This window comes from Vicia villosa, unplaced genomic scaffold (genome assembly GCF_029867415.1).
Source record: "Vicia villosa cultivar HV-30 ecotype Madison, WI unplaced genomic scaffold, Vvil1.0 ctg.004374F_1_1, whole genome shotgun sequence".
In the NCBI taxonomy this organism is placed as follows: domain Eukaryota; kingdom Viridiplantae; phylum Streptophyta; class Magnoliopsida; order Fabales; family Fabaceae; genus Vicia; species Vicia villosa.
In genome coordinates, this window is record NW_026706424.1 from 96,863 (window position 1) to 168,951 (window position 72,089).

The 72,089-nt window shown below is 33.8% G+C and overlaps 4 protein-coding genes and 1 long non-coding RNA gene across 7 annotated transcripts; 2 read left to right on the forward strand and 3 right to left on the reverse strand.

Moving 5' to 3' along the window:
• Positions 1 to 2,486: 2,486 nt before the first annotated feature.
• On the forward strand, positions 2,487 to 4,138 carry LOC131642013 (uncharacterized). The gene is made up of 2 exons (XR_009295710.1): positions 2,487 to 2,779; positions 3,866 to 4,138. It is a non-coding gene; the product is annotated as an uncharacterized LOC131642013 (long non-coding RNA).
• A 2,965-nt stretch (positions 4,139 to 7,103) lies between these two features.
• LOC131642011 (stress-induced protein KIN2-like) lies at positions 7,104 to 8,454 on the reverse strand. The gene is made up of 3 exons (XM_058912302.1): positions 8,353 to 8,454; positions 8,201 to 8,269; positions 7,104 to 7,239 (listed from the first exon to the last, which is right to left on the reverse strand). The coding sequence occupies exons 1-3, from the start codon at positions 8,407 to 8,409 to the stop codon at positions 7,165 to 7,167; spliced, it is 201 nt and encodes a 66-aa protein (XP_058768285.1). The 5' UTR covers positions 8,410 to 8,454; the 3' UTR covers positions 7,104 to 7,164.
• A 1,154-nt stretch (positions 8,455 to 9,608) lies between these two features.
• LOC131642010 (L10-interacting MYB domain-containing protein-like) lies at positions 9,609 to 14,267 on the reverse strand. 2 transcript variants are annotated; one of them, XM_058912299.1, is made up of 4 exons: positions 14,152 to 14,267; positions 13,966 to 14,021; positions 10,389 to 11,188; positions 9,609 to 10,222 (listed from the first exon to the last, which is right to left on the reverse strand). In XM_058912299.1, exons 3-4 carry the CDS (start codon positions 11,185 to 11,187, stop codon positions 9,720 to 9,722), a joined length of 1,302 nt encoding a protein of 433 aa, XP_058768282.1. In that variant the 5' UTR covers position 11,188; positions 13,966 to 14,021; positions 14,152 to 14,267; the 3' UTR covers positions 9,609 to 9,719. The 2 variants fall into 2 exon arrangements, with proteins under 2 accessions (XP_058768282.1, XP_058768284.1); XM_058912301.1 differs by lacking the exons at positions 9,609 to 10,222; positions 10,389 to 11,188 and adding exons at positions 11,254 to 12,018; positions 12,111 to 12,462 and having other exon boundaries at positions 14,152 to 14,249.
• Positions 14,268 to 33,329: 19,062 nt separating this feature from the next.
• LOC131642014 (uncharacterized) lies at positions 33,330 to 36,258 on the forward strand. Of its 2 annotated transcripts, none has more exons than XM_058912304.1 (5): positions 33,330 to 33,411; positions 34,267 to 34,457; positions 34,550 to 34,648; positions 34,755 to 34,906; positions 35,779 to 36,258. In XM_058912304.1, the coding sequence occupies exons 2-5, from the start codon at positions 34,275 to 34,277 to the stop codon at positions 36,164 to 36,166; spliced, it is 822 nt and encodes a 273-aa protein (XP_058768287.1). In that variant the 5' UTR covers positions 33,330 to 33,411; positions 34,267 to 34,274; the 3' UTR covers positions 36,167 to 36,258. The 2 variants fall into 2 exon arrangements, with proteins under 2 accessions (XP_058768287.1, XP_058768288.1); XM_058912305.1 differs by having other exon boundaries at positions 34,270 to 34,457.
• Positions 36,259 to 44,578: 8,320 nt separating this feature from the next.
• LOC131642012 (proline dehydrogenase 2, mitochondrial-like) lies at positions 44,579 to 47,371 on the reverse strand. Its single transcript, XM_058912303.1, has 4 exons — positions 46,509 to 47,371; positions 45,304 to 45,949; positions 44,949 to 45,189; positions 44,579 to 44,833 (listed from the first exon to the last, which is right to left on the reverse strand). Exons 1-4 carry the CDS (start codon positions 47,055 to 47,057, stop codon positions 44,794 to 44,796), a joined length of 1,476 nt encoding a protein of 491 aa, XP_058768286.1. The 5' UTR covers positions 47,058 to 47,371; the 3' UTR covers positions 44,579 to 44,793.
• Positions 47,372 to 72,089: the final 24,718 nt, after the last annotated feature.

The following is a 72,089-nucleotide window of genomic DNA, read 5'->3' on the forward strand; positions in this document are numbered from 1 at the left end:
AGATAAAACCATATTTTTTGTGTCAAAAGATTCCTAACTTTTAGGATCTTTTCACCATAGAGTTATCCATACTCAGTTTATTTAAGAGTCCGCCACAACCTTGGGCATTGTACAAGGTAGAAAATAGCGTCTTTCCCAGCAAAAGTCAGCCACAACCTTGGGCTTCATACAAGGCAGTATATATATATATATATATATATATATATATATATATATATATATATATATATATATATATATATATATATATATATATATATATATATATATATATATATATATATATATATATATATATATATATATATATATATATATATATATATATATATATATATATATATATATATATTCCCCAATTAAGAGTCAGGCACAATTATGGGCTTTGTACAGAACACCAAATAGAATCCATCAAATAAATACTCTCCAATTAGAGTCAGGCTCAATTCTGGGCTTTGTACAGAACACAAAATCTCTTAGTTTAAGTTAATTCCCCCAGTGGAGTAATCTCCCAGAGTCAATAAAATCAATCAAAAAGCCTCAAGCTTAGGCCTCATACATGCCAGATAAAGTCAAATCTTTCAAACAATAGATAAACATAGCTTATCTCTATAGAGAGATATTTTTACTATCTTACCACATTCAAACAAACAAACATTACATTACATTTTAATCAAGTCTCCCATTTAGGATTTTGAAAGGCATGCAGTGGCAGTAAACCTAGGCATGTGGTAACTTTCCCTAATTTGGATGAGCATCTTTCTTTCATTCAAGACGCAGTTGACTGGTATACTTGCACATAAACAAGTAAGGTCCCCCTCTTGAATGAAATGAATTCAGTTATTTTTTCACTCTTTTAATGTTTGTGGTGGAATAATAGAAATACTTCTATGTAAAGATGACTTCATGCCTCTTTACCGTAAACAGAGATTTAATCAAGCTTCAACCTTGAGCTTCAAGCAAGGCACCAAAAAATATTAATTTCCCTAATTAGTTCTCCGAACTACAAAAAGCTCTGACTTCCATTAGGGATATGTAGGCATGAGGTTCACAAGGAATCTCAGCGAGCTAATAAAAACCAAAAATAGTCAGTCTGTCTTTTAAATCAATTTCAATTCCTTCTCCTAACACAGAGGAGAAACTTTCCCAATCATTAGCAGCACAAACACATATAGACACAGAGAAGGTTCCCGTAGAGTACTACGGATATGTAGGGTGCTTAAACTCTTCCCTATGTATAACCGACCTCCCGGGCACCAGAATTTCTAGTCTAGGTGAATCCCCACACTTAGCAAACTCCTAGGGTTTATTTGAGATCTTTTTTCCCTTTCCTACTCATAGGATAATTAAAAAGTTCGTGTGATATCGTAGGAAGAACGGAAACAAAATTCATCCCACCCCGGGCGCATTATCCTTCCAAATTTCGCGTGAAGGGTCTAGCGTGCCGTCCTCCCAAGTGAAACGGGGAGGTAAAAAAAATGACACCACAATTACCTATCTACCATATAAGAAAGTTAGATGCTCTGGAAAAGATCTTACTGCCCCTTTTGTTTAGTTAGAGAGTCACGTGGCTACCTCCTTTGCATTTCTTTGCTTCTTGCTTTTGCTATCTGTCTTCAACGTCTCAATCTGAATTTTTTTGGAAAAAACCAATATCTTTTGTCATTGTTATCTTTCTTGAAAACACAACTATGCTTAGTCCTTTACTCAACATGTCTAATCATTTTGCTACCTAAAATCTCAAACAACTCTCTTTCTCTATTTTCTTCATCTTCCACCTTCTTCACTCCTCCTTCCTCTGTTTTCTTCATCTTCCACATTCCACCCTCCTCCTTCCTCTAATATATCTTCACCTTTCTTCTTCTTCTCCTTGATTACCACTACAACTTCTTCTTTTTTCTTAACTACATCCATTAAAGTTTTGATATTTATGTTAAAAACCCAAAAATTTCGTTAAAGTTTCTTTTCTAATTTCTTCTAATTTAGTGTTTGTTATTTCAGGTTTGGATTTGTTGTTTCATCTACCCTTACTTCATCTTTCTATACTTGCTTCATCATTCAAGATGATAAAGACATCAATGGCAGTATATGTTTTTTCCCTCTTCCTCTTAATGTATCAGTTTTGTTTAACTATATTATTGTTGTTCAATATTTTTTCAGCCATTTCATTTTTTATTTATTCAACATCACTAATATCATTTTTATAGTTTTCGTTTCAGATAAGTTCTTCTTCTTCAGATCTGGAATTTTTTTGTTGATACTGAGTGATGATGAAGAGATGTTGCTCTCTTTTCTACTTCGTATAAATTTAAATCTGGGTTTTTGTTTTATTTGTAACTTTCCTCTCAAATCTGAGTTTTATCTTGTATGAAAGATCAAATTTTTTTGTTGCATAAGATTACAAGATTATGGGATGAAAGATTGTAATTTGTGGTAATAGAAATTGAGATTCTGATTTACAAATTTATGCCATCTGATTTATTTCTAATAATAAATAAGGAAAAGAGAAAATGAATATATTTTTTTACTTTTTCATTGAGGAATAGGATAAGAAATAATAAATGTAGAAATTTTAAAAAAATTAAAAATAGGTCATGTATATATAATCAAGCGGAAGGATGGAAAGGATCTTCTCATTTACTTTTTCTCTTTTATCTTCCTATTTGACATTTATTTCTTTCCTTTTCTTATTATCTCCAACTAATTCTTATTTGAACATTCATTATTTGCAGGGACATGTAAAGTGTATCTCTTTGCTAACAAAAATATAAAAATACGAGTAAGTAAATAAATATTTTTAATTTCATCTTCCATGTTATTTTTTCCTTTTGAAAAAATTCTATTACAGATAGAATATTTATTGTCTTTGTAAATAATTAATGTCTTTTTGAGGTATACAAAATGATAATATTTCAAATATTTTTTTATTCTTTTTTATCAACTCATTATAAAATTTCAATCCAAAGATATTATCTATTTTCAAGCTAACGTTAAGATCTAAAAAAAAAACTTAGAAATAAATTGTGGCTTAAATGCACTTTTGGTCCTTGTAAGTTAGCGAGTTTTTGATTTTCGTCCTTGTAATTTTTTTTTTAGTTTTAGTCCCTATATCTTACTTTTTTCTTGAGGTTTGGTCCCTAAAGCCAAAATCCGCAGGAAAATCTGCAGGTTACCTGCAGATTTTCCTGTGAAATTTCCTGCGGATTTTGATTTTAGGGACTAAAACGAACGCAAAAGTGAAATATAGGGACTCAAACCAAAAAAATTAACTTACAGGGACGAAAATAAAAAACTCACTAACTTACAGGAACGAAGAGTGCATTTAAGCCATAAATTGTTGGTTAACTTTAATTTTTTGATATTGATTGTCGTATTTAAAAAAATACTTATTTAATTTTCTTCCCATCATTACCATTTTCATACGATTTTGTTATATTTTTTACAATTCAATTGTATTTTGAGGTGATATACTACTGTTTTTTTTACAACACTACCACAAACTTTACCAATTTCAAAACTCTTTATAACATGTTTTTTAATTCTTATCCTCATAAATTGTGTCAACACTATAAGTATTATAAGTATTAACATGTGCCACTTCCATATTTTTCTTTCATGCAAATCAATTCATAGGTTGTAGGATATTTTTTAGATGAATCTATGGAGAATGGATTTGCTATGGGATATGTATACATGAAATAGATAAATTAGAAAAATCACGCACAAAGACCATACTGTATACACAGTTTTTCTGTAACACTTTTTACCATATATTATAATAGTATATATATTTTCTTTTGATCCCATGCTTATAAAGTTGATGTCTACATCAACTTGAAACTTATTTTGGTTTGATTCCCTGTAGATTTCGAGATGAAAAATCACGGGAATAGCTGATGAAGCAACAACAATTTTAAGTTCTGGAAATTTTTTCCGGCAACCACCGTGCCGGACCGCCGCGCGCCGCCTGTAACGTTCATCTGCTCCACCGTCGAGCTTCATAACATCCCCGCTCAATGAATCTTTTTCCTACTGTGTTGTTTTTTTTTTCTTTAATGTTGATTTTTATGGGATTAGAAAATGTGAGTTTTACTTTTTGAAAATAAAAGAAAAGTGGGATTAAAAGTTTGAAAGAAAATATGAGTTTTAAGATGTGATAAATCACTTACACAGTATCATAATCAAGTATAGTAGACTATAGGTATCATAATCACTATATTACAGTAGATTGTAGGTATCATAATCACTATACTATAAATAAAAAAAAGTTAAACAATATAAATATAAAAAAACAATTAATAATAGAAAAGTCAAAGATATAAACAGAGTTTTGATAATGACAAAAATTAAAATAACAATTTTTTATAATTTAATTTTATATTATAGAAACAATAAGATCTATTATGATCTAATAATAAAATAGAAATTTTGAAATATTTATCATAATAATATTCATAATCAATGTTAATGATCAGTATTACTATTTATTTATAATATTTTTAAAAATATTTATATTAATATTTTAAGAAAATAATATTAAATATATATTTTTTCTTCTAAATATAGACGAAATGTAGATTTATGTCAAGTGAATTGGTGATGCGAGAGTAACTTTTGCTAAACTGAAATGAAGTGATAGGAGAGAGATAAAAATATTTTAAATGTATGGTTCTGATGACTTAAGAATAAAGAGAGGGAAAATCTGATGGTTGAGAAGAATTATGAAAATGTCTAAGGAAAAACAATTTGCTTTTTATGTTGTAGTAATTGAGAAACGTGAGGATGTAGATTTTTTTTAAAAGATAATTGTTGAAATTGGTTGGTTGACTAAGTGAGGATAATTAAGTGAGGATAACTATTTAGAACCAATGCTATTGTATACGAAACATTCATTAACAAAACATATAATTATGTATGGGGCTTCACTTCTACTATTTAAGTTAAATATTAAATAAAAAATATTTAAAAATATGAAAGAGTGTTTTGGATAACACAGTCATGTAATTTTGACGAAAAGCATGTCATAACATTTAGAATTATTATTTTATTTAATTATTATTATATTTTGAAATTTCTAAAATAATATGTTATTAATTACAATAATATGCATGATTTCTTCTCATTCTTGTATTACTATGTCTTTGTGTAGTCTCCAGATTCTTGAGAAAAAGAAAGAGATACAAAAAAATATTGTCTGGTTTGAAAGAAATATAGTCTCTGTGTAGTAATTAACTTTGGAGATATGAAAGAGACAATGAATAAATGAATCACGTGAAACTCTGAACATTTATAGTCCCAAGGAAAATACATACTCCATATATTACACTTTGGCATATAGGATTAGACATATTGACTAGACTGGACGTAAATATAATAATGTTTAAAATATATATTGCCGTAAAAATTATATCTTAATAATATTTTATTAAAAATTAGTTTAAATTATATTTTAATAATATTTTATAATAAAAGTCTATTTTTTAATTCACAAATAAATTAGTTTAAAAATATATGTTATTAGTCTAATTATGTGTCAAATGTTTGTTATAGATTAACACAAACTTATATATATTTTTAAAAAGAATATTACTTTTATATACGGGAAATAAAAATTTTATTAGTCCAAATATTTTCAATTAATGTTGTTATGTTGTTATTTTTATATATGATGTATAAACAAAAATAATTTTTGTATACGGGAAAATATTTATTGCTGATTTAGATATTTTTATAAATAATGCTTATACAAAATAATATTTGTATGCGGGAAAAATATATATTAATGGTACAAAAATGAGAAAAATATGTGTCATATACTTAAAAAAAATAATTATGTCTCAGACTAGAAATTATGGTTGATATAATTATTTATCTATTTAATATTTTAATTTTGAAATTATTTTTAATTTAAGATATAATATTTTTTAAGATAATATATGACAAATTGAATTATATATTATTGATGTAAAAAAATTTTATTTTATTTTAAAAATATGTCTTTCCTTTAAAAATATCAAACTATTTTGGTAAAGCTATTTTGTTTTTCTTATTCACATTTTGAAAACAAAAATATGTGCACCACACCAGTACCCGTGCGAACGCACGGGTATTTCGCTAGATGATATTTATGATTCAAATATTTTTTATTAAAAAATGGTATATGGAGAAAAAAATTATTATTGATCTAAATATTCTTATATACAAAAATTTACTATTGATCCAAATATTTTTTTAAATAATGTCTAAACGAAAATAATATTTGTATACGGGAAAAAATATTTATTATTTATCTATATATATTTATCGAAAAATGAAATTTATGATTCAAATATGTTTTATTCAAAAATGCTATACGGGAAAAAAAATCTATTTTTTATCTAAATATTTTTATAAACGTAAATTTACTATTAATCCAAATATTGTAAATGTTATCTAAGCAAAAATAATATTTGTATACGGAAAAAAAATTATTATTGATTTAAATAGATTTTACGGGTACCAGACATTTTTCTATACATTCAATTATTATTTTTTCACGGGTATCAGATATTTTTCTATACATTTCAATTATTATTTTTCACGGATACCAGATATTTTTCTATTAAAAAATATTCATCTGAAACAAGTGTGTGTCCCGTACCAGAACCCGTGGGAACGCACAGGTTTGTTACTAGTTATCTCATACATGAACATTATGTAAGTTCGACTTGAGAAATAGTTTTTAAATATGTTTATAGAAAAATGAATTTTAGATAAAATAAACAAAACATGTCTAATTCTAGCTAGTTGATTTAAGTTATCCTTTGAGTGTAGTGATCTCGTTTTGTCATTTGTAAACTAAAAAAAAACAAAGTATAAATATTAAAATATTAACAAAAGAAAATGTTTTAGTGGTAAGAAGAAAACAATGATTCAAATACAACATTGCTAAAACATAAGAACATCCAAATACAACATTGCAAAATATTAGGATAAAATTGCAGTCTCTCTTAATTTAAGTTGTTGATATATATACCATATATACCAGTCATATGATAAAACAATTCAAAAAGTTTAAAAAAATGATAAAGGAAAAAACTAATTCAATGCATAATAGCCTTAAAATCAAAAGTCAAAATTAAAGTGTGCAAATAACTTCTTAAGAGAGATCTTCACTACACACATTCATTTTTTAGCTTCATATGTGCTCCTTGCAGCATTTGCAGCCTCTTGTGCCTTTTCTTTCATTTGTTGACCAGCCTATAACAGTAAATTATTGTCGTCAATCACCAAAATTTCTAAACTAATATTAATCATTTACATATTTTATTCTACCTTTTTTTAAAAAAAAAAAAAACTCTACTTTTCCATTATCTTGAGAAACACTTCTTATAAGATTGTGTTATAAAATTTAAGTGAAGACACTGTTGCCTTAAGGGTGTGCTTGATATAATAATGTGTTTATAATTTTTATGTAGAGGACATTTCTGGAAAAAAAAAATAACAATGTTTAAAAAAAATTACCAAAAAAACAAGTTTTTCAGAAAATTTATCAAAGTGTTTAGGTTTCGCAGGACCCCTGAAGTATGCATCAAACCATTTGGCGCATTGGTATAAATTTTCTTGAACTAGCCAATTCATTTGGCGTATTAGTGTTTGTACAAAGACAACAAAAAAAAAATCCACATGAGCGTGAAATCATTTGGCTAACCTAATATGAGTGACACATTGACGCCAAATCATTTGGCGCATACACCTAATTTTTGTACCAATGCGTCAATTCATTTGGCGCATACTCTATGGAGTCCTGCAAAACCTAGACAATTTGGTAAATTGTTTGAAAAACTTATTTTTTTTGGTAATTATTTTTTAAACCTTGTTATTTAAATTTTTTTCCGACATTTATTACCTTCAATGTCGATCAAAAGTATAATTATTTAAGATAAAAGTTTTTATATTTATTAGTAATATATTTTTAATTTTTCAACTTTGAGTTTCCATTATGTAAAAAACATAGACCTTTTGAACCAAATTAACTTCATGTCTTTTGTTCAAGAGGAAAATTCCGACTCTTCACATTTCAATTATTAACACACACACAGTATTATATTGACACTACTTATCCTATAAGTTAATTTGTATAAATTAATTAGACTTATTCTAAATGATTCAACTATGCATTCAATCATTATAACTAAATTGTTTATATAAATGTACAAACCTCTTGGCAAGATTCTTTGGCAGATTGAGCAATATTGCTTGCCTTGTCCATCATATTGCTTCCCTTCTCCTAAATCAACAACAACTTAACATCAAATAACCACACTACAATAATTTTATACATATATAGTAAATAAGATTAATATAGGTAACCTGAGCTTGTCCTGTGACTTGGCCTGCTTGTTGGCTTATATTTTGAGATTGATTCATCTTTGATTTCTCTTTTAGGATTTTGAAAAAATAATGAAGGTAACAAAAAACACTACTTTTCTTGGTGAATGTGATTCATAATTGTGTGGAGTATATATAGTTTTTCATATTTGTATGGAGAATGACACATGTAATTATATGCACCATTTATTAAAGATGCTTTTATTTAGGCTTAAGACTAGGAATTTAGTACAATTGTTTTAAATTGACTATTATTAAAATAATCCTACTAAAGATAGAAAGTACACTATCATTCAATATTTTAATGTTTTAAAAAATAAAATAAAAATGTAATAGTACTAATTTTTGAATATACCAATTTTACTATAACATAAACTTCATTTTGAATTAGGCTTATTCATTAATTTTATTGGTTGGTAAACATGACGAGGTGTCCACCACTTGTTTCTTTAACATGAGACATGAGCACTTTGAGCCATTGCATTAATACTTAGTATGCTTCAATGAAGCCACTGTTAAAGTGGTGAATTTAAACCAAAAAAAATGTTTGTATAAGCTTTTTCAGAATGTGTTAAAGGTCAAACACTTTAATGAATCTCTAGCTCAAAAACACATTGATTCAATGGAGAAGATAATGGAAAGAATAAAATTTTATGTAACAGATAGGCAAGGGCCTGAGATGCCAAATAAAGAAGCACTGGTGGTAATGATTTTTTTTTGGACATTTAGGGTGCGTTTGTTTTAGATTAAAAAAAATAGATTTTTTAACAAAAAAATTTAGTGATTTTTTTTTAGAGATTTTTAAAAATAGTAGAAGCTAATTTGCGTTTGTTTCCTATCATAAAAATCAATTTTTAAAAAAAATGATTTTTCTTTTGTTTGTCTACTTAAATATGAAAATGATTTTTTTAATTATAAATTACTAAAAAGGGCATAAATTAGTATTTATAGCTATAAATAAATGATTATACATGATTATGGATTAATAATTATACATAATTTTAAAAAATATTTCTGTTAATTTAGAATTAAAAAATAATAATGTTTTTCAATAACAAATATATATATATATATATATATATATATATATATATATATATATATATATATATATATATATATATATATATATATATATATATATATATATATATATATATATATATATATATATATATATATATATATATATATATATATATATATATAACAAATATATAAAAATAAAACTACATCTTCTAAAAGTCTCATTCTAATTTTTTTAAACTCATCAAACATAAAAATAAAACCATATTTTTTTAAAGTCTCATTCTAAATTTATTTTAAAGTTGTCAAACATAAAAATAAAACTATTGTCGTTGTCGCCTCATGTTTCTTGGTAGTTGATCTCTGATGGTGTTTCTTATTTCTTCAATATATCTAACATCAGCTTGAGTTGGAGCTTGCCATTCACCATTAGTAGGTACACTATTTCCATTTGCATCTCCTTCATTGAAATCTTGCTCATTATCTTGTAAACCATTGATGTTCTCTAAACTTTCAAGAATATCCAAGTCACTTGAGTCTGTTCTTCTTAAAAAGTTATGAAGTGCAAAACACGCCCAAATAATAGCCATTTGAGTTTGAAGCTTGAAATTAGGCATTTCTTGTAATACTTTCCATCTTGCTTTTACCACACCAAAAGTTCTTTCAATCACACTTCTCAAACTAGAATGATAATAATTAAAAGTTTCATTTCTTGATCTGAATCCTGGAGCAAGTCTAAAATGTGCTAGATGATACCTTGCATTCTTGTATGGTGCTAAGAAGCCTTTAAGTGACGGATATCCTGAATCTACAAGATAGTATTTGCCTATGTATATAAACAAAATATATCAGACAAGAATATCAAAATGTTTATTATTATTCAAACTATGTATATAAACGAACTAAGAATATAAAAATATTTATTTTCCTATGTATATTAACAAAATATATCAACCAAGAATATAAATATATTTGAATTACCAAAAACTGACCTTCTGGAGGATAAGGAAATCGCAAATCAGGTTTACGAAGAGTATCCATAAGAATTTTTGCATCATGAACAGATCCTTCCCATCCACACAATGCAAAAGTAAAGCACATATTGAAGTCACACACGGCCATCACATTAGTACTTGTATGTCCTTTCCTATTGAAAAATGGTTTTTGTTTCTCTATTGGGACGCGTATTTTAATGTGTGTGCCATCTATTGCCCCAATACAGTCTTTGAAGTAAGGCCAATATCGATCATCACCTCTATTATATTGAGAAGAGTCAATAAGCTCAACAGGTTTAATGACTTTTTTCCCCAACTTGCATACAGCTTCTAAAACTTTGTTGAAATGTTTATGAATGGTTTCACTAGAATGTTGAAACCGCTCTTGGGCATTTCTATATGAGGAAGGTTGCCCTATCATATACAAGAATATCCCAACACTTTCCTCTACTCCAATGTGTTTAGCAGGTGTCAGTCCATAATTATTAGTTAACTCATATACCAAATGCCGAAAGACTTGTTTCCTCATTCGAAGTTGCTCAAAAAACCTGTTATCATTTCCTGTTATCAATTCTGTGTACCATCTATGACCGGAGAGAATTGACGTAGTTTTCCTTTCTTTGACAATGTATTTCAAAACATGGTTTGTAACCATCAAAGCAGCCACCACCGTTGCAATATGATATCGCGTTCTATTAACCTGTTGGACTTCAATATCCATTTCAGAAGTAGTGTCACTTTCATATGAACTATCATCTGAACACTCGTCCAAACTCTCATCTGAGTTATCACCCATCCTGTTACACAAAAATGTAATATTATAAATGTTTAGATAGTTAAAAACTATGACACAATAAAGTAATAAAGTAAAAACACAAGAATTTCATTTAAGAATCCAAAATTAATAATAACATATCCATTTGGTATCAAAACCACAAAGTAATTGTGACAAATTCATATTACATCAAGCTAATAAAAACATAATAGTTTCATAATAAAAACATAATAGTTCCAACTACTAATGGTTTTTTCTAAGAAGTATATGATCCTATCAACGATCACGTGCGTATTTTTTTTCGGGACAAGTGTCTATCCAATCAAGAGCCATATCAGCATTGGAGGTATTCATGAAGTAAGAAAATGCTGTCCTATTTTCTTTATTGGCAAGGATTCTAACAGCCTTAAAGTGTAAAGGTGATCCTTTTACCAAGGATGGGATTTCATCCAACATTTTCAAACATTTTGCATAACTAACGTTGTCTTCTGGAAGTCCTTGTTGGCTTGGCCCAAACCCATCGAGTATACGATCAAGAGATCGTTGAAGTTTCTCTGTTGTCCCGATTTTCTCTCCTTTTCCTGAAATCTTTCTCTTTTTGGAAGAACTTGGTGTTGGGTTGGGTTGTACTTCATTTCCAACATCAAAGCTATCTCCATCTCCTTCATCCTCAGTTATTGTGTTAGTCTCACGACCGTCTTCAAAAAGAGATGCTGATCCTTCACATGGTAATTGCTCTTCAAAAGGTTTGTAAAGGGCGAATCCAGTAGCTATGGCACCCTTGAAGCATTTATCTAGCAAGTCAATAAACTTAGGTCCTCCATGTTTCCATTTTAAAATATCTGGATCCTCCTGAAAAATAAATAAACATTCAAAACAAATACCATAGAAAAATTCTTGCAAGTAATAAAATACTAGTATAGTATATAGTGACACAACCATACCTTACTCTTTTCAGCCCACCAATCATCGTCAGCCAAGATAGTTTTCTTTTCATGATCCCATCCTACTCCAGTTTGCTTATCCACTAACTTCACAAATGACGAAAACTCTCTTTTCAATGTATCCCATCTATTTTTAAGTTGAGTGCGATCATAAGCATATCCAGTTTTCTTTTGAAATTTTTCAGTAATATTCTTCCACCCTTCTTTACTAAAGTGGGTAGTTGGCCTATTACCCGCTTCTATTTCTTCAATGCAAATTTTCAGCAAAATTTCGGTTTTACTGTCATCCCCCCATTTTGCAACAACTTTCCCATCCTTCTCTAAACTTTTCACATCTTTTTTAGATGCCATTCTAGTCATCAAATACAATATCAAAAATATAACATAAAAATAAATACCAAAGAACATCATAATGAACTTAGTAGCAAACTAGTGAACACAAAACATCAAACATCTTTGAAACTAGTTAACAGGGTAAGCACCAAAACAACTATAACACTGATTATACTAGAGTTGTAAGAAGAAAAAACTCATTTCCCTTGGCAGGTGCTGTAAGAATATTCTAGAGAAAACAACAATAACCTTTAATCATATGCTTGATACTTATTTTGGAGTTCAATAACCATATGCTTGATACTGATTTTGGAGTTCAATTTGTAAGTATCCAAAATGAATGAAATAAAATAAACCCATTAATATTTTTCAAATCCGTTAGCCACTTTATTTATATTCTTGTTCACTAATATTGGATCTGTACATTCATGCATATGTGAGTAATCTAACTATCAATCTTAATGACATCACATATATACTCATATAGTATATCTAACCATGTTATCATAATCCTAAAGATTATAATAGTATGCATGCAAAAAATGTCTTGAAAGAGAGTATGCATGAATTTTACATCTCACCAGTGTATTGTATAGGCTGTTAATATGTAATATTGGATTGGTGTACGCAGTATCTTTGCTAGAAACTCATAGTCATACACTTTTTTTCCTCTCCCCATATTTCTCCTATATGGAACACACAACTTGTACTTTGAATGTTAACTAATTATTTATCAACCAGCACCCTTATCCCTCTTAATTGTGTACCTTTTTCCCATCATTCACAATGTGTGGGGTAGGTACTTCCCTTCATAAACCAAACCACACTACAAAAAAGGACAAGGTCCTATCTCGTAAACTTATGTTTCACTACAAGAAACATTCACAATGACAAGTTTTTTAATGACTTCCAAGGGGTTAAAAGATATTGGAAAAAACAGCAAAAGACAATGAGTTTAGCATACATAACAGACAAACAACAGAGACAAAACAAACAAACAAACCACTCCTATTTTCTTAAATTGTTCGATCAGAGTTTCAAAGTCTACTCTTATTTAATGAACTCGACGTAAAGCTACGTCATGGCTTACGACGAGGCGAGTTCGGTTAACGTGGACGCTATAGAATTAAAATGTCACCTAAGATCAAACTCAAACAATCACATCCATTAAAACTAATCAAAATAACAGGTTTAGATCAAAACTGTGATCCAAACATAAATTGAGAAACATAAATTGATTCAATGTAACAAGCCAGGTTTAATAGTCATGTATGTATGAGACCTACATCCTAAAAAATTCACACAAACAAACAGCACAATCAAAAGGCTCATTCAAACCAGAATCATAAAGTATTCATCTTTTTGATGAATCATCAAAAAACAATTTAAGATACATAGTTTCTGACATCAATCTAGTAACAAAACACAAGAAAATATTCTCCTCCAACCAAACAAGATCCTAGTCACATCTATGTTACAAGAAAAAAAGTCCTAAATTATTAGAATGATAAAGAGCTCTAACCTGAATTAGCAATAGCTTCAAGATCCAGAATTCAATTTCAAATTCAGTTGAAAACCCTAAATCACAAATTTAACAAAGGAATCACTACCTCTAATGAAAAATGAGAAACAAAACATGAAATCGAAAATCCTAAACAACAAGAAATTGAAAATCGAAGAGAATGAGAAGGTAATTGATGATTTTTACCCAGTGCAAAGAAGAAGAAGATAGCACAGTTCACGCCGGCGCCATTGGAGTAGAGGAGTAGAAGCGTCACTATTCCACGTTGAATTTGAGATTCTGAAGCAAAACCCTGGAAGGGTATTTTTGGAATTTCAAATTTTCTTAAGGACAACCATGTAACTTTGCAAGAGATGCATCTTCCGTGTTTTTGAATTTGCAATTTCTCTCTCATCTATCGCAGAATGGAAATTGGAAAGCTACTTGAAACAGCTTCTCATTTTTAACCAAAAAATCATTTTTTAACATAAATCATTTTTAAAAAATCTGAAACAAACACTCATAAAATAGTTGAAAATGATTTTTTGCCTAAAAAAATAGATTTTTTTCAAAAAAAATCTGTAACAAACGCACCCTTAGATCATTTAATATATATTGGGGGTGTCAAGTATAATTTTAGGGATGACAAGTTAAATTCTCCAAAAACGTGTGTTAGTGTCAATAAAAAACTCCTTAAGCCCAAGAAATCAGCAAGCTCAATATCAACTTCCAATGTTATTTCCAAATATCATCACCTTTCCATGATTTCAATATTATTTACATGTAATACGTGACCAAAAAATAAAATAAACCTGTATCAATTGATCATAATCTTTAAGTCACTAAATGACAAAAACATTCTAACCAATCACCAAGCGCCACATAACATTCTCATTATCCAAACTTAAATCAAATGGAACAAAAATATGAAAACGTTGAAAGTAATGGGCCAACAAGCAATCGTCACGCCGCAAAGGGGGAACTGGGAATTCAAACTCAGACGCCGGAGCTAGGGCTTCAGTTGTCTTCTCTGGCCAAACCTTACCGGAGCTTAACAACATGCGCCTAAAAAGCTAAGACGCACACACTGTGTCGCTCGAATTTTCACGTAGAACAAGAATCCAACCTCACCTTCCTCGTTTAAAGCCTTAATCACCATGAACGAAGCTCAATCTCCTAACCCTAACTCAACAGAAATCACTAAAACGAGACTAAACGCAAACATTCATTTCCTTTCAATACACTGAACCTAAATATAGCTCTCATATTCAATAAACGCATGCTTTCACCAATGAATCATGGCATTCAAACCTGCAAGAAAACAACAATGCAACAAACATCCACCACGAACATTTGAGCTAATCTCTAGCCTTCTATGGCGGAGCACGACAACAATGCATATGCCCTAACGTCGTCTAATCATGCTGAGAGGGATTTGAGAGAACTTACCTGAACGAATATTGGATCTATCAAACTTCAGAAAACTCTACAACTTTGAGATGCCCTTGCACTTGATGTAGAAGATAGAAAATTTATGGAATCACGAACGAATCTTGTGCTGACTGAGGAATAAACTCAGTGCAAAATCTTGAAATCAAGGATTATGGTTGAATCAAATGAGAGATGCTGACACACAGATCCAGTGGATGAAGGTTCTTGGAACGTTTTTAAGGAGCTGAGTAAAGAGAACAAATGGAGAGGGTGATGATGGATGTGGGGAGAATTTGTTGTGGTGGTTATAAGGTGGTTATGGAGTTTGTTATGGTTGTTGAGAGTTTGTGAAGACGAGGGAAGAGAGAGAGAGAGAGAGAGAGAGAGAGAGAGAGAGAGAGAGAGAGAGAGAGAGAGAGAGAGAGAGAGAGAGAGAGAGAGAGAGAGAGAGAGAGAGAGAGAGAGAGAGAGAGAGAGAGAGAGACGAGAGAGTGAAAAATGAGAGGAGGGTAAGTTGTATGAAACTGAGAAAAAGAAAACTAAAATCGAGAGAGAGAGAGAAATGTGCTGGAGATTTTGTTTATATAGGAGGGTGTAGTGGTGTATGGTAAGGATGATGTAGCCAATCCGTTTCTCAACAACTTAAGGTGCAACGTGTGTACATTTGGAGCAAGCTTTTGCTTCACTTTTTGTATCTCCGTAATATTTATGGCAAAATGAAGGTGTAGATCACTCAAAACACATACGAAGGCATACTTCCATAAAATTTACAGAGATGTATCTCCGTACTAATTTATGGCAAAATGAAGGTGCAGATCATTTACTAATGGGCGTGGTATGAACTTTTATTGTGTCAGGAAATATATCTCCGTATTTTAGAGGCATTTTTAGTTTTTCACAAGAGTGCATGAGCACAACTAAAAATGCAATAAGGAATCCCTAAATTTATTCACATTAAATTCCACTTCATGACCAACAAAAATACAAACAAGAAAAGAGAAAAAAAAATCTCAAATCCATAACTTAAACATTTTAATTCAAAAAATTTAAAAGTAAAATCATACTCTACTTAAAAAACCTATTTCATTCTAAAACTCATCCATTTTCATATATTTAACCTTGAAAAACTAAAGAAAGAAGAATAAAAGAGTCTCAAATACATAAATTATTTTATTCATCCGCGTGATTGTGATGTAGAAAGGCTTTTTACACCATCTGATTTTGTTTCAAGTCCCAAAACAACATTTAATATTTTTTGTAATTTTTATTTTATTTTTTAAAGATAAAAGTACATTAAAATTTCTTTGCTTCTGTATTTAAATACTTTTGACGTGAGTTAGGATCATCTTTTGATATAATAAAATTAGTATTTTTTATCTGTTAGATTCCAAATTTTATCTGATAAGTTTTGCATTTGCAATCTTGTGTTCTTATTCTATGTTTAGCGCTTGCTAATCCCTAGTGTTTCCAACCTCGTCGGATTGCCATTGATCATGGTTCAATGACTAAGACATTTTATCTCTTGTTTTTATTTTTGTAAATTAGACAACTTGATTTTATATATGTTGTTTTTTTATACTGCAAAATAGGACAAAAATATATATTTTTTACTTGAAGGTTTGCAAGATTTTTAATTAAAGATACATCATAAATATTTTTGTTTAATTGATTTATGCTCAACGAGTCTTTCACATAATAAAATACTAATAAAAGCCTATGATGTTTCCTTTCTAGTTTTCTTTAAACCCAATGTTGCATTAGTCATTCGTCTCTCTAAAACCAATGTTGCATTAGTGTTTCGTCTAGAAAGCTTGTAACATATGTATTTTGTAGATCATGTGTCACGAATATCTAATGCCCATGTACTAAGCAATGTTGGCCCTGTGTGTAGCGGTGAAATTGGTGAGACTAGAGTCATGGGAAGACTTAGCTCATTTTAAACAGAGTCGCCACCGCGCTTTATTATTTCCAAAAAAAGGAATGGATGAAAGAGCGAATAAAACCCACAGAAGTTTTTAAAATCAAAACTAATAAACTTATCAGAGTTCTGGCTACGGGGGATTTGTTATACAAGGGGAAGGTTTTAAGCACCCCTCATATCCATGGTACTCCATGGGAACCTCTTTGTTTTTGTGTTATTTTCTTTTATTATAAATAACCTTTTTTTTTGTGAAAAACCTATGTGAAAAACTTGTTTGAAATAGAGTGTGGGGATGGGAAGAGAAGGTTTTGAAAGTGAGCTCGATAAGATATCGCATCTTAGGCCTACATACCCCTTAAGTGCAATAGGGAAGTCAGAGCTTCTGTAGTTCCCCCTTTTTTTAAAGGGAAAAGGGGGCCAAAGTGGCCAAAATCTTTTTGGGTGTGAGCTTTAAAATGCTCACAAATTTTTAAAAGATGGTTAAGCTTTAAAATACTTAACAAGTTTAAAAGAAGATTAGGCTTTAAAATACCTAAAAGGTTTAAAGGGTTCAGCTTTAAAATACTTAACAAATAAAAGAGGGATTAGGCTTTAAAATACCTAATAAGTTTTAAAAGGTTAAGCTTTAAAATACTTAACAAATTTAAAACAAATCAAAGAAGGATCAAGCTTTAAAATACAAGATCAATGGGTTAAGAGAAGTTTCACCGGGAATAATTCATCTCTTAACACCAAGGTTTAAAAACAAGATCAACGGATCAAGAATAGTTTCACGGGGAATAATTCTATTCTCAATACCAAGGTTTCAAAACAAAAGAGTTTTGGCTAAGCTTTAACAATACTAAACCATAAACAAGTGAAAAGCTTTAACAATACATAACACAAAAATAAAAGAGATTGGAAAAGAGTTTAAGTACCTTGACAATTTAGTCAATATCATTCCCATCCTTTGGATAAAACATCAAGCTTAAACAACTAACAATAAATACCTCATGTATGTACAAGAACAAACAAGTGAGTGTTAACAAGCAAGAGATGAATGTATCTAAACCATTGGATTCAAATCATGTATGAATGATGAATGATTAATGTGATGATCAAACATGGGGTTAGATAAATAAAGATAATAGCAAGTACAAATCACATGGATATAAAATCAACAAGTATGTACAAGACAAAGATTAATAATTAAGCATAAGTCATGGATTAAAATCAACAACTATGTACAAAGATAAACATGGATAGACAATGATCAACATGTTGCAAATTTTTTGGTTAGGGTTTTAAACCTAAGGTTTTCAAATTAGGGTTTTAGAAATTAGGGTTTTAAACACATACCTAAACCTAATTGATTTTAATTGTTAAATACTAATTTCTTTAAGAGAAATGGTCTATGAAGGATAGAAAAACACTTAGAAAGGGGGGGGGGGGTTTGAATAAGTGTAGCTTTAAAAACTTGACAGATAAAAATAAATTGCACAGTTATTTTTATCCTGGTTCGTTGTTAACTAAACTACTCCAGTCCACCCCCGCAGAGATGATTTACCTCAACTGAGGATTTAATCCACTAATCGCACGGATTACAATGGTTCTCCACTTAGTCAGCAACTAAGTCTTCCAGAGTCTTCTGATCACACACTGATCACTCCAGGAACAACTGCTTAGATACCCTCTAAGACTTTCTAGAGTATTCTGATCCACACGATCACTCTAGTTACAACCTGCTTAGATAACCTCTAAGACTTCCTAGAGTATTCTGATCCACACGATCACTCTAGTTCCTTACAACTTAATGTAATCAATTCTAAGAGTATTACAATTTGCTTCTTAAAAGCTATAATCACAAACTGTGATATTTCTCTTAACGTTTAAGCTTAATCTCACTAATATATTACAACAGCAATGTAGTGAGCTTTGATGAAGATGAAGATTCTGAGCTTTGAATAGAACAGAGTTTCAGCAAGTTAATATGAGTTGTTTTGTTCAGGATCGTTAACCTTGCTTCTCATCAGAACTTCATATTTATAGGCGTTGGAGAAGATGACCGTTGAGTGCATTTAATGCTTTGCGTGTTCCGTACAGCATCGCATTTAATGTTATACGCTTTTGTCAACTACCCCGAGCCTTGTTCACGCTGTGTCTACTGACGTTGCCTATAATAGCTTTTAACGTTCCTTTTGTCAGTCAGCGTAGCTTGCCACGTGTACTTCCTTCTGATCTGATGTTTGTGAATACAACGTTTGAATATCATCAGAGTCAAACAGCTTGGTGCAAAGCATCTTCTGATCTTCTGACCTTGAAGTGCTTCTGAGCGTGATACCATCAGAACTTCAGTGCTTCTGATCTCATGTTCTTCTGATGCTTCCATAGACCCATGTTCTGATTCTGCTTCGACCATCTTCTGATGTCTTGCCAGACCATGTTCTGATGTTGCATGCTGAACCCTTTGAGACAAAGCTTCTGAGCGCTGAATTATGCATACTCTTTATATATTTCCTGAAAAGGAAATTGCATTGGATTAGAGTACCATATTATCTTAAGCAAAATTCATATTATTGTTATCATCAAAACTAAGATAATTGATCAGAACAAATCTTGTTCTAACAATCTCCCCCTTTTTGATGATGACAAAAACATATATAAATGATATGAATTTGCGATCAGAAAGAGCAGACGGCAAAAGACAAATTACACAGCTATAGCATAAGCATATGAATATGTCTCCCCCTGAGATTAACAATCTCCCCCTGAGATAAATAATCTCCCCCTGAAATAAATACTCGAAGAACTTTAATAAAAGACTTCCCTGATTATTTCGGTAGAGACGATCACATAAGCTTCTGTCTTTAGAGAATTCATAGCTTCTGACTTCTGCTTCCATTGGACAACTTCAGAACTAGAATTTCTTTAGATCCCTAGAACACTCACAGCTTCTGATTCCTGCTTCCATCTAGGACAGCTTCAGAACTTGAATTTCTTTGATCTTCAGAACATTCACAGCTTCTGATTTCTGCTTCCCTCGGATAGCTTCAGAGCTTTGAATTTCTACCAACATCACTTCATGCTAGATTTGTATCAGAACATTGTTGAATGTACCAGAGCATCATCAGAGCATCTCTACATCCTGAAATGTTACAGAACAAAAACTAAACGACAAAAGTCAGCATGAACGAGTCAGAACATAAAATGTATATTGGAACACATGATATGTATCAGAGCCATATTGGCTAAAATAATGTATCAGAGCAAATAGAATTTTGTCAGAACAAATAGACAAATATGGATCAAATTCTATTATCAGTGCTTCTGATTCATTCTTCTTTCTTGCTTCTGATTTCTGAAGCTTGACAGCACTCAGCTTGCTTCAGTTTCCATGAGCTTATTCTTTTTACAGAATAACACCTTATGGTTTTGCTTCTTGTGTTTGCTTTGAAGATTCTCTTCACTTCTTTATACCTGCAAAACACTTAAACCATATAGAACTTGCAGTTCTTGTTAGTAAATAGCAACTGACTAAATCAAATCATTTATCATTTATCTTTCTCCCCCTTTTTTGTCATATCATCAAAAAACAAAAAAGATTCAGAGACAAACAAAAGAAAGAAACAGCAGGTACAGAAGTACATGAAGATAAGTAAGATCAGATGCACAAAGACAGATGCAACGAAAAGAAAGAAACAACACAGACTCAATCTAAGATGGCCCTAGCCTAGACAAGATCTTGGCCAGCATCTCTTGAACCTCATTGTTGTGTCCATATTGTCTCACCATGAAAGCTCTATACTCATCATTGAGTGAGCTTTGCTCATCCTGTCTCCTCTGAATTTCTTCCAGAGTCCTTGCAAGACGAGAAGATTCATCAGAAGAAGCTTCACCGCTTTCAACCACAGGAATAGCAACTTGATCTGTAGCTTCCATGGATAGATCATTTGCAGGGATTTCCTCAACAGGATCTGATTCAGCAACATGATCTTCAGCATCTGCTTCTTGCATAGAAGCATCTCCATATTCTGCAGCAGGAATTTCCGAGTCTCCATTCTCAAGTGCTTGAAGAATGGCAGTTAGATTCCTGGGAGCAGAAGGACCTTCAACTTCTGGTGGGTCAACAACTTCTGGAATGACCAAGCTTGGATATTTCTCAGAAGGGTTTTCCCTCAGATAGTCAAAGAGAGTCTTGAAGTCTCCGAGCAGAACAGGATAATCAGGAATAAAGATAACGATATCCCTGCATGGATTTGCTTCCATTTCAGCAGCCAGTCTTAATTGTTCCATCTCATCCAAGAAGGGCTTCTCTTCCAACAGATGTCTTCCTTTAAGACTAGCAAACCAGAAGTCTTCATAATTCCTCAGAATTCCACGAGGCCGTGGGGCAGCAGCTACACAGGCTTCCTGAAGTTCTAAAAACAGAGCATCTGATTCTCTGCGAAGGATCCTCCAGAAGTTCCGCATAGCAACATCATTCAATCCAGAACTTTCAGCAATTCTGAGAGTATCAAAGATACTTCTGAGATTCCTCTTTATGTTTTCAAAAACTACACCAATAGGGTATACAGGGCGGAATTTTATTTGGGTTTTTGAAAAGGCAGGGTTGGAAGTGAAGTACGGATGAGGTTCTCTATCCAACCTATAAGAAGATTCTGCTTCAGTATCAGAATCTAACACTACTACTTCAGCTTCAGGACGAGGCTTGGGAGTGTAGTTGCAATCACGGAGCAACTGCTCATGTGATGCAGAGGTTGGAAGAGGAGAATCACAAAGATTGTTTTGGGAGGTGGAGGGAGTATGTTCAAAGGTGGCATTGGGAGAAGGTTGAGGTGGAAAGAGAGTTTGAAGGGGTGGTATATCCAGAACAGGATTTATGGTAGGTGGAGAGGAAGGAATGGTTATAGGAGAAGATGGAGGTGTAAGAACATGTACAAAGACAGGTGATTCTGATGTGGCTTTTATCTGGTTCAGGTGTAGGGACAACCTCTATTGGTGCAACTTCTGAACGAACAGCAGGAACAAAATCAGGTTCAGAAATGCATATACCTTTGGAACCTCTCAGAAAAGCTTTGGCCACATCCTCAGTCTTCTTCTGCTTCTTACTCTTCGGCTCTTCAATAATCTTTGCTTTGCCCCTAGAGATTTCTTTCCTTCTGACATATGCCAGAACTTCTGGTTGATTCTCAGCCTCTTGAGAGACATTTTCTTCATCAGACTCTTGAAGAATCATCTTCCTTTTTCTTGTTTTCTTCTTCTCAACAGCTTCTTTCCCTTTCTTCTCAAACTCATCAGAGACAGACTTAGCAACCTTTGCAATGACCTCTTTAGAAACATCTTGTTTCTTAGAGACAGCAGAAGGATAATCATGCTTTCTTTTAGTCCTTTCTTCCTTCTTCTTATTTATTTTCATTGGAACACCCTTCTCTTGATTTTTGAGATATTTATTTTCTTCTTGTGATAACAGATACCTAGTTTTGACTACAGGTACCTCACAGTTGAAGAAGGTTTCAAACTCAGCAAGAACAGGTGCTCTTCTGATTCTTGTATCAGTAAGAGGTTGAGGAGTCTTACTGATAGTCTTAATTACTTTCATCTTCTTCAAAGTGAATGCATTCAGACAAGCCCCAGATGTGACAGCAAGGTCTTTCACAATACCTTCAGATTCCAAGCTTTCAACAATCTTTGAATGCACCAAAAGATTTGAAATAATCCTTCCAAAAGGAATGATTGTTCCACCTTTTTCTCTGAAAGCGTTTCTGGAATCCTTTACTGCTTTCCACAAATGGTTGAAGATGATGTAGATCGCATCAACCTTCTTCCTAGTGGCAATGCAATAAAGAATATACCTTTGCTCATTACTGATGAAATCCGAGGCATGTGTTCCTTTCCTATGGTAGAAACACCCAAGAATGATCTTTGTCCAGATTTTGTAGATATCTCTCAAATCCTTGACGTGTTTTGTTTTCTTGACATTTGGATAGAGAGTGGATAGAACATCTTCCCAAACTGCCCTTTTATCAATCTCAAAAGCCCCTTCAGGGTTTTTCAGATCAAACATCACTCTTAGGATGTTTTCAGTAATAACAACAAACTTTCCATGGACGAAAGAAAGTATTGATTTTGGAGCAACCACAGCATGTGCCCAGAATTCCTTGACAAGATCCGGATAAACTGGGCCAACGAACTCAGCGAACAACGAGGTCCATCCTTGAAAGATGATGTCTTCTTTAAGATGAAATCCATGTTCTTCAAGGTTGTCAAAATCAACAATAAGTTCACATATAACTTCTAATTTGTCCTTGGGAATAGAGCATGCAACAACAGGAGTAAGTTGCAAAATTTCTTCTTGGAGATGGTGAGGAACAGATGTACCAACATTTTGGGATGAGAAGGCAGCCATGGATGCAGAATGAACAAAAACGAATAGGAGAAGAGAACTGGGTTTTTGATTAGGGTTTTAGAAAACGGCTAAGAACTTTTCAAACGAGAGAATGCAAGAAGAAAGAGAGACAAGGGAGCGAAAAAGATGTATGATATGATTTGAAAAGAATATAAGGAGACGAATATAAAATAGAAAATGAAAGAGAATAAATAAACAAAATGAATAGTTTCAGAATCAAAAGAAATCATTTTCATTAAATGACGAGTGACGTGAGGAGAGAGATCGTGGTAAAAGAAATGATTTAAAACAGTTACCTAGGTCGGCGTCTTTTCAACTGCACGCTTCGTACTGACCGTAGAGACACGTGTTCATCATTAGATAATGGATGACAGGTGTGAAATATTCAATAGGCTTTACGCCTTCTGATTTTGATCACTGCTTCTAAATTGATCAAATTTCTCTTCTGGAAACACTCCTTCTGAGGTGTGCTGATGTAATTCTGAATGATCTTCTGATCCATTACTTCTGATATACACAGCTTCTGGAGATTCACATCTTTGTTCTGCAGCTTCTGATAAGACAAAACTGTATCTGCAGAAATTCTTAAGCTGCTTTGTTTCATCAGAAACAAGTTTATCATCAAACCAGATATTTATTGATTCGTCCACAATCAATGTTTCAATATTGTATATTCTGTAGCATTTAGAGCATTCAGAATACTCAAGAACGAAACATCATTGCTATAGAAACAAACAAAACAAATGATTCCAAGACTAATAAACTTTCTTTTCTGATCTCCTACGAACATAGATTCTTCAACAGATTTAAGTACCAGAACTTGGAAGACAATCCTTCTTCCCTTCAAGTGTTGAGACCAACTTGAGTCCAGGTGACATGACATGTTGACTTTTATCTTCTTTGTCGCCAAGAGAATCTGCAAAAGAAATAGTCTTTTTCTTTGGTACCCACATCTTCTTGGGTCCTTTCTTGTTCGTTCTCCTCAAGTTCTGATTGAACTTGGGTTTAACATTGTAAGCAATAGGAGGAACAGCATGATAATTCTTAATGTGAGTTTCATGATATTTCCTAGGTTGTGTCACATGCTTTTTGGTGTGTGTTATGTGAAAACTTTGAGCATGTGAAGTGTGCCTAATATCATGGGATTGGCCATACTTGAACTGATCATACAATGGCTTGTATGTGAATTTCATTTCATCAACAGGTTCAAGTTTGTATGGGGTTTCACCCTCAAAACCAATGCCAACTCTTTTGTTTCCAGACACAGCATATATCATAGAAGCTAGCTGACTTCTGCCAATACTTCTAGATAAGAACTTCCTGAAACTTAAATCATATTCTTTCAGAATATGGTTTAGACTAGGAGTGGATTTTTCTGAATCAGAAGGAGATCCAACATTATTGGACAATTTTAAAAGTTTTTCTTTTAATTCAGAATTCTCCAACTCAAGCTTCTTTGTTTCAAATTCAAATAGCTTTTTCAGCTCTTTGTATTTGAGACTAATCTGAGACTTGAATTCCAGAAGTTCAGTTAGACCGGAAACTAACTCATCTCTAGTAAGTTCAGAAAATACCTCTTCAGAATCTGATTCTGATGTAGATTCCGATCCGTCATCTTCTGTCGCCATCAGCGCACAGTTAGCCTGCTCATCTTCAGAGTCTGAATCATCTTCTGACTCATCCCAGGTTGCCATAAGACCTTTCTTCTTATGAAACTTCTTCTTGGGATTTTCCTTCTGAAGTTTTGGACATTCATTCTTGAAGTGTCCAGGCTCATTGCATTCATAGCACATGACCTTCTTCTTGTCAAATCTTCTATCATCAGTAGATTCTCCACGTTCAAATTTCTTTGAACTTCTGACGCCTCTGAACTTCCTTTGCTTGGTCTTCCAGAGTTGATTTAGCCTTCTGGAGATCAGGGACAGTTCATCTTCTTCTTCAGATTCTGATTCTTCAGGATCTTCTTCTCTAGCCTGAAAAGCGTTAGTGCATTTCTTGATATTGGATTTTAATGCAATAGACTTACCTTTCTTTTGAGGCTCATTTGCGTCCAGCTCTATTTCATGGCTTCTCAAGGCACTGATAAGCTCTTCCAGAGAAACTTCATTCAGATTCTTTGCAATCTTGAATGCAGTCACCATAGGACCCCATCTTCTGGGTAAGCTTCTGATGATCTTCTTTACATGATCAGCCTTGGTGTATCCCTAGTCAAGAACTCTCAATCCAGCAGTAAGAGTTTGAAATCTTGAAAACATCTTTTCAATGTCTTCATCATCCTCCATCTTGAAGGCTTCATACTTCTGGATTAAAGCGAGAGCTTTAGTCTCCTTGACTTGAGCATTTCCTTCATGAGTCATTTTCAAGGACTCATATATGTCATAGGCCGTTTCCCTGTTAGATATCTTCTCATACTCAGCATGAGAGATAGCATTCAGCAAAATAGTTCTGCATTTATGATGATTCCTGAAAAGCTTCTTCTGATCATCGCTCATTTCTTGCCTTGTCAGCTTTACGCCACTGGCATTTACTGGATGTTTGTAACCATCCATTAGAAGATCCCATAGATCACCATCTAGACCAAGAAAGTAACTTTCCAGTTTATCTTTCCAGTATTCAAAGTTTTCACCATCAAATACCGGCGGTCTAGTATAACCATTGTTACCGTTGTGTTGCTCAGCAGAGCCAGATGTAGATGCAGGTGTAGACTTTGCAGTTTCATCAGCCATCTTTTACTGAAGCGTTTTTCTCTTCCTGAATCTTTTCTAAACACGGTTAAGTGCTTGCACCTTAGAACCGGCGCTCTGATGCCAATTGAAGGATAGAAAAACACTTAGAAAGGGGGGGGTTTGAATAAGTGTAGCTTTAAAAACTTGACAGATAAAAATAAATTGCACAGTTATTTTTATCCTGGTTCGTTGTTAACTAAACTACTCCAGTCCACCCCCGCAGAGATGATTTACCTCAACTGAGGATTTAATCCACTAATCGCACGGATTACAATGGTTCTCCACTTAGTCAGCAACTAAGTCTTCCAGAGTCTTCTGATCACACACTGATCACTCCAGGAACAACTGCTTAGATACCCTCTAAGACTTTCTAGAGTATTCTGATCCACACGATCACTCTAGTTACAACCTGCTTAGATAACCTCTAAGACTTCCTAGAGTATTCTGATCCACACGATCACTCTAGTTCCTTACAACTTAATGTAATCAATTCTAAGAGTATTACAATTTGCTTCTTAAAAGCTATAATCACAAACTGTGATATTTCTCTTAACGTTTAAGCTTAATCTCACTAATATATTACAACAGCAATGTAGTGAGCTTTGATGAAGATGAAGATTCTGAGCTTTGAATAGAACAGAGTTTCAGCAAGTTAATATGAGTTGTTTTGTTCAGGATCGTTAACCTTGCTTCTCATCAGAACTTCATATTTATAGGCGTTGGAGAAGATGACCGTTGAGTGCATTTAATGCTTTGCGTGTTCCGTACAACATCGCATTTAATGTTATACGCTTTTGTCAACTACCTCGAGCCTTGTTCACGCTGTGTCTACTGACGTTGCCTATAATAGCTTTTAACGTTCCTTTTGTCAGTCAGCGTAGCTTGCCACGTGTACTTCCTTCTGATCTGATGTTTGTGAATACAACGTTTGAATATCATCAGAGTCAAACAGCTTGGTGCAAAGCATCTTCTGATCTTCTGACCTTGAAGTGCTTCTGAGCGTGATACCATCAGAACTTCAGTGCTTCTGATCTCATGTTCTTCTGATGCTTCCATAGACCCATGTTCTGATTCTGCTTCGACCATCTTCTGATGTCTTGCCAGACCATGTTCTGATGTTGCATGCTGAACCCTTTGAGACAAAGCTTCTGAGCGCTGAATTATGCATACTCTTTATATATTTCCTGAAAAGGAAATTGCATTGGATTAGAGTACCATATTATCTTAAGCAAAATTCATATTATTGTTATCATCAAAACTAAGATAATTGATCAGAACAAATCTTGTTCTAACAGTCTAAGGGTACATAAGAAAGTTAACGACATTCTAACCTAACCCTAAACAAGTATTCACAAAAATATACTAAGTTACTTTAGATAAATATTCAAAAAGAAACATATTTTTGTTGATTTTTCAATATTAAAAAAGACTTGTTTTTGATTAATTTTTAAATGATGATAAAATAAATATTTTTGGGATTTTTAATCATGGTATTAAAATACACTAATTAAATGAAACACACAAAAAAAGAAGGGATTAAAAATATTAATTTTTCTATTTTTGGTGATTTTTCATAATTTAATAAAAAAGGAAATAAAACAAGTGATAAAAAAGTAGGTTTGGCCCTTGGAGAAATTGAACTCAGGACCTTCACTTTACCAGCTCAAAACAAGACCACTGGGCCAAGCGCCAATTGGTGATCATAAGGCCCATTCAATTGTCAAAATATCAAAACAAGCCAGAAAACCTTGAAAAATAAAAGAAATAAAAAGGTCTGGGGCGAGGGTGGATTCATCATTTGGGAGAAATGAGCGCTTTAAGGGGAGAGTGTGTAACCAACTGTGCTAAAATGATATAGTCGTTTAGCAAACAACCTCAACACAATATATTTTAAACACGCGCGCTATTTTTCAAATTCAAACACAACAACTTCATCTTCTTCCTCGTGAAGAAACTCAAACATACAACAATGGCTAATTTTCAAACTTTGCCAAAACTCAACCAATTTTGACAAATCAAAACCCTAAAATGATCAGAATTTAATCACGATTCTAACAGTGGGCTTAGCAATAATTAAAACACATTAAAACTTAAGAATTTCTGGAAATTCGTATGAACCCTAGAAATTTCAAATTAAAATTAAATGCTTAATCTGAACAATCAATTCTCAAAACCTTAGGGCTATTATTCAGCATGTTATAACAAGCATTTTGGTATCAAGAAACACATAAATTGAGCTCCTTTTGAGGGAGCTCGAAACCAAGTTACATACCTCTGAAAATGGAGGCCTGGAGAGTAATGTAGTGGACCTGGGAATGCCTCAAGTGTTCAAAAAGTTTCTACGAACCTCAGGGAAGCTTTTGCAATGCTCAAAAGTTCTTGAAGATACCTGCAAAACAAAACTCGATTTCACATAGAACTTGAAAAAGTTATGGTGAGTTAGCTATGAAGATGGTGTTCTAGATGAAAAACAGATGTTTGGTTAGCTTCTATATGATGTTTAGAAGCTAACAAACATAAAAGGCCTCAAAACGCACGAGTGGATTTTGTTTTGGCAAGTTTGAGTTCAAAGGTCCTTTAATGGAGTTTTGAAATGGTGATTTCTGATTGTAGGTGTTTGGCAAGTGTTTGGGAGTTACGAATAGCTTCTAAATGATTAATAGAAGCTATTTGAATGGTTGTTTTGGTTCGAAAGTGTTTGGTTTAAAAAATGGCAAGTTATGAGCTTAAAAGCTTTGAAAATGAACAAAAAATGGTGATTTTTGGTTAGAGGCCCTTTTGTAGGTTAAAGAGAGTATGGACAGCTTCAAAATGGTATTTAGAAGTTGTTCAAACTCTTGTTTGACACCTAGAACTTGTGGAACTCAAAATCACTATGAAAATGTAAGAGGTAAGAAAAGAGAATCTCAAGTGAGGTAGTGACTTGGAGAATTCTGGTGTAATTGATCCAAGAGGCAAGGTCCTTTATTTATAGGCAAGAATTAGGGTTTATGAATGGCAAAAGTTCAGAGTTTTAAGTTCACATGTGACTTGTGTACCATTTTGCTTGTTTGTGAAGAAATGAGAAAGTTATGGTTCCCATGGTGAGTATAATACTTTAAGCATGCTTGATATGATCTTAGAGGCTTGCTTGTTGGATTTGTATTGATTTTTCTGCAGGGGAGACAAGTTAGAGGCTCAGGGAGAGTGGACTTTGTGCATAAAGCCTCTTTACAAGAATGGAAGTGTGAACTTTAGTTCCAAAAATGACATGAAACTTGGACAATGCTTATAACACTTGGTCCATAGCTCAAAAGCAAGTGTAATCTTCTGAGTTTGGCCATTTGAACAAGTTAAAATGGTTGTACTTGAGAGATTCTTTCAGATTTGAAAGGGTTTGGTCTTTGTTCTTCACTTTCTTCATAAAATTTCTTCATTTCAAGTGTTCATGGTGCCATATTGACAAAATCATATCCCATGAATGGAGCCATGGATTTTCATGCTACTTAGCTCTTTGGAAAGCCCTTGCTACATACTTCAAATAAATAGTTGAAAGTTTCCTCAAACTCTTCTTGGATCATTGTGAAAAATGGTCATAAAGTGGAGGAAAAACTAGGTAAAACACTTGGAAAATTTTCCAAGTTTTTTGAATATAAACCTTGTTTGCTCAAAATCACTTATAAATAATTACTTTTTGAAAAAAGTTCCAATGTGATAAGTTGTTTGTTTTGCCAAGATCTACAACTTTCATGTTGGGAGATTTTTGAGTGTGTAAGCAAAATTTTGAGATCCATGAACTAGGTCAAAATACACTTAAAAAACCCTAGTTTGACTTTTTGTTGACTTTTTGATTCTTGATGAATTCTTTGAATTTTCTTTGATCAAATGTCTTCAATATCCATATGATGATGATTTGGACCCCTAAAAGTCCATGGTTGACTATTTTCTTCAAAAGTCAAAGGTTGACTTGCACACATATTTATATTCTTATATTAGATACATCTTTATAATCAAATCTATTTTTCCAATATATACTAACTTATGATGTGAGATTTATGTTTAATTTCAAACATAAAAATAGTATTCTATACATGGGGTTACGATGTGAGATTTATGTTTAATTTCAAACATAAAATAGTATTCTATACATGTGGTTAATTTATATAGTATTATGTTTTATAATTTCTTGAAGAAGACTTGCATCTTTTGATCTTTTATATATAGAGTTGAAACTAAGCAACATGAGCAATGGTATTCATTTAAAAACCAACATGAGGTAGTGTTTTTTTATCACTTTTTTTAACACCTCTAAGTCTTGAATATGCTACTCTAAATTTACATTTTGGTAAAATTGACTTAAAATCAATACTTTAAATTTTAGGGGCCTAATTATTTTTTAAAAGGAAATTAACATGATTTTAAACGATTTTGTAAAAATTCCGATAAAAATGCATATGGAAGTAGGTCAGATGGATATTTTTAAAATTGTATTTAGTTTTAATTAAGGTCTATTAGGAAGATCCTAAAGTCCCAGATTGGTTGGAGATAGAGCATTGAAAGAGTATATATAGAGGAACATTCCTCACCTTACTAACTGATTTTGTAAGGATGAGTTAGGTCAAACTCTAATAAGGTCTATTTTTTAAATTAGAACAGGGCCTCTAGATTGATTGAGCTGACCCTGGTACTAAGTATAGTGTTTCAGTTTTGTTGCTAAATAGATCTACAATACCAAAAACTTTATTTTTAAATACCTAAATCTTTCATATATTTCTATGGCAAAACAAAATCCCGACGAGGGATAACTTAATTAAAAGAGGCATTCTGGACGAATCTCAAAAATACTGTCCATTCGGATGCGGAAAAAAGGAAAGTGACGCCTTCATCTTTTTTTGAATGTCTGTTAGCCTCGTCAACGTGGAATGATATTATAAGATGGCTAAATATTTCTGGTGTTTTTTACAATTCAGCTATACAATTTTTTCCATTTTGCAGGGTTGTGTAATGGTGGAAGGAGCCTAAGGGAGAAACTTTGCGTCATTTGGTATGCGTGCATTTAGACTATTTGGAGGAGGTGTAATGGTAAAATCTTCAGAAACAACGGAAGTCGTGAAGATGCTCTCATCGATAATATTCATTTGTCATCGTGGAAATGGTTAAAGAGCAATGTTAAAGGGTTTCAGTTTTCCCTTTATAAGTGGATCTCTAATTCAAAAGAATGTATAGGATGGATAAACAGATTGGGCTCGAGGTGTTTGCATAGATTGTAAATTACGGATCAGTTTTATGACAAATTTGGCATATCAGTTTCTCGCGGATAGATCTCTGGAGCTGTTTTGCAAGGGCGGGATCACTAAGTTACATCGTCATGCTAGTAGTTTATTTCGTGGCTGTTGCGTCGCTGTCATGAGTTGTGATTAGCTTACGAAAATCATCATCGTAGGAATAGGGAGACTTTGGTTGGTCCTTCCTGATGCAGGCTCTGAATAAACTGCATTTTTTCACTTTTCAGTTGTGGTCTACTTGTGTGACTTTGTTCAAGGTGTGTTTAGTGTAAGGGATGGTTGTATTTGTCTGTACAATAATTATGTGGCTTTTTTTTAGTAATGTAGTGGTGATTGTCTTGTTTTACATTAGTAACATAAACTGTAAATGTAATATGGAATTAGTGTATTTTGATCAAGCATCTCTTATGTCCTCTGTTTGTTTGTAATTTTAAATCCTTTGACTATCAAAAAAAGAGTTTTTTTTTCTCTTTCCACATTTTTAAGCATATCATAAATTGAGTTGAGATCCTCTCCATTTCTTCAAAGAAATGGAGAGTGCCATTACCATTGTTTTTATTGTATAAAAATCAAAATATACAAAATATATGTCACACTTTTAATAATATAAATGTATTATACCACAAAACTTTAGTAATGATGCTCTCCATTTCTTTTGAGAAATGGAGAGGATCCCAACTCATGATAAATTCTTTATTATTACCTCTTTTTAAAACCATAAGAGCACAAAGTTTATATTTCAATCTAGTTGAAGTACTTTATTTAAAAAAAATCAATTCGGTAAGAAAATATTTTAAAAAATTCTTTTATATATTTCAATTGTTCAAAAAGAGTTTTTGGTAAAGCCTATAGAAAGATTTTTAGTTAAAAAAATTACATACAAACTCCTCATGTGTTCACTTTTCTTACATTCAATCTCATTTGTAAAATGTAATCACTCTAAAATGCTTATTAGGAATGGCAAGTAGAACCAGACCTGTGGGGTTCACCTGAATCCGAGTCAACAGGTGAAAATTTAAATTGACTGGGTTTGGGTTCGGGTGTCACCCGATTTTTTGAGTGTGGGATTGAATAGTGTGAAACCCACACCCGAAATCCGAAATCACATCCGCTTTATATATATATATATATATATATATATATATATATATATATATATATATATATATATATATATATATATATATATATATATATATATATATATATATATATATATATATTGTATTTTATGTATTTTGTTGCAGTTTCGGGTTTGGATGAAAAAACTCGAACCCAACAGGTGTGGGCTTGGGTGTCATTTTACTAACCGAACAACTTTTAAGTTTGAGTTCTGATGCCGATTTCGAATGCAGATTTGGGTAGTATGAAACCTGCACCCGACCCGTTGCCATCCCTAATGCTTATGTAGTTTAAAGTGACAAACATATTTTTCCATTAGAAACACTCTTCTACCTTTCTTTCTTTATTACTAGTACTTCTCATAAAAATATTTATTGTTCAATAATTTTCATAATTATTTATTACAATATATCATTTCATATATTTGTTTGTGAGCTTCATAACCATAACAGGGGACACGTGTACACGCTTTCATTGGAGAGCTACCGTGGCTATTTTTGAATTTTTTTTATATATAACAATATACTATTGCAGAAGAAGAATCTGCATAACCGAATTAGAAAAGGCTTTGTTTTTATTGCATACTTTACTAACCATTTCATCATCTTCTTCACGCAGGTTCTTCTCTCTTCTATTTTTGTACCCTAATTCTTCTGTTAAATTGTACTGTTTATCTATATTCTCTTAAATTAGGTTATGTAAATCCTATGCTATGATATGAAATTAACACTTTTAGTTCCCATGTTCATCTTATTGTTTATGATTTAGTATTTAAAATTATGATTTGTGCAATTTACTCTTTTTTAGTTCTTAATAGCTATTAATGGTATGCTAGTTATGTCTTTTTTCCTTAATTGAACTGAATTGAATTAGTTAGAAGCTTTGACACTTGGTGTTCTTTCTTAAACCCTAACAAGTTATGAATTTGCATGATCCAAGGTAAGATTAGAGAGGGTTAGGGTGTTTTTAGCACCAAAAAGTTAGGAACTTGGAATTGGGAGTGATGTAAATTGTAATGTCATTCTTACATCTAAACTATGTTTGGTTTTGCGGTTGGAGCAATTATAATTGATTCTGAATGTGTATAATTGATTTTGAAATGTTTGGTAGCTCTAGAGTAGAATTGATTTTACTTTTCAGAATTGATTCTACTTGAATTGAAGTTAGGATTTATAGTTTTTGAGTCTAACGTGACTTTTACATCGAGTGTGTGGTTGAACTTATGTTTATAGAAATTTATCCAAACAAAAATCAATTTACCTACCACTCACTCTTAGCCAAAATCAATTTTACATAATTATTTCACTCAGGATCAATTTTATCCCCGGAAAACCAAACAAATGAGTTTATTCAACATGAAGTGTTGGTGCTATACGTCTTCAATCCCAACATTCCTTTTTCTATTTCTTCCTTAGGTCATATCTATAGCCTTGAAAACGTTGTATCTGATTTGTTATTTGATTTTGGACATAGCAGTGAGAATGTATAATAATGTCAGACCGCAACCAGGGGTGCCTCAGTTTTATTCTCAACCTCCAGCAGGCTCACAACCTAATATGTTGGGAAATGCATTTAATGCTGCCGGTTCTGGATTAATTCGAGGTGGATTGGGTGCTTATGGAGAAAAAATATTCGGATCAAGCTCTGAGTACGTCCAAAGTAATGTATGTATCACCATTCTATAACTTTTGAAGATTCAGTTTAACATACTGATTCAAGGTTTGTTTATTAATTAATTATCTATTTTCAAAAACAGATAAGTCGGTATTTCTCTGACCCCCAATACTACTTCCAAGTGAATGACCATTATGTTAAGAACAAATTAAAGGTGGTTTTGTTTCCATTCTTGCACCGGGTAAGCAATAATGTCACTCTTTTCTGCATTCATCTAGTTGAATTTCTTACTTTTGTTTTGCTATTTTATTTTCTTGCTTGTTCTTACTTATGTGTTTCTTGTTCAGGGTCATTGGACTAGAATTACCGAACCAGTGGGAGGTAGACTTTCTTACAAACCTCCAATTCACGACATAAATGCACCTGACCTGTACATTCCATTGATGGCATTTGGTACCTATGTTGTTCTTGCTGGCATTTCACTCGGTCTTCGTGGAAAGTAAGTATAATATCTCTGATATCCTAATTCTATAAGAGTACTGACATGAATTATATCCTCAAATTGATCTCAATCTAGATCTTTAAATCTTACGATTTTGCAATCCCACTTACCCCTAACAATTCCAATTTTAAGTAGAATTGTGTGTTGTAGCCAAATTGTGAAAAAAATCTTAAAACAATTGATTATGTGCGATCTTGGCCAGTTCTAGCCATGATCGACCGTTTTTCGATCACCACCATTACAAGCCGAGAAGGATGACAAGATGCTGAGGCGCAATAATTACGGTTCGGCGGAGGCCATTTTCCCACGAATACACTTGCCTACCATGATATCATGTCAAAAAACTTCAAATATATATCTTATGATTTTTATTACGATCTTATATGTTACGATCTTGCCACCCCTCTTGATCTTACAAAAATAATTGGGTAGGATCTTCTGATCTTAGTTATAATCTTATGTTTTACGATCTTACTATCTTGCTATCCCCTCCCAATCTTAAGCAAGATCTCGATCATGACAACCTTGCAGCCTAGAGCTCTATACAATACTTTCTCCTAATTAGTACAAAACATAATTTCGCAGCTGAATACATTTTCTATTCCTGGTGATACATTTGTTATTGTTATTCAATAACCTTTGCAAAAGTAACTCGAGGATCCTAGAAATATTATGCACGGCAACTAAATTGCGCAAATTAGTAGTTATCAAGTCTTTGATTAGTACAACTGTAAAGGAATATATAAAGCTCTCTAACTCCCCAATGCTATACTGTGAAAAGTTTATTTGCGCTGTGATGAAGAGTTGGTAAATCACTTTTTTCCTCGGTTGTCGTAGTTTCTTAAGCATGTTGTATTTGTTGCTGCCAGGTTTAGTCCCGAAGCATTAAACTGGTTATTCATCAAGGGATTGGTTGGTTGGTTTATGCAAACAGCACTGCTAAAAGCCACATTGCTTTCATTAGGAAGCGGAGAAGCACCACTACTCGACATTATATCGTACGCAGGATATACTTTCGCGGGCATATCTTTGGCTGTTATTGGAAAAATAATCTCCGGTTACTCGTACTACGTTCTGATGCCATGGACATGCTTATGCATGGGAGTATTCTTAGTTAAAACAATGAAAAGAGTCCTTTTTGCAGAAGTGAGGAGCTATGATTCGAGTAAACACCATTATCTCTTGCTGTTTATTGCTTTTGCTCAGTTTCCTTTGTTCATATGGCTTGGAAACATTACTGTCAATTGGTTTATATGAAGTGATTGTATTTATGTTGTACTATATAGTATAACTTAGTGATACTTTTTGGTTGTGGATTTTAGATAATAGTAACATGAACTATTCCTCTCTCCCTTGGTCTTATATGTGTAATTTTATTAGATTCTTTAATTTTTCAATGATCATAATTATGTTTTTTTTACCATGTATTTCTATTTCTTTTATATGATTCTATGCAATCTACACTAAATACAATAAAGGAAACAAAATAATTTTATGTTAGATATATAAAAATAATGTTAATAGTTAACAAATTTATTACCATTAACTAATTTAAAATAATTTAAATTTAATTAAAGAGATTCTATATTAGTAATATACTTGTATGTTGACCCGTGCGATGCGCGGGATATTAATGACCTTATTATAAAAATATAATAATATGAATAATAATTAATTACATGTTTAAATAAATTTATTGTAGATTAGATTTAGTATTTATAAAGTTCGGTTTATCTTATTTCCACACTTTTAAGATAAAGTAAATTTTGTTGAAATAAATTAAAATAATAATAATTATAGAAGTTTATGGAAGAAAGTTAGTTTTAACTAAATAAGTAAAATAAATATTAAAAATTACTAAAAAGTGTTGCTTTTATTAATATATTTTAAAAATAAGAAATTAGTGAAAAAATATTAATTTTTGTTAAATAATTATAAAAATAAAATTAAATAAATATAAGACGTAATATTTATTATAAGTTTGCAAGATAAAGTTTACTTTTACTGAGAATAATAATAAATAAAGAAGTTAGAGGAAGAAACTTTGTTTTCATTAAATTAATAACTTTAAAAGATTTAACAAATTAACAACTTTAATTAATAAGATTTAACAACAAAGAAAGTATAAGACAAGGACACAACATCAACTTTTTGATGGGTAAAAAATTTTGTTTGTAAAAGAAAATCACACAAGATGTAGATAGGTCGTATTGAGGTATATTTTTGGCCCATGGCCTAGAAGAGGGAAATAAATCGCCTGCAGTTAACTCTCTCTATCTTTCTCCTCACATGTTTTGTTTAACATTTTCTAAGACAAAGACATCTAAAAGTCAAAAATGAAAGAAAACAAATCTAATGACTCATTGATATCTTGATTGTAGTAACCGTGGCATATTTTAACTGCAGTGGATCATGGTCCCTAGAAGAGGACCTTAATTACCATTTAAATAAGTGTCACTTTTATTTTTAGCCATTTCTCTTTTTAATCTATCCAAAAAAAGTCAACTATTATTATTATTATTATTATTATTATTATTATTATTATTATTATTATTATTATTATTATTATTATGTATATCTGCCTCTCCTCCATTTCCTCCTCTGTCTCTTGTATTGCAAGATATGACTTGTCTCGGCTATCATGGCCTATATAGTGGTCATCTCAGAAGTGTCATCCTCAAACTCATGTCTTTATGTCCGCTATTTTAATGGATACAATACACTGACAAACCGACAACACATCAACGACAAAGTCCGCTCTAATCAGTTCCTCTTCTAATATCTCCTAATGAGCTGACTTAGGTGGATCTCCTTATGTATCCGATGTCATATAAAGATGTTTAGTAACACCAATAGGAGGTTCAAGAAAATGGACTTATGGGGCATCATGGGCAGCAATAGGGGACTCATGTCTCCAGGAAGACGATGTCGGGCACAAGTGAACTCAGGAAGACAATGCTTCTGCATCAAACAAAGTGGCACCAATGATTAAACAAGAAGATCTAGCTTTTTTCCTCCGAAAGTAAGCATGCTGGATCACTTACCATGCCTTAATCTGTCTTGGTTGTCAGACATCTTACTTGTAATGACACCACAAAAATCACATCATAATCAAAAAACCTTTATAGCAACAACAGAAATATATTAAGAAGGCAGTGCGACACAACCAATTCTTCAAGATTCTTCTCTCATTTGATATAGGGTTTTTGCTTACTTATATTTTCCCCCTTGGTAATTTGGTAAATCACCCTTATCCATTGAAGTTTGACCAAAAAAATAAGGCATATTTATTTGTGTATACTAGGATAGTACAACTATATGTTGGGTCCAAGTGTGAGTGGTTAAAGTCCCACATCGGATATGAATGGGTGAAACGTTGGATTTATAAGAGAGATGACTCATTTACCTAATGCCTTAAGGTTTTGGGTAGAGATGTGGTCTCTCTCTCTCTCTCTCTCTCTCTCTCTCTCTCTCTCTCTCTCTCTCTCTCTCTCTCTCTCTCTCTCGTGGTCCTGAAGCATTGGGCGCCCGTTGGTGATCCCGACTTCCCTAGTCTCCCCAACAAGTGGTATTAGAGTTGTGGTTCGGCTTGGGGGGGAGCGGGAGCTAGATCCGGTGTTGGATCCCGTTATGGGATGTGGGGGACTCATACTTGTGGGGAAATATGTTGGGTGAAAGTGTGAGTGGTTAAAGTACTCACATCGCATATGAATGGGTGGTATGTTGGATTTATACGAGAGATAACCCATTTACCAAATGCCTTAAAGTTTTGAGTGGAGATGTGGTGTCTCTCTCTTGTGGTCCTGGAGCATTGGGCGTCCATCGGTGCTCCAGACTTCCCTGGTCTCCCTAACAAGCGAGCCAACCAAAACAATGTATAAAATTTCTTTTTTGATGTGGAAGATCAGACAAAACTACAACCACGCATCAAGGAAAAACAAACAAAGTATAGAGAGAAAAGAAGAACACAATCACTACACAAGAACATAACATGGAAACTTTAAAACCGGAGAAAAAACCACGACCGTTGTCAATAGACAACCAGAGAATAACACTGTGAAAATTGTTACAACACATAATATACTTTTAACTAACCTAGGCCCCTAGTACACTCACACAGCCCCAAAACAAATATTTAACTACATCTCACGATACTTTAATACAAGAGCATAAGAGAACAAAGAAAGTCAACTATAAGCTTAAAGTACTTTTGACTGATGCATCTTATAATGAAGAACTTGAATCATATATAGCCTTGGACTCCCTTTTCCTTCACAAAACTAAGAAATGTGAGACTTAGAAGAACTTGAATCCTATATATAATTTTGGACTCTCTCTTCCTTCACAAAACTAAGAAAAGTGAAACTTCTTCAACATGTATATTTTCAACCAACCCCAACAATCTCCACCTTGATTAAAAATAATACATTATCTTTCATTGTCTTCACCGATAATCATACTCTATCCTAAAGAGTACCAACATGTATAGTTTCAACTAATCTAATGTTGGGTGCAAATGTGAGTGGTTAAAGTTCCACATAGCATATGAATAGGAGGAATGTTGAATTTAAAAGAGATATGACCCATTTACCTAATGCCTTAAGGTTGGACGGAAATGTGGTGTCTCGATCTCCCGCGGTCCTGAAACATTGATCATATTGGTGCTCTCAACTCCCCCGGACTCTCCAGCACTTTACACATGGTGTGATGCCTTGCTTATCCTTTTCAACAAAACTTTTTATCCCTATCCATATCTTTCTACTCAACTCAAAATTATTCCTCTTAAATTTCTTCTCTCTCTCTCTCTCTCTCTCTCTCTCTCTCTCTCTCTCTCTCTCTCTCTCTCTCTCTCTCTCTCTCTCTCTCTCTCTACCTAATAGGGTTTCTTGTGTTTGTTCAAAAAACTCAATCTTTCTCATAGTTTTGCTTTGTTCTAGACAACACTCTGTTACAACACACATACCACAAGAAATGCCCGGAACCAAAATGAAACAAGATAAACGAGAAAAACAAATACCACGAAAAGGAAGGAATGACCAGAAGCCAAACCACAACTATTATAGAATCACCTTTCTAGACATGCTAGATCTCAAACCAACCAGACCTGTCAGGTCCCAACTAAAGAGGAACAGAAGGGCTACCACCACAATCTAAAATAGGGGGAAAAAACTCGATCCGTTACAGGTGCAAGTAGAGGATAAGATTCTGAAGCTACTACGTGAAGGTGCAAAAGTTCTCTCTGACTTACCCAAAAACCAATTCCAAGCCAAAAAAACTCTTCTTCTCCACTTCTTTCATTGATTTTCTGACTCCAATAAATATTACATCATTTCGGTCTTTCCAAATAGACTGGATTACAACATATCAAACCAACTGATAACTACCCCTAAACTTTACCCGGCCTCATAAAGAATGAAAATACTAGAAAAGCGTCCTAAGATTCTGTTGAATAACTACTTGCCATTTCAACCACCTAAAAATTGAATACCACACAGACGAAACTAACTCACAAGTAAAAAAGAGGTTAGAAGCAGACTCATAACCCACAAAAGGGACAAGAAATCCCCTAGTATCCAAGAGCACCCCTATTTTAAACATATTAGCCCTCGAAGGGAATCCATCCTGCTATAACATCCAGAAAAAAACCAAAATCTTAGATGGAGTTCAACTACTTCAAAAAAGTGAAAGGACATGACTCTCATATGAAAGAAGAGTCGTAGAAGATGTCAAATTACTCCACTTTCTTTATAAGCTCAACTACTCCACTTTCTTTATAATGCCATCGAAAAACTAATCTGAACCACATTCCTCTTTAGTCCCCCGAGACTAACCACAACTTAAATGGATCTTACATTTTCTTACCACGTAAGAAAGCCTATCTCCAAGAATGGTGCATTATTAGCACATGTACACATATATCAACAAATTATAATTCTTTTCAATTTTACCTCTTTTTCAAAGAATAGTATACAATTTGATTCTGCAAGTTGGACTCCACGCAAAGGATATGATAAGGAAAGAAAAAGAAACTAACGGGTCGATATGTTTTATATAATCTTTTTGTCAAATAATTATATAATAATACAATAATCTATGATTAATTGATTAAAAAAAAAGAATCTATGATATAAACAGTATGAAAGATACTTATAAGAACTGAGTTATTTGATCATCTAAACTATTTTCAAGTTCATAATTATGCCCTTATTCTCTTTCTGTCCTTTATCATTTTTCCCACTATCTCTTGTTTTTACCCTTTTTTGTTTTGTTTTAGAGGAATGTGTACACGAGAAAATCCAACTCCTTAAAATCATGCTTAATCTGTCCCTATAAGTCACACTCCACATTATTTTGTCTGAACCAACTTGATGTGTGTTTCAACGGTGGTATGTTATAGTGATAGCTGCCATTCATGGCAAATTCAAGCACAAGTTGCTTATCTTATTTAATTTTGTAATTTCTTGACAGAAGAAGTTATTGCTTTCATTTAAATATTGTATTTGTAATTTTCTAATCAAATTCAAACGGAATGAATCATAATACGCAAAAGTCAAAGTTGAAATGAATATATATTAAAAATCGGATCGATTATTAAATCGTTAGAGTAATGTGTCATTAGTTTATTGGTCGAATCATTAGATCATTGATTGAACTGCTGAATAAACCGAATTAAATTGGTAACTCGGTTGAATAAATCGGTCTTTATAACAAAGCTATATAGGTATTAAATTGGTCAAATCAAATGACTCTATCGGTAAAAAAGTCACAACACCTACAAATTTTCAAAATTTTAAAATATCATAATTTCACAAATTTATTATGTAAATTTAAATTCTAAACTTAGTCATCACACACAACAAAATAGTACTCCCTCCGTTTTTTATTATAAGTCGTTTTGGAAAAAAAATTTGTATTTAAATATAAGTCGCTTTACAATTCCAATAAATAATTAATGCTATTTTTCCTATTATATCCTTAAATATTTATTATTCTCTCTCCTTTCAATTATATAAATTTATCTTCCACATGTCATTAATGAAGGATAATTTTGTAAAAACCTTCATAATTTCTTATTTTCATACAACAATTATTATTATTTTTAAACTGTGTGAAAAGTCTAAAACGACTTATAATAAAAAACGGAGGGAGTATAAAATACAAATCAAAATAAATTTTGAACAATGTATAATTGCAACATAAATTGAATAACAAAAAAATTGCACTGTCTAATAAATTTAATTATGAGGGAAAGTTGTCCCAAATAAATTTTGAAGAAATTCTACTTATATTTTTATATTATTTTTTTAAAAAAATTATCAAAACATCATTTTGTCGAAGAAAAAACAAACAAACATTTAATCCGTCAATTTTCTAAAATTGCCAGTTTGTTGGTATTTACCGGTTCTCACTAGTTCAATAGTTTATATGGTCCGACAATTAGACCAGGCCGGTGTCCTCTCCGATTCTCAGTTCAACTAATCGGTTCAGTTCGATTTTTTAAACACAACACATAAGACAAAATGCCTTTTTCGTCAACTTGAATGCACAAAGATCAAACAAATTACAAGATTCTCTACTTTGTACAAATATAGGGTGAACCTGCCTACGTTTATTACATTCCATCAACTCATTCTTAGAATTTAAAACATAAATCCTCTAAGTCTGAATTCCTTTTAACTTTTCGCTGTTTTGAAACCTTAATAAAAGTCTTTCTTTCTTCAGGTTCCCTTTTTTCGTTATATATCCTAAGAAGTTCACTTTGATAAGTCATTTGTTAGATTCTTTCTTGCTTAATGATCCTCCGTTGATCAACGAAACGATGATATTTGTTGCCGATTTTGAGGTCGACACGGGAACAATGACTCTTGTAGCTGGACCAGAGATCATCAATGCTAATCGAGTGGGATCGTCAATGATGATACATGACTAAATTCAAGATTTTCTTGAGAATCATAAGTTCTATAGGTGGAGCCACTATTCTATAATGGAACAAGATATATGAGATGTTGGGAGAATGAACTCTTGTGATACGAGAGCAAGAGTTTCCCGTAAGGCAGACATGGAGAACCTACAAGATTAACACTCCAATGCTTAAGTCAGTGAAGTCAGAGAGATGTAATTTGTAAGAATGAAAAATGAGATAATATTTATAAATGGCATATGGCAGGTGGTTAAAACCACCTCTGTCTAATCTGACATGTGATGCAATGAGTCGTCTGATTAGATCTAACGGTATGCGATACATAGACAATAAGGTGTCTGACATAGACAATTGGAATAAGGTGTCTGACTCCTTAGCGAGGTTCCACCTGATCATCTATGTTCGTGATGGAGCTCTAGATTAGGCCTTTGTAATTGGGTCTGCTTCTTTAGGCCTCAGGTCGGCCTGAAACAAAAACCATGTTCTACTTTTCAAAAATATTTTTCTTTTAAGATGTTTTGAAAGAATGATATTCTAGAAAATTAATTTTGTGAGTCTATGTATATATTTTAATAATAACACTATTATTTAAAACATTAGTCTAAGAAGATAAAAAAAAAACACTCAAAGCTTTGGATCATGTCACAATTTTTTTTATTCAGGTTCGTTTTTTAACCATGTTTAGAACATTTGTTCTTCTTGAGTTAATCATCAGAAGAACATCGGATCTTGTTGATTCAATCATCAAAACATATTTAAACATAGAACCACATCATAAACACAAAAAATCACATTCAAAATAATACATATATTCATTAAACTTCACATATTCCAAACCAAGAGTTTTAACTCATAATAAGCTTTGCAATAACTTTAGACTGAGAACTTGGATTATACATTTCTAAATAGAGATTATTCCAAACCAAGAGTCTTAACTCATAATAAGCTTTGCAATAACTATAGACTGAAAACTTGGATTATACATTTCTAAAATAGAGATTAATGAAAATTTTAACCTAAGTGATTAATACAATCACAAGGTGGCCAAAGTGTACTGACTCTAAGCTTCAACTTTGCAGCAACAATAAAAATATATCAAGGCAGGAGGACACAACCAACTCTTCAAGATTTACCTCTCTTTGAAATGGAGTTTTTTTTATCTTCTTTTAACTAAAAAATAAGACATATTTCTTATGAATACTAGTACAACTCTACACATGGAATGACATTTTATTTGTCCTTTTCACCGCAACTTACCCAATAATCTATTGATATAGAAAAGAACCTATGATATAAACAGAATGAAAAATGCTTATAAGAAATGAATTATTTGATCGTCTAGACTATTTCAAGTGTCAAACACATTATTATATCCTCCTTATTCTCTCTGTCCTAATCATCCGCCATTTTCCCCACCTTTTCTCTGTTTTTACCCTTTTTGGTTGTTATATAGGAGTGTGTACACGAGAAAATCCAACTCAAACATCATGCTCAATTTGTCCCTATCAATCACACTCCACATTACTTTGTCTAAACCAAATTGACATTATTTCAACATTGTTATTTTATAGTGAAGATAGCTACCAATCATAGCTAATTCAATCACAAGTTGCTATCATATTTTATCTTGATAGAACAAGTTGATATCTTATTGTTTTCAATTAAATATTGTAATTGTAATATTCTAATCAAATTCAAATGGTATGAATCATATCACACACACACACACAAACACATAATACATACACTTGATAAATAACTCTTTTTATTTCAAAGAACACAATGCGCAAGCAAGAAAAAGGTGAAATGAATACACATAAGACATAAGACAACATGCACATTTCATCAACTTGAATGCACAAAGCTCAAGCAAATTCCAGGATTCTCTACTTTGTACAAAGATATTGTGAACCCTGTTGCCTACATTTATTACATCCCATCAACTCATCCTCAAAATTTAAATTTAAAACACAGCTGCTCTAAGTCTCCTAACCAACTCCTTCCTGTTCACACAAAAAACCAAAAAAAAATCTATGTCAGAAAACATCATCAACTAAATGTTTCATTCAAGAACAACATACAACAGAATAAATTGTTAGTTTTGCTTCAGATTTTTACCTCATAAGTTGCCTGTCAAAACCTGATGCAGCTAACACACCTCTATTCTCCTCAGCCCTTCTCAAGAGGTATGGCATCACAGTCTCTACAGGCCCAAATGGCATGTACTTGCTAACCTGAAACCCTGCATTGCTCAAACCAAAAGAAAGTGCCTCTGACATTCCATATAGTTGTGCAAATTCCATCTTGTGGTTCACTTTTCCTATCCCCAATTCATGTGCTTTTGCAGCAGCCAATTTTCCTATACAGAGCAACATTAATTAAATCAGACAGACACCAAAAAAACACAACACCGATCCTAACACGACACTGACACCAGAGGTGTCAGTGCTACAAAGATTATATAATGTGATACCTGATTCAATGTTATGAGTTGCAAGAACAACTCCACCAGGGCCATCAGCAATCTTCTCAAGCATAAAATTAGTACAATCATTGAAACACTTATGTGTATCCATAATAGAGTTATGAATTGGGGAAGCAAACCCTAAATCAGCAGCCAATTTTCTTTCACTAGACATATAAGCACCTCTCACCAACTTAAACCCCATTGGAATCCCCATTTTCTCAGCAGCCTTTGAAGTCAACAACATCCTTTCCTTAGCATCTTTCAAATATGTTTGAATGGTTCCAAACACAGTTGGGTGTTCTCCTTTGTTATGAACAATAGCAGCAGCATAAGTCAAGTAATCAATAGCAGGTTGAACTGATGTATGCTCTGCATCAACCAACAAAGGGATGTTGAATTGCACACACTTCTCACACAGCTCAAGGAATCTCTGGTTTGCAAGCTCAAGATCACTTTCTTCTTCTTGTGTCAAAGGCGCCGGTCTCTTCCTTGTATGATACAAAGGAGACGACTCCGAGAAAATCGGTAGTGTTTCTTGCATCCATGGTAAATTGAATGAAGGATCCTTCTTCTGCCATCTCAGCAAATCACTAACTCTCTCCAGCAAACTCATTGGACATATTGCAGTAATTTTCACAATCATAAAGCTCACCTATACAACACAAAAAAAGGCATAATTTTGAAAAATATTAGTACTTAACATCACAATAGAATAAAATTAAACTTAAAATTAAAAACAACCCCTCAACAAATCTTCCACAAAAAAAGTTCATAAAAATGCACCAGCAACCACAGTTTATTTCTGTGTGGCTTATTAGTGCTTGAATCTTTTACCAAAAACATTTGTTTCTTCCAATTCCACTCCAATTCCATTCTTCCATGCTTTGATTTCATCATGCTCTCATTCATCATGCTCTCATTTCATCATGCTTTGATTTCATGAATGAAATTCCAATTCCAATGTTCCTTGCTTTGATTTCATCATGCTTTTGATTTCATGAATGAATGATTAACAGCAACAATGCGAGCACGCTCAAAACGGTTATTCTCAATTTGATTTGAATCCATTAACGTACAAGAGTCAAGTGCAGATTGCAGATTGCAGATTGCATCTCTCTTCTGTTACATGAAGAAACCGAAAACCAAAAAAAAAAAAGAAAAAAAAAACAGTTACATTTGGAAACAGAGAGATGAAATGAAGAAGAGATTACCGAAGAAGGAGGAAGCGATCTGCTGACATCAACGGTATGAAGAAAGCCTTTGAGATTGCGATCGCAACCTTCGTTATCATGCGCATCTTCAACTCCATACACAAGCATTCCGCGCAAACCAGCTTTATTCAAACCGCCGATACTCTGACCAGCGGTGGTAGCATCTTCTCCGGCGCAAAAGTGATCGAAAAACGTCGACCGAGTGGCGGCGAGAGCGAGGTTTCGTAAAGGATTATCCGTCTGCATGAGTTCGGATCTCATCAACCACGTACCGAGATCAACCATGGGTTCGATTGCGGTTGCATGGAGAACGGCGGTTGATCGGAGGAGATTAGCGGTTGGAACATACGTGAAGAGTTTCTCAACGTCGTGGAAGTTGAGATCCGCGACGGCGGGAGGGAGGAGAGTGGTTGTTGAGGGCGGTTTTTGGTCGAGAATATTACAAGGAGGAGAGAGAGTGGGGGAGGTGAGAGAAGGTTGGAAGGGTTTTGTGGCGGTGTTGTAACGGAGTTTCCTTAGGATTCTTGGAGGGATAACACGAGTGGCCATAAAAGTATAGGATTGCTTTTGATGGTGTAAAAAATAATAAAAACTCTCTCGTTTGAATGGTTGAATGGGATTTAAGATTGTTTTGAAAATGAATGAATGGGTGGGTGAATGGGAATGAATTCTCACACTCTCTCTTATTGGTATTTTTCTTGACCTAAAAACGCAATGGAAAACTAGAATGAGATGTAAAAATGGGCAGGCTTGTGAAGTGAGAAGGGGAGATAGTTGAGTATAAATAGGGGAAGAGAAACCTAAATATAAGTGAGGGATGTGATTAGATTAGATTAAATTAATTAAAGAAGGAGTCAAGTGGTGAGGTGTGATTTGAATGGATACGAGCAAGTTGGTTAATTAAAGAATTTTTTGTGTGTAGTTTCCTTAAATGTTGGAGTTGGGTAAAGGGGATGTATACGAGTAAGGTTATAATTGTAAAGGGGATGTATACGAGTAAGGTTATAATTGTAAAGTGTGTATGTAAGTAGGGTGAAGGAGCGTGAGTTGAGGGTGTGAGTTGTTTTTGAGGAAGAAACAGCTAACAAATTGAGGGTTTAAAATTTGAGATAGAGACGTATTAAAAGTGCTGACGCAGAGTCTAGAGGGATTCAGAAAATTTTGTAACGAAGCAAGGGTTTGAAATGTGAGATAAATACGCATTCAAAATGCTGACGCAGAATCTAGAAGGATACAGTCATTATGTGTTGGCACTTACTCAGTCTACTTACATTCCAATTGAGGCTGAAAGATTCTTGAATCCTACGTTATCACTACATTCACGCATATTTTAGAAATATTATTGAATTTTATTTTGAGAAAATAAAATATGTAGTTATATAATAAAATTAAGAAAAAAATTATCTAAATTTTTTTAGGTGTTTATACTATTTTCAATAAAAGTATTATAAGTGTATAATATATATATATATATATATATATATATATATATATATATATAAATTATTATATATAAAATATTTAAATACAATTATCACATTTACATTGGAAATTGTATAAATCATACTTAAGGAATTATATCTAAGTTTTTCCATAATTATTTAATACTGTTAACCAATCATGTGTCATATCATATTATGATATAAATTCTGAGTTACTGATATATGATATAATTGAATAATTTATTTTTATTACTTGTAAAATTATTTTACATTGTATAATTATAAAATTTTTAATTTTTAATTTTAAAATATTAAATTTAAATGATGCTAATCTAAAATGCGTGTGATTTTCTTATAAATCATAATTGTTAAATTTTTATTATTGTCTATTTTTTGTTTTAATTACATTCAAAATATTACATAAAAATAGTTATGACGGACTGATTGTGCAAAAAAAATATACTGAGAGTGCATATTAATTAATCTCTTTTAACCATTATTTTAGAATAATTTTTATTTATAAATTGGTTTATAAGTAATTTAAATTTATGATTCAATTTTATATTTTGAACTCTTTTATTTTTTTAACTTAGGAAACAAAATGATTTTTTTTTTTACATTTTTTGAATAAAAATATATTTTAGAATTTGCTTATTTATTATTTTAAAGAAAAAAATTATTTTAAATTTTTTCTATTTGCAAGATTTTTTATTTTTGGGAAAAAATATATATTTTTAACTTTAAATAATATTTCCAAAACAATTAATTTAAAATTTAAATTAAGAGAATAGTTAGAATGCTACACTGTCATCCAATTAGAATGAAATATTTTAACACGTGAGAATAGAGAATAATGGAAAAAGTTGTTAGTAAAATAATTTAATTATATTTTTTTCATTTTTAATTTCATACTTATGTGTTAAAATGATTTATTCTAATGGAATGATAGTATATAGTTGTTTTACACTGCCGGTGTATTTCAATTAATCTCTGAATTGCTTTTAAATTATTTAAGAGGTTAAAGGTAGTGCATATACTTTTTTCTCTAATGGAAGAGATGAAAAATTTTGTATTTTTTATTACAGTTGTTGATTTATAAATATCAACAAGTTAGGAGTTGAACCTTGGATCAACAACTTGCATCGCTTATTCTAACTAGAAATTGTCAACTGAGCTACCTCACTCACCTAAATTTGTATTAAATAATGGGCAGCAGGTAAATGGTTTTGAATGCCCTTTTCGTAATTGACTAAATAAAATAGTATTAACCAATTAAATGCTTCCTTAAAGTACTTTTCTCTTTCTACACTAATTTCAAATTTCAAATTTCTCACTTTCCTTTTTTTATCTTCTCTCCCTCTTTGTTTTCTTATTTTTATTTCATGTTCTCCCAACTTCTCATTATTCTCTCTATTTTTTAATTAATAATTTTTACTCTTTCATACAATATCTATTTAAAAATGTTATATCAGCAAAATATTTATTTTAATTCTAATTAATAAATATCTTTATTTGAGACACAATTTTTATTTTCATATGTAAAAATTTCTCTTTTTCTCATGGGCCACTATAAAAAAAATACTTATTTTATTTGAGACACAATATTCTTATTTTTAAATGTCAAATTTTTTATTTTTTCCTTTCTCCATTCACAAGCCCTTTTTTTATTATTATTTAAAATAGTTGAGTTTATATTATTATTTATTTTATAATTAAAAAATCATTTCAAATTTAAATAATCATATATCTAAATAAAATTTATTACATATTAAATAAATTTATCCATGCGATTATATATGTCTTCAATGTCCTATATGTGAATCAAATATTTTATCACTGAAACTCACTATTTTTACGGGTCACTATTACCACAATACTTTTTTATTTTAATAAATAAAATATTTATTCATGTTTATTTGGTTTGAATTATTAATTGCTATTAACAAAATTAGCAAAAATTTGCAAAAAAAAAAAAGAAGAGAAGAAAGACATGTGTATTGATCTGGCTATAAAACTAGTAAAAAGTTTGATTAAGTATTTGAAAAAATACAGAGAAGAAGAAGAATAAAGGGCTTGTTTGAAACAATTTTGCTTTTCACTTTTTAAAATAGGTTTTATAAAATTGTTTTAGAAAGAGTGTTTTTAAGAATAGAACTATTAAAATCCTTGATAATATAACTTTTCAAATTAAATTGTTTTTAAAATGAGAAAATAAAAAAATTCATTTGGTCAACTATTTTTAAAAACAGTTTTAGAGATGAGAAAATAAAAAAATCTATTTGGTAATTTGATTTTTAAAAATTGATTTTTAACTAATATAAAATGAAAAAAAAAACTTTTATTAATTAATAATTAAATTTTTATTGACTTATATTTAAATATACAAATGTGCAATTTTATTAGCAGATAAAATCGAGATAGAAACTTCTTATGATTAAATATATAATTTAATTCTTTTTTAGATTCGAGTTAATAGCTTGTTTACACAAAAGATTTTGTTATCAAAATGCTATAGCGTATATAAACATTCAACATTCATATCAAATCAAACCAACATAGGAATTCAGAAAATAACCACTAAAATTCCAAGTTACTTATATGAAAATCTAAAAGAGAGATAATTAATTCACTTAATTGTTACGGTGTACCCACATGTCATCTCTAATATGATTTCTCTCATTTTTCATTTCAGCTGCACCTTCACTAAATAACCTTGTTAAGTTGTCTACATTGGAATTTGTTCCTTCTATGATAGGACCTTCCTGCATCCCCTCAAGTTTGATAGGATCCATTTCTTCCCATATCTTAAACAACTTGTTGGGTAAATTCCACTTGCGTATGTAATTATGAATAGCACAACTCGTTGTGAGTTTTCAACCCTCGTGTTGTGAATCCTTCAATTTCTGACCCTCGAGTCGTGAGTTTACAACCCTCGTGTTGGGATTTGTTCAGTTTCCTACCTTCGAGTCGTGAGTTTCCAACCCTCGTGTTGTGAATCCTTCAGTTTCCGACCTTCGAGTCGTAAGTTTCTAACCCTCGTGTTGTGGATCCTTCAGTTTCTGACCCTCGAGTCGTGAGTTTCCAACCCTCATGTGGTGATTTGTTTAGTTTCAGACATTCGAGTTGTGAGTTTCAAACCCTCGTATTATGAATCCTTCAGTTTCTGACCCACGAGTCATGAGTTTCCAACACTCGTGTTGGGATTTATTTTGTTTCCTACCTTTGAGTCGTGAGTTTCCAACCCTCGTGTTGTGAATCCTTCAGTTTCCGACCCTCGATTCGTGAGTTTTCAATCCTCGTGTTGTGGATCCTTTATTTTCCGACCCTGGAGTTGTGAGTGTCCCAACCGTAGAGTTGTGAATGTTTTTCATATATTTCTCAAAGTCCAGCTGCGCCCGATGTAACACCCCTTTTCTAACCCCAAACATATCATTCAATCACACAGAGTAATCATGCATAAGGAAAAGGGAGTCACATGTTATTTTCAATCACAATGAAAACCTAAAACAAAACATCCAACATTCTTAATATGCAAAGATCATATTTGTAACACAATGTAAATCTCATGCTTTCATACATTATGCATAAACGCTTGCGGAAAAACAATTGAATTGCTATTAAAATTTCAATGAATATATCCCATACTATATTCATCTACCAAATTCGAATTAACATTTAAATCCACAATCTTGGCCACATAGCCTCAAACAACATATCCGAGATCTCAAACAAATACATCCGAATATCCAACAAAACATAGGGAATAGCAATATCCAAACATAAGCATAAGTCTAAATAAAATTCCCCCAAGTGTTACATGATCAGAGCATATGACTCGCTACCTAATCCAATAACAAACTCAGGAGCTCCTCGGCTAAATCCTCGGACAAGCTACTACTCGTCGGAACCTGCATGTTATCAACGAAGGATAACATTCAAACAAAAGGGTGAGAATTCAACTTCTTATAGAAAACATAATAATGGGAAATGCAACATAATTAAGCATACATTTCAAGAATTCATCACTCTTCACAAAACAAGTATTTATCTCCGATATAAAGTTAACATGTTCCATACCATTAAGCATCGCAACCAAATTCACAATCTCACATATTGACGATTCTAATTATATACACATATATCACTCATACATATACATATATTCCACATTTCACATCAAATATGTATCAATCACATATATCTCATTCTCATCACATTCTCTAATTCATATCAAATGATTCATCATTCCACATATATGCATATCAATCAAATTCACATCCACACATTCATACCACATAATCACACATAACAACATTTCACACCGACACGTGCGACTCAAGTGTGACTCGATGCGATATGCATGTGGATCCCTCCGTTATCATTTCCGGTCATGCCGATTGTCATTCTCTCTAGACTAGATAACCACCTCAAAGCCCCATACTCTTTAAGCTTTCAAACCCCGTACTCATTAGGTTTGGGACAAGTAAATAACCTTCGCGAGATTACCCAACATTGCCACTTTCAAAGACTCATGCTTGTGTACGTGTGCAACAAAACAAGACTCGTGCATTTAAGACGATCTCTCTATCTCTTAAACTACACAATCACATCTTTCCAACCTTGCACAACATTACACAACATGACATTCCACCAATATCAAGTATCAATTATCATTTAGCAATCAATCACATAACTCACGGTTATCATACCACATAATACATCCATGAACATTGATCATTAACAACTCATCCATAACATACATCCATAATGAAATATTATTCTCAATTATCATCATAATTAATCAAACAAGTGCCAATTCATTCTATTCTATCATATAGACAATTAATTAAGCTTCAATATGCTTCAAACGGCACCTAAAAAGGAGTTACGGATCAAAAGTTATGGCCTTTCAAAGTTTGGAAAAAGTTCTGTAAAACAGGGTTCGCGGCTCGAACAAAGTTCGCGGAGCGAACTGAGTGAATCAAATAATCCCCAACTTTCTGCCAAGCAGTTCGCGGCGCCAACAAGGTTCGCGGCGTGAACTGAGCGAATCCAATTTTTCATGAGTTTCTGCCAAGCAGTTCGCGGCTCGAACAATAGTTCGCGGCGCGAACTGGCGATTTCAGAAAATCCCAAATCTCAGAAAACAGCATACGAAACCCATCCCAAAACCCCTAAACTCAACCCAATCAACTTGGAAAACACCAATCATCACGAACAACAATAGAATACATGTTATAAACACAAATATAACACATATTATGGATCTTCTAACATCATAACATCATCAAACATCAATTAAAACACATTTCAAATCATAAATTCATGCATTTGTTCATAAACCCTAACTTTTCTATGTTTCCATGAAATTGCAAAGATGAAGAGATAATCACAACAACACACATTACCCAATCATATAGTCTATAAGAACTTGTATTCAAACCCTTACCTCTTGAATTTCTCCTTCTAACTTCAAGAAATCTACAATCCTCTTCTCTTCTCTCTTCTACTCTTTTGCCTCTTTTCTCTTCTCTACTTTTCTTTCTATCTTTCTATCTAATTTAGGTTAACTCATAAAATTATCTTCTAACTCTCATTATCTCATTGGGCTTAACCCATCCACTATTCTCATTTCTAATTCCCATTAAGCCCAATAGTTAATTCTAATATAATCCTAACATTTATTAATTAGCTAAGTAATATATTACCACACAATCAAATAATTATTGCTCAAACAATAATTAAATAAACACACAAACAATTATAAAATATCAAATAATCATAATTAAATAAAATCTAATAAAAATAGGATGTTACACCCGACAAGCCAATCAATATTCAACTTACCTATTGCAGATATGCATCACCATTTATCTCTCTTTGAGGAAGGGGATATCATACGGTTACTTTCTGAAGCTTGTTAAGTAGAGGCATTCCACAGAGATATCATTCATCTATTCCCTGGAGTGAAAATTTTCTAGTTCTTTGGTATTTAATCCTCTTCTACCCTGAAGGCTCGAAAGGCTCGCGCCAATCTCACCATCAGGTTTAAGATGATTAAATATGGGCAGCTATTGCACCCCCAAATTTATCCTCCTAATTTATTTCTAACTGGCTTGAACTTTTCATTCATGTGCGTCTTTCCATTAGGACATTAGCATAACTCATGTATTCACTAATAAATGAATCTGACATTGGAATTAAGGATCTTGAAGAGCTAAGGTTCTAGTGTTACTTTGAGGCTCTCATCCTTATTCAAGGTTGGTTCGAGTTATTTCTCCATCCATCAGGATGGGATGCCAGGATTTTGGTTTATGGTTATCATGGTTTATCCTCCACAGTGTTGCACCCTAAAATTTGCCCATTTATTTATATCTAGCTGGATTTCATATCACATTCATATGCATACCTCATATAGGTCCTTCATTCATATATCCATTCATTTCATTACCATCACTCCAAGAAACTGATAAAAAGAAGTGGAAATTGAGAACGCTCTGGTTAAAAGGAAAGTCAGGTCTGAAATTGATGTGTGAGACATTTCATTCACATCCTTCTGAAATCAGGGTTTGAATATCTACAAGTCAAAGCTTCGACAGAAGATACAGTCTCCAGATTCTTCTGATCCTTTAAAACCAGGGTTTTTGACCAAAGTCAACCTGTTGACTTTTTGGTCAAAACTTAATCAGGAGATGATTTTGAGGGTGAAATGTGATTACTTTGAAGAAATGTTCACTGAAGCTTCTTTGCTGAGAAATTGATTGAGAATGAGACCGGAAACTGAGTAATCGGGAAATTCATCCACAATTTGAAAAAAATCAGGAAATGTTGACTTTTTTGGTCAAAGTCAAGGTCAATTGTCAAATCCTGACTTTTGGTGGAAAACCGGTCAAAGAAAAGTCAAAGAAATAAATAAAATTAAGAAAGTGTCAAAATTACCAAAAATGGCAAGTTAGTTGAAATGTGAGAGTTTCCATAAGAGGAAAGTCCTAGACTTAGAAAAATTTGGAGGTTTTGGATGTTTTCAATTTTAGCCATGCAGTTGACTTTGAGCTCATTTTCTACAAACTTCGAGGCTTTATCTCAAGACAAGTTCAACATGAAAAATGTTCATTCCATGGAGATCTACAACTTTCTAGTTTAAAGTTTCTTCATTTGAGGTATGGTTGAAAATATATTGAGGTTTGAAGTTGAAGGTTTTCATTTGATGCAAGTCAAGTTGCAAGGCAGATTACTGGACCAAATTCTGGGCACGCGTAAGCAAAAGATCAAGCACGTGGCGTGCTAACTTTGAAGATGATTATAGAGAGGCACAAAGATCCGTAAGGGTCAAACTTGGTATGAATCTCTTATCCTCCATGCCCTCTACACAATAAGACAATAATTAAGTCAATGGAGTGAATATTGAATTAAATATGGGGGCTCAAAGTCACACTCTGATCGAGCCATGCATTGCCAAGTACAGGGGCCTGAATCCATGGCATGCGTGAGGCATTTTACCAAACACGTGGCGAGCCAAATATAAAGTCAATTTTAGAGAATTGTGGAGAGCTTTTTGAGATGCTTCTAATGTCAACACACTCTACTCTATGTTGTCTTTCAATTGGTATCACGGTCAGGGCATTTGGACTTGTGGTTAGAAAATTACATGGCCTTAAAGTGGTGCTCTTACAAAGGCTCATTTAGGCAGAGAAATTCCAAGGCAAGCAAGGCGCGCGCATACTGTCCCAGCACCAAGATAATGTCTCAATTCATGGTCATTTTTCTCCTCCATTCAATGCTTGGTTTAAGGACTTCCAAATACCAAAACTATTCTATGCCATGTCATCTTTAGAATGAATGTGAGTTTGAGACAAATAATGGCCCAGGGGTTGAGATATTGAAGTTCAAAGTAGGGGTATGAACATGTTTGAATAATATCAATATACTACCATCAGCTTGTTCTTCATTGAGCCATGCACAAGACTGTTACTCAAAAGCATACTTCAGGCTTTCCTCAATTGTGTAGACTTGTTCACCAAGCTGAAAGAAAAGTCCCACTTCACACATCCACAAAAAAGGAGTTCCACATTCCCTATATAAGGACACACACACTCTCACGCAGGGCTCACACGCTTCATTTTGCATTTTTCAGTTTCCACTCTCCTCCCATCACTCTCTTCTCTCTACTCCACCTTTTCTCACCTTCATTTTCTCTCCATGGTTTCACCTCCCTAACCGCCGCCGTAACCACTCCCATCAACCACCTCCAACCACCATAGTAACTAATTCAGGCCACCGTAACAAACTTCGATCACAACCGTAACTACCTCCTCCAACCAACTTCTCCGATCAAAAGAACACTAGCATCATCACCGTCAATCTTCATTCTCAGTCCTCATCAGTAACAAACCTCCGATATCCTCTCTACATCCCTCTGCTACTCAAGACCGGACCATCATCATCATCATCTTTGCAAATGGAGCTCCAAAGATACTGAGTTCGTTTTGAAGCCTAACACCATTTCGTCCAAGATTAAAAAGGAGTGGTAGATTCTTCTTTGAATCAAGAACTTAGTTCGGTAAGTTCTGCAAACTCCTTAGCATGCTAACCGCATTGTGATAGATCATGACGTGTTTGTGTTACATTCGTGTGCATTTTTTGTTCTTGAATTCTGTTGCTTCAGTTTGTACCCGTTGATGCGTATATACATGTTGAATCCGCGTATTTGAACGTTATGAATGTGGTGGAACCTCTTCCTGTGCTTAGGTGGAGTTTTAATGGAGTTCTCTTTAGTTAGGGTTTTACAAAACGTGTTCGGTTTGGACGTTATAGGAAGATTCACTGAAAACCAAAGATGGATCTATAACCTACGCGGAAAATCGAGCAGATTGGTTGCGGAGTTTTTGATTTCTGGAATTTTCGTCCATCTCCGCCGTGTGTTGGCCGGAGAAGACGACCGGAGAGGATCTCCGGCGTCTGAGTCTTAGGAGACTCTTTTTCCGTCACAGGTGCCTGGGTGGCACGTCCCCATTGGTTCATGTTTTCACTCTTTTTCCTTTTTGTCATTATTCACATGATTAAGTGATGAGGTGTAAGCGCATGACTGGCCTAGCACTCATTTTGTCTTATCTCACTAATATAATTTTGGACCAATTGAGGCTGAGTTGATTTTAATACCATGTCACGTTTGTTAATAAAAACCATAGCATAAAAATGCTGTATGCTGCATGAGATAATAAAAACAACAATAATGAAATAAAAATGAAGTAGTGATGTGATCTGGGCTCACGAATTGATTCCTACACCCCCTGAGTTTGAGCCCAAACGCGCCATAACTGGATTCAGTTCAAATCATTTTTACTAATACACCCCCTGCGGACTAAAAAATGAACAAATAAAATAGTTTTTTTTCTTCTTCTTTTTTTCTTGCTTGCTAATTGATTTTTGTTCAAATAAAAAATGACAAAAATAGTTTTTCGTACCAATTAGAATCTTAACAATCCATAAATTTCATTTTAGATTTTTAATTGTTTTTAATGGTTGATTTTCTTTGAATTGTGATTAGTGCATAATAATAAAAATGCATAGTTTTTTAGTTTTAATCCAAAAATAGTCTTGAAAACATGAATAAAAATAGTATTGTTTGTGAATATTTTCTTTAATAGTTTAGAGTTTTATTTCTCTTATTTTTGTGAGTATCTTCTATATTTGTGAAATACCAAAAATGCCCTTAGTTGTTAAAACGACTCTTTTTAGTTAATCTCCTTTAGATTTAGTTTAGATAAGAATTAGAATAACACTAGGTTTAGAAATTAGGCTAGTCCTCCCTTGCATTTCTTTTTCTTTTACAACATAAAACACTTAATAAATATCCAAAATAAAATCCCTTTTAAAAAATACAAAGAAAACATCTAAAACATTAATAAAAAAGTGAAAATCATTAAAAAGGGAATGGAAGCTTGAATATCCCTTACTTTAGGGAATCATTCGAGTGCTTGGATCTCCCTTGCTTTAGGGAACCATTCGGGCGTAAGTTCCCAAATTCTAAAAAACACAAACCAAAGGGTAACTCGAATCTCCCTTGCTTTAGGGATCCATTCGAAACACCCAAACTCTCTTCTGTCTCTCGCCCTCGTGGCATTCTTAAGAGCATGTTGAATCCATTCCATAATTAGGCGTATAAGTCTCCAAAGGTCGAGCATCGTGGAGTGCGACTTTAACCTCTGTTCACCTAAAAAACACAAAAACATAGAAAACATGTGAGCCGAACTACGGTAGCTCTGATTCCTTGTAAGGGATACGTAGGCATTGGGTCGCGGGGCCTAAGCGAGCACACTTGTAAATAACTCCTTCTTTTCCCCGTATTTCTTTTGCATTCATTCGCATTTAGGTTTTAGACATTATACACCCTTTAGATAGAAACAAACATAGGTGGATACCATCGAGTACGATGGGCGTGAGGGGTGCTAGCACCTTCCCCTCGCGTAACTGATCGGAAAAATAGCAAGTGTACTATTTTCACCGGTGTAGTTATAATGGGTTTTACCCCAAGTATCGATCACGAGGATTGCGTAGGAAACACAAGTTATTTAAGTCAATTAAACAAAAGAGCAAATAGGTGTTTTGTTATAATGCAATAAGTAAATTTAAATAAAAGAAATAATAAAAATAAGCTGAAATTAAAGTTTGACTTTTTAGATGTAATTTGAGGTAATGCCAGGGTAGGTGTTTGATCTTCCTTATAATGACTCTGTAAAAAGATCTCTTCAACAAGTTCATAGAATGCAACTATTTGTTCTTAAGGGTGTTTCCCTAAGTCCTTAGTGGAAAACCTTCTGGTTTGCAATCCTATTGCCTAAGTCCTTAGAAACAAAGGTTTGTAAACCAAAGATGTAAATAATCAAGAATGTTCAAATAACTTTTCGGTATCCCTAGTCCTAGGTGATAACTACTAGATCAAATTGTTTAAAAACCTTAACAACCGTAGTCCTACAAATTGTTAACCGTAGATCAACCTTTGTTTTTCCGACAAAGAAGGCATAAAAACATTAAACAATCAAATTGCATAAAACTAATACTTGATTAAAGAAATACGGAATTCAAAAGTCATTACAATTCAAATCAGGGACACCCCCCTGGCATTGGGGGGTTTAGCCTCTCATAATATTCAAGAAAACAGAATCAAAGAGTTTAGACATTACAACAATTAAGAGAACTCGGATCTTCAATGGTGTCCACCGTTGAATCTCTTCGTCTTCCCAATCCTTTATGAAGCTATCTCTCCTTTCTTGTGAATTCTATCGTCCGATCAAAAGTGCCTTCTCTTTGTCTCTCAATCCTCTTTTAATCCCTCTAGGTTTTCAGATCTCCGCCGCAATACCCAAACTGCCCCTGAACTTTAAAAAGATTGGAAAAACCAAAATTCAGAAATTCTGCCCGCACCGCTGACACAGCCGTGTCCCTTGACACGGGCAGACCGTGTCCGCTTCTGGTCTGGGAGATCAATTCTTCTTGAGGCCTGACACGGCCGTGTTAGGTGACACGGTCAGACCGTGTCCGCCTCTGCCCATATGCTTTTTCCTTGCTTTTTGCTTCTTTCTTCACATCTTTTGGCCACGCGATCTTCCATCACTCTGAAGCTAACCTGAAACCATTACCAAACGAGATCAAAAGCACCTAATTGACAAAGAAAACGACATAAAAATACATTGCTCATAGAATAACTAGAATTAGATGAATTAAAGAAAAACACTTAAAAACAACCACAAAGTGTTACCAAGTATGGCGATCTTATGCCGAATGTATGACGAAATTAAGTAGAAATGGTGACCGATCATAACCCCAAACTTATCTCATTGCTTGTCCTCAAGTGATGCAAGAGATCAAACAGAGGTCACCTTAAACTTTTCTTTTCCACAACATAGTCGATGTCTTTCGCAACTTACTTCCCTTTCTTGATTAAGCTTTTGGACTTATCGAACCTTGTTGTCCATCACACTTCACAACAGAGTGTATTTTACCTGCAAACTTTTCACACTTCTCACATTGTCTCTCGGGGTTAGAGTGCTTTTCGCTCAACATCACGATATGCAATATCAACCCTTGACTTTGCATACATCCTACTTTCACTACACAAAAATAATTCACACACTTTTGAGGACTTTTTAGGTTGTAACGGGGCTGAGGTGGAAGGAAGGATAAACAAGAGATTGATATGCAAATGGTTTATGAACTAGCACTTATGTTATTTTTCTTGTTTTTGTGTTCGATTTTGTGTGAGGGGGTTTCTTCTTAGACTCTCCTTTTTACCTAATTCCCGGGTAATCAACATCGTTCGAGTCTTTCAAATCTTTTTAGGCAAGTGTTTTAAACTATTTTTCTCTTTTTTTTCTTGTGCTTTACACACTTTTCTCTTTTTTTTTTTTTCATATCACACTTGCCCTTTATTTTCTTAAGCACTACCCCAAACTTACAATTTCACACAGATTCAAAAGAAACAATAATTACACAAGTGCCAAACAAAAATGATAGAATTATGGATAAGGATGACATGTGTGGGTTTAACAAACAAGGGGGGATGGCTCAACGGGTTTAACGAGGGATAAAACAAAAATGAATGAAGGACAGAAAGGCTTTGGGGAGAACAAACAAGTGCCTCAGTGTGTGATTTCATAATTGTACTGTGTCGGTAGGACAAACGCAAAATTAGAGAGATAAAGTCATACCTGATTTCACTCTCATGATGATCTTTACATGTGTTTGGCATTTTATGTTTCTCACCATGTAGGCTAAGTTTGCAGCTTCAACACACCCTTTATGTCATGTGACTTTCCTTTCCGGCTCGATTTCACCACTCACCTTCTCCGTCCAGTTCTTCAAGTTGCGTCCGACACTTTCGGCTATGTCCACTTCCAAAGTACCTCGAGAGATTAAGTTCAGGTTGCACCTTTCATCCACTAACTACCAATCATCATTCATTTGGCATCCATCACTCAATCTATAACACAATGTCAACACTACACACAAACAAAAACAAAAATGGAAAACAACTAAAAGCAAATGCAAAGAACCCCTCCCACACTTGAACTAAACATTATCCTCAATGTTTTAGAACCAGCCTCAGAGAAGTTGCTTACAGAGGTATTGCATTCCAATGATCACTTCCTAGATTCCACTAGAGATGCTCTCTTTTATTTCCTGAAAATAAAACAATCAACCAGAAAGATTTATTATTAAAACTGTGGGTTGCCTCCCACGAAGCGCTTCGTTTAACGTCGCATGGCTCGACGGTCCATTACCCTTTTTTTTTATGGAGGGTATTTCCTTTTCCAAACCTTGTTGCTTGCCACTTCCGCAACCGCGGACTCATGAAGATGAAAAGCCTGGATAACTTTTCTCTTCAATTTGCTTCCCACATTTTTCTCAATGTCCTTAGCTTTCTTAGGACTTTTGGCGGCTACATAAGTTGGTTCCAACAGAGAGGCTATGCTTGAAACTTTTTCTTGGAGATTTTAAAGATTTTTGTCTTCTTGTTCACCTTCCATCATACCAGTTGAAGTTTTCTCATTCACATCTGACCTATGTTTCCTGACGCCTAACATCTTCAAGGTTACTTCTTCATCAAATGATTTTAGCGTTAGCGTCCCTTTTTCAATGTCAAAATTACAGCGGCCTGTCGACAAAAAGGGTCTCCCAAGAAGGATAGGAGTTTCTTCATCTTCCGGAATGTCCATGATGTGGAAGTCAACAGGGAAAACAAACTTATCAACTTCCACTAGTACATCTTCAGCTACCCCATAGGATTTCTTAACGGTGTGATCGGCGAACCTTAACTGTGTCTTACTTTCATTAATCTTTTCTAATTCAAGCTTTTTGAAAATGGATAAAGGCATTAAACTTACACTAGAACCAGAATCGAGGAGTACCTTTTTAAATGCTATATTCTTGATAGTGCACGGTATCGCCACCGGCCCAGGGTCTTTCCTCTTAATTGGGATCTTTCTTGCTGAAGAGACTATACCACACTTCTCGATTACAATTTTTGGTTCTCCTCCTAGTGAACTCTTTTTCGCCAACACCTCCTTCATAAATTTCTTATACAAAGGCATGTGCTCAAGTGCTTCAAAAAAAGGTAGATTCACCTCTAACCTTTTGAACAATTTAGTGAACTTCTTAAAGTCTTTCTCTTTTGAATTCTTCTTTGTTACTCTTGAAGGGAAGGGTAGTTTAATTACCGGTTCAGTACCTTTTTTAATTTTTTCTTCAGCTGGTTTAACTGGTGGTATCACCACTTCTGGCTCTCTTGGGTTCTCTCTTATTTCCAAATCTACCTCTATCACCATAGGGTCATCTATCTCTTCTTTTTCCTTTTCCGATTCTAACACCTTTTTACTCCTTGTTGTAACAGCATTGATCTTCTCTAGATTTTTCTGATCTTTCACAGTTTCGTTCGGAAAGTTTCCTTGTGCCTGTAGAGTGAGATGTTGTGCTATTTGACCAATTTGAACTTCAAGATTTTTGATTGAAGCCGTGGTGTTCCTGAGGTTGGCTCTTGTCTCTTCTTGAAACTGAGAGTTTTGGGTTGCCACTTTTTCAAGAGCGATCTCCCAATCTTCTTTCTTGGGTACCTGTTGTTGAAATTGTTGAGGATGATGTTGGAATTGTTGTTGATATGGAAGTTGTTGTTGTGGAGGTCTGTGTTGTTGTGATTGCGCTGGAGTTTGAAATTGGGTTGATCCTTGCTTTTGGAAGTTTCCTTGTTGGTCCTTCCATGCGAAATTAGGATGATTTTTCCAACCCGGATTATAAGTATTGGCGTATGGATTATTTTGCCTCAACATATGAATCTGTTCCACCTGTTCCTGCGTTGCCACACAATGCATAGCAAAATGTGGTCCACTACATATTTCACATACAACTGAGGCGGCTGGTTCAATTTGTGCTACCTTTTGTTCACTAAGATTCATCTTCTTCAGTCTTCTTTCTACTTCAGCTGCAATTTGGTCTTCCATTTTAACTACCTGATCAGCAAGCTTCAAATCAATTTTACCTTCCGGTTGGCTCATTGCACGGTCATATAACTCGATGTGTTCATTAGCAACAATAGCTTCTATAATCTTCTTGATACCCGTGGCTGTTGAAAAATTAGTTGAGCCACCGGCAGCCGTATCAATAAGTTGTTTTGTCTTAATTCGGAGACCATTTACGAAAGTCTGCATTTGCTCGGTTGGGTCCATATTATGAGTGGGACATGCAACCAAACATCTCTTGAACCTTTTGTATGCATCCCCCAACGATTCCCCTTCTTTCTGCTTGAAGTTTACAATATCATATCTTTTTCGGATGAAAACTGATGCGGGGAAGTATTCGTTCAAGAAAGCGGTTTCCATCTGTTGCCATGTGGTGATGCTTCCAGCCGGAAGTGAGTAAAACCACTCTTCCGCATCTTCAGATAAGGTAAAAGGAAACATTACAAGTCTCTTAGCTTCTTCAGAATGACCTTCAATCTTTAATGACGTTGTCGTGGTGAGGAATCTTTGTAGATGCTTATTTGCATCTTCATTGATTCGTCCCGCAAACGGCTTGCTCTCCAACTGTCGGATAGTTGAAGGATGAAGTTGGAAGTGTGCAACATTGACCGGTTGGTTTACAATAGTCATTCTTCCAAGCGGTGCATTGGCCCTTCCATAATCACCCAAAAGTCTCTCTGGAGGAGGTGGATCAGCTGCCATAGTTTCAGGCTCGGAATCTGACTGCTCGGACTGAATAGATATTACTTCTTCGTCTTCTGATTCTGAAACTACAGGGGAGTCTTCTTTCGATGCCAGTCTTTTTCGCTTGACTTCTCGGAGTCTTGCTCGCAATAGCCTTTCTGGTTCTGCGTCAAAAAGAAGTTCAGCTGAGGCCTTACCTCGCATACAAGATTAGAAGTTAATTAGTTTAAAGTAAATAAAATGACAAATAAAACTAAACAAATGTAATCTCAGCAAAAATAAAATTTTAATTGCACAGCAATAAAATTTTAATGGACTATTTAACAACTTATATTTTGGCAATCCCCGGCAACGGCGCCAAAAACTTGATCGGAAAAATAGCAAGTGTACTATTTTCACCGGTGTAGTTATAATGGGTTTTACCCCAAGTATCGATCACGAGGATTGCGTAGGAAACACAAGTTATTTAAGTCAATTAAACAAAAGAGCAAATAGGTGTTTTGTTATAATGCAATAAGTAAATTTAAATAAAAGAAATAATAAAAATAAGCTGAAATTAAAGTTTGACTTTTTAGATGTAATTTGAGGTAATGCCAGGGTAGGTGTTTGATCTTCCTTATAATGACTCTGTAAAAAGATCTCTTCAACAAGTTCATAGAATGCAACTATTTGTTCTTAAGGGTGTTTCCCTAAGTCCTTAGTGGAAAACCTTCTGGTTTGCAATCCTATTGCCTAAGTCCTTAGAAACAAAGGTTTGTAAACCAAAGATGTAAATAATCAAGAATGTTCAAATAACTTTTCGGTATCCCTAGTCCTAGGTGATAACTACTAGATCAAATTGTTTAAAAACCTTAACAACCGTAGTCCTACAAATTGTTAACCGTAGATCAACCTTTGTTTTTCCGACAAAGAAGGCATAAAAACATTAAACAATCAAATTGCATAAAACTAATACTTGATTAAAGAAATACGGAATTCAAAAGTCATTACAATTCAAATCAGGGACACCCCCTGGCATTGGGGGGTTTAGCCTCTCATAATATTCAAGAAAACAGAATCAAAGAGTTTAGACATTACAACAATTAAGAGAACTCGGATCTTCAATGGTGTCCACCGTTGAATCTCTTCGTCTTCCCAATCCTTGATGAAGCTATCTCTCCTTTCTTGTGAATTCTATCGTCCGATCAAAAGTGCCTTCTCTTTGTCTCTCAATCCTCTTTTAATCCCTCTAGGTTTTCAGATCTCCGCCGCAATACCCAAACTGCCCCTGAACTTTAAAAAGATTGGAAAAACCAAAATTCAGAAATTCTGCCCGCACCGCTGACACGGCCGTGTCCCTTGACACGGGCAGACCGTGTCCGCTTCTGGTCTGGGAGATCAATTCTTCTTGAGGCCTGACACGGCCGTGTCAGGTGACACGGTCAGACCGTGTCCGCCTCTGCCCATATGCTTTTTCCTTGCTTTTTGCTTCTTTCTTCACATCTTTTGGCCACGCGATCTTCCATCACTCTGAAGCTAACCTGAAACCATTACCAAACGAGATCAAAAGCACCTAATTGACAAAGAAAACGACATAAAAATACATTGCTCATAGAATAACTAGAATTAGATGAATTAAAGAAAAACACTTAAAAACAACCACAAAGTGTTACCAAGTATGGCGATCTTATGCCGAATGTATGACGAAATTAAGTAGAAATGGTGACCGATCAGTAACCGACTCCCGTGCCCTGTTCTCTGGTCGAAAGACCTTGTTCTTGTTCTAGTTAGGTTTCCTGGTATTCCTTTCCCTTATGGGATAAATATATTAGTGGCGACTTTGATCCATTTTTCGCGGTAGCGACAGCTGGCGACTCTGCTGGGGATGTTGATAGACCTGTGCTGGTCCATTCTTAGCGAGTCGATCCTAGCCTTTGTTTGTTTCTTTTATTGGGTGTTTCTTTGTTTGTTTTTATGTTTGCATCTTGTATATATGTTTGCATGTTTATTTTCTGCTTGCATATCATGTTTATTTCTGCTTGCACATCATGCATCTGGACTATATTATGGGTCCCCGTGGGGGCCACATATTTTTCTGCTTTGTTTTGCAGGTGGGGGGTTTTTGTGAGGTAAAAGGCCCACTACCCAGGCCAGTGACACATAGGATTAGCGTGGATGCTCATGTTGACTCCCGTGGCTCTTGCTACGATCGAGCTTAACATGGGGTACCGCAACTGGGCGAGGTTCTTTCATGGAACACTGTGTCTGGCACGCTTGTTGCCTCAAACACTTTGTACCCCATGGGAACTGTAGACCCTAGTGACCATTAGGGACCACCTGTCCGTGTCTAGAATTCATACCTGTGAGTTTGGGGAGGGACAAGATACTAGCCTTCATCATACCCGGATTTCTATATTGCAATCTGAAGCCGGAATTTTGAACCTATTGTATTCAGTGCTACCCAGATATCCAGAGTTGCGAGAGACACTCAGTCTCTCACCACATCACACACATGACACATCACGCTATTGCATCCACCTCACTTCATTCGTGGAGAATCCTAAAGTCTATTTCCGAAAAAAAATGTATACGATCTTTTATCGAAAAAAAAAAGGAAGAAAAAAGAAAAGAAAAAAAAGAAAAGAAAAGAAAAGAAAAATGATGAAAAGACTTTAGGATTCTCCCAATGAAATGCATTCCGCCATATCATTTAACATGCATGTTCATTTATTTTCAGGAACTTTTGGCTTTGTCTCCGACCAACACATGGCTCCACCAATGAAGACTGGTAGACGCAACCTCTCCTATACGTTCCCGAATCCGAATCTGGATTCTCTTGAGTGTTTAGCAAAGAAGATTACGCCAGATGAATCGACCAAGTTCCGAGAGAAATATGGGTATATTCTGAGCCTTCTCAAGATGCCATTCACCAAGTACGAGCAAGAAGGAGTTCATACCCTGCTTCAGTTCTACAACCCTTCTCTTCGCTGTTTCACGTTTCCCGACTACCTCTTGGTTCCTACATTAGAGGAGTATTCGCTTTATCTGGGTGTTCCGGTCAAAAAAGAAGAAGTTCCGTACTATGGCACTATGGAGGCCCCTACGTCCGTTGAAATTTCTAAGGCTCTTTATTTGAGCAAGTCGGTTGTGGAAGCAAACCTCTCCAAAAAAGGGGGATGTCTTAGTTTTCGTATGGAGTTTTTGGTTCAAAAGGCTTTGTCATACCCTAATTTTTGCCCCCCTGAGATGACATATCTTCAGGATTTTTCATCAAGTCGAGGCAAGTATCCAGAACAGCATAACATTCAATCAAGGGTGTTCAAAGACAAGAAAACTCAGGCAAAGGATCAATCAATAGAGGGATTAGTCTCTAATACAATCATAAGACTCAAAAGCCTCATTATTACACCTATGATTGATTAATACACCCAGTCATCTAAGTACAGGATTACTCAGATCAACAAACTAGGGTTTGGAGCCTATCAAGGACTAAAATCAGGGATCACCTTTGGGAAACCCTAAAAAGCCCTAAGGGACCATTCAAAGACATCAATCATCTTCAAACAACTCATATAACAAGATCCACTGGACATTACACCTCAGTTCAAAGTCTACAGTCATCATTGTCCTCTAGTCGACAATTAGGGTTTTTGACCTAATTCACCAAGATAGTTGACTTTTAATCAGGGCATGGATCCAAAACTCAAGACATGATTCAAGAATCTCTACTACCTCAATATAATCCATTTACATCATTCATTTGAGGAGAAGATTTTGTTTCTACACAAAAGCCCAAAAAATTCACTTTGTCAGGAAAAGTCAACTGTGTGGGATCATCATTGACTTTTAAGGTTTTTGGTCAAAAAATGACTTTCAAAGATCAATATCATCAATATATGGATGTCAAAGTCATTTGACCAAAGAAATTCAAAGAAATTCATCAAGGAGCAAAAAGTCGGGAATTAGGGTTTTTGAAGGCATGGTGAGAACTCAAAATTTCACCTACACAACTCAAAAAACTTCCAACATGAAAGTTGTAGATCTTGAAAAATAAAACAACATCTTACAAAGGAACGTTTTTCAAAAGATCAACCATTTATGAAGTTTTGGAAATTTTGAAGTTTAGGTCATAAACACTTAGAAATTTTTCTAAGTGTTTTAACCTAGTTTTCATCCAACTTTGGGCTCATTTTTCACAAATTTCCCAAATGATTCTGAAGAAGACATAAACTAATGATTTGAAGTAGATGTTTAGGGCTTTCCAAATTGTGTTCAACCTTCTCCAAATTCAATTTGAGCTAGGAGTTATGCTTGTTCAAAGTTGGCCTCATGAAGTAAAATTATAGGTCATGTGCAAATTGGAACTTTGCAATTTTGTGCATTTTGCTTCACTAATGGATGCTACACGACCCATAACACATCTGAAAACATGCCATGCATTCATTTTCACCATGCCATGATAATTGAAGAAGATTCCTAAAACAAGAACATGTGATTATGTAATGATTACTTTTGTGAATTTATGGCAAATTGATGAATCACCCAAGGAATCTTCTCATCAACCAATTGGAGCTCACTTTGCATCTGAATTGTCCCCTAAGATCAGATAGAATCAATGGATAGGGGAGGTGGCTCGAAAATGCAATGATCACACTTGGATATTCTTTGAAATTTCTTCATGGCTAAGAAACCAAACTTGCTTCACTAAGCAAGCTCACTCTCTCACTCAGTACTGAGACATTTGCCTATAAATAGGAGAGCATAATTCAGTAGAAAAAGACACCAAAGCAACCATATTCCTTGCTTTCTCTTTCTCTTCTCATGTTCATTGTTTTTCAAAGTTCTTTGGCAAGAAGAATCGATTTCTTCAAACCAGAGCTCATCTTTGGGAAGTGAACATTCTAACATCTCAAGGGAGGTCATTTGAGGTGATCCAAGCACCTGGATCACTTCTGTAAGTGGAGGAACACCATTGTTGCTCTCACTTTGGAGCATTTGCAGTTGGAGGTCCATGGAGTGATTCAGGAGGTTTCAAGTCAAGCCAATCATCCAGGCACACTCCTCAGGTCATAGTGAAGCTAACCAGATGGCTGCAGCTCATCTGTAACTCCAAATTCAACAACCTCCATGTTCACTTGAAGCTGAAATCGAGGGATGTCCATAGAGCAATTCAGGAGGATTCAAGCTCCAATAAGCATTCAGTCAGCATCATTGAGTCTCAGGGAAGCTATTGAGATCATTCATTCAAGCCCAGTTGCTCTCAATCATCCTCACGACCTCCATTTTCAGAGGTAAGTTTCTGAACTTCACCTCTTTAATTTAAGCACTCACTGAGTTAAAGCTTGATTCTATCTTGTTTAGCATCATCAGAGGATTGAAAACCCTCTATCATCTTGCATTTATTCATCTTGTTTGTCATTTAATTTCAAATTTAGGGTTTATATGTTCTTAGAGTTTTCTGAGAAATTAGGTAGCTGTAGTTCATATAAATAAATGTTAGTTACATATCTGGATTCGTGAGGAAATTTAGAACAAGATTGATGTTTACATCATGTCATTTAGTTGAGAAACCAGAGAGTTAGGATTTTGAAAATCTTTGAGCTCGAGGAAGAAGATGACTATGGCCATGGCGCGCAAAATTTGAATCTGGGGCCAAAGTTTATTTTATTTTGAATGGTATGCGTTCCTTAAACGACTGAACAAACTTGCCCTAGTGGCCTCCCTACGCCCTTAGTCTCATCATGCCTCAAGTCTGGGGTTCGAATCCCCCTCGCCCCAGACTTTTTGATTCTTTTATTTTTCAATGATTTACTAGTTGTTTTGAAACATAACCAAATGAATGAAAGTTACTATCACCACACGCGCGTTGGCTCAGTGGTGTTTGTTTTGAGTGTGTGACCTAGAGGGCGTGGGTTCAAACCCTCCAAAGGCCAAAGCTATTTTTTTAACACACAATTTCTTTCATTTTCTCACAAACTTCACATATTTATTTAACCTATCAAATTAATTTATTTTCACTTCATTTTTCACACACTTATCATTTAATATACCTATTTTGTGAATAATAAAAAAAATCATAAAAATATTATTTATTTCATATATTTTTATTAGGTTTAAAATAGTATATTTTAAGTGTTTTCTAAAATACTTTAAATACATATATTCACTTTGTTTTAACCTAATCATTTTGTAAATAAAGTTTATGATAAAACCCTAATTGTTTAGGTCTTAATTAAGTAAAAATCTTTATTTTTACTTTGATTAAGTTGACTTTTGTCAATATTCAAAACTGTTTTCAATCTCTGATTAAACGGATGATTAAGGTTTTCAAACAACAAAACCTTGCATCATTCCAAATCATTTTTCAAATTGCTTTTACACCAGTACTGTAAAGTACTGGGCCTCTAATAGAGTGTAAGTCCCAAAAACCTTCTCTTCTTAGCTTGTTTTCAAAACTGTATTTTCAAAATCTTCTTTCTGTTTTCAAAACATTTCTTCTGGTATTTGAAGGGCATTATTCCCGGTGAAACTCTTCAGATACCTATGTGACCTTTGTCCATCTTCACTTCTTCTGTTTTCAAAAACCATTAACTGTTTATCATATATATATATTCAACTGTTATCAACAAAACAACAAAAATACTGTTGAGGCTCTGTACATACTTCTTCAATGGCCTCCACTCCATCCAGGTTAGGCTTTACAAGCTTTCAATTTACAGTCTTTATTTAAATTACTGTCAAATATAAATTGTGCATATATTAGTTTAGAACTACGTTTGAGTATAAACCCTAGGACAGTTAAACTATATATATATTATAGGAATATGACCTAGGATTGAGAATGTCTTCCCGGTGAAGGCTCTTTCCTAATTAGAGATCTGTAGTTCAAACCCCCAAGATGAATTATTCCCGGTGAAACATCTTGGTAAAAACCTTAGAATCCAAATAAATAGGGCACATCCACCCAAAGAGGAATTATTCCCGGTGAAACCTCTTACCCATTTGCTTAGAGCCAAAATAAGTTCAAAACTACATAGCTTTCTCTTGTGCTATAACAAGGACCCTCGATTAGCCTCCTCTTGGGCTTTGTACAAGGACCCACAGGCTTCTTAAAAGCATTTCCAGCTTCCTCTTGAGCTTGTATACAAGGACCCATCAGGTTTCTTATAAATATAGGAACAGGTCTTTAGTCACCTTTTAGCCTACCCTGGTGAGTTTCTTCCAATTTAAACCAGACTTTAAACAAGCTAAGTTTTGTCTCAATTTTGCATTGAGTACACCTTTCGGAATGAGAGACATGGACAGTCTCTGTCACCCTTATCTTCATCAATCTTCCTTAGCAGAGTCTAGGATCCATGCTTTGGGTCATCCTCAGCATTGAGTCAGCCTTCATCTTGGGCTTTAAACAAGAAGTCTCCATTAGATAATCTTTCTGCCATTCATTTTCAATAAAATCCCTGGAAAGGGTTAGCCTCCAAAGTCAATTAAAATCAACCTCCTTTTCAATAAAATCTCTGGAAAGGGTTAGCTTCCACACATTCCTTCATTTTCAATAAATTCCTTAGAAAGGGTTAGCCTCCAAAGTCAATTAATAAAAATGTCAAAAAAATAAAGATTCATTTCTCTTAGGAGATAATTTCCCCAAAAGAGTCAAAACCCCTGGAAAGGGTCAGCCTCCAAAAAACATGATAAAGTCAGTCTTTCACCAAATAATTTCTCCAGCTGAGTCAAAATCCCTGGAAAGGGTTAGCTTCCAAAGAAAAACAGTCTTTTCAATAAATAAAATCTCCTCAGTAGAGTCAAAACCAACAAAAATAGTTAGCCTCAACCTTGGGCTTCATACAAGGCACCCAAACAATAAAACTCCCCTGTCAAGAGTCAGCCACAACCTTGGGCATTGTACAAGGCAGATAATAGAGTCTCCCCAGTGAGTTCTTCATCATTCAGTAGCCACAACCTTGGGCTTTGTACAAGGAAGATAAACCATACTTTCATGTGTCAAAGATTCCTAACACCTAGGATCTTTTCCCCATAGAGTCATCCATACTCAATTCATTTAAAAAAGAGTCTGCCACAACCTTGGGCTTTGTACAAGGCAGAAAATAATGTTTTCCCTAGCTAGAGTTAGCCACAACCTTGGGCTTTGTACAAGGCATATAAAATAGAGTCATTCATTCAATTATCCTCAGCAGTTAGCCACAACCTTGGGCTTTGTACAAGGCACATAAGTAGAGTCTCCCTAAGTAGAGTCAGCCTCAATTCTGGGCTTTGTACAAAACACAAAAATACCCTGTAATTAATCCCCAGTGGAGTCATCTCCCAGAGTCAATAATAATTAATTAATCAATCAAAAAGCCTCAAGCTTGGGCCTCATACAAGCCAGCTAAAGTCAAATCTTTTATACAGTAGATAGACATAGTTTATCTCTATAGAGAGATATTTTTACTACTCTACCACATACAAAC

Bases quoted from the DNA above. Each gene is read 5' to 3' on its own strand.
- LOC131642012 (XM_058912303.1), bottom strand. From the start codon at position 47,057: ATGGCCACTCGTGTTATCCCTCCAAGAATCCTAAGGAAACTCCGTTAC. The intron at 45,190-45,303 runs GTATCACATTAT...TGCTCTGTATAG, and splicing joins AACTCATAACATTGAATCAG to GAAAATTGGCTGCTGCAAAA. The intron at 44,834-44,948 runs GTAAAAATCTGA...TTGTGTGAACAG, and splicing joins TTTGACAGGCAACTTATGAG to GAAGGAGTTGGTTAGGAGAC.
- LOC131642010 (XM_058912299.1), bottom strand. From the start codon at position 11,187: ATGGGTGATAACTCAGATGAGAGTTTGGACGAGTGTTCAGATGATAGT. The intron at 10,223-10,388 runs GTCAGTTTTTGG...TTATATACATAG, and splicing joins ATTTCCTTATCCTCCAGAAG to GCAAATACTATCTTGTAGAT.
- LOC131642014 (XM_058912304.1), top strand. From the start codon at position 34,275: ATGTATAATAATGTCAGACCGCAACCAGGGGTGCCTCAGTTTTATTCT. The intron at 34,649-34,754 runs GTAAGCAATAAT...TTTCTTGTTCAG, and splicing joins TGTTTCCATTCTTGCACCGG to GGTCATTGGACTAGAATTAC. The intron at 34,907-35,778 runs GTAAGTATAATA...TGTTGCTGCCAG, and splicing joins TCACTCGGTCTTCGTGGAAA to GTTTAGTCCCGAAGCATTAA.
- LOC131642011 (XM_058912302.1), bottom strand. From the start codon at position 8,409: ATGAATCAATCTCAAAATATAAGCCAACAAGCAGGCCAAGTCACAGGA. The intron at 8,270-8,352 runs GTTACCTATATT...TTGTTGATTTAG, and splicing joins AAGTCACAGGACAAGCTCAG to GAGAAGGGAAGCAATATGAT. The intron at 7,240-8,200 runs GTTTGTACATTT...TTACTGTTATAG, and splicing joins CCAAAGAATCTTGCCAAGAG to GCTGGTCAACAAATGAAAGA.